We start from the raw sequence: 69,802 nt of genomic DNA, 5'->3' as shown, positions 1-69,802 counted from the left end.
GGTGTCTGATGCCCCCGGGGAGACTACCCCCGTGCAGCGCTTCCCCCTGGCAAGGGGAAGAACATGGAAGTTCTGTCTTTGTTCAACCCTGATAGCCAAGGGCTGGTGGCTCTGGCTCTGGCAGAGTCGAAGGAGGATCTACCATCCCTATGGTGGATATTGATGATGAAGTCCCCGTTCCCACGACAGTCCAAGATATCCCAACTCCCGCCTACGCTCAGAAGAAGCGGAAGTCTGCAGTACTAGCCTACAGAAAGCCAGCAAATTCATGGACCCTGAGGTGGAGCCAGCAAGTGAAGCGGAGGCCACCTCCGTGAATGCTGAGGGGGGCAAGGCGCTGGCCTTACCTGCGGGGGAGTCAGAGGCTTCTAGCTCCAGGCCAATCTCGTCTTTGAAGGGGCGAGACTTCGTCCGTGCATTGCGTTCCCGCATCCATCCCCAGGACCGCGAATTGATGAAAAAGATGAAGCGGGCTGCGCTGGCCAACAGCCTCGGACAGCTGTGTCTTCAGGTACCTTGCATCAATTACCCTTAATAGTTTTGTTACTGACCTTTTGACTTCTCTACTCTGACACTTTTTCCTTTGCTTCTTTGCAGCTGGAATCCCGAATTGGGGAGGCGATCCAGTGCATCGACGACTACGATGTACTGGAAAAGGACCTTAAAAAAGAGGAGTAGACGGGAAAGCGCGACGAAGAGGTTGCGGGCATGGTGGAGCGATACAGCAAGGCCGAAGCAGATGTGGCTGAGCTGCAAGCACAACTTGCCCATGCGGAGGTGGAAAATGCCTCTCTAGCCTCTGAGCTAGAGAGGGCTAAAAAGGAGGGTTATGACAACCTCGTCCGGTTCCAGATGAGGTACTTGGAGGAGCACAGGAAATCCAGGAGCAACTGGAAGAAGGCCTGCGAGGGTGCCCAGAACCGGGGCTACGTGATGGGAGCTCGGGACCAACGCCTGGAATTTTTTCTTTCACCCCAGGGCCAGCAGTTCCTGGGCATGATGTTAGAAGGCACCCTGGCAGCCTTTCAGAGGACTCCCGACTATCTGGAGGGGTTCGCCCAAATCTTCGTCCATGTGATAAAACAGACAGCGATGAAGACGGCGAAGATGGTGGGTGCATCAGCAGAGCAGGCCGCTGCTCTGGATATGGAGGTCTTGATGAACAACATCAAGGATGAAGATCTCAACAGCCTGCTGGGCATCACTGCTGAATCCCCCGAGAACCCGGGGTGGTGGTACCCGGTGTTGGAGAAAGCCCTCCCCCAGTTTGCCTTTGGGGTCTGCTCTGAACCGGCGCCCACCGCTCCTGTGTACCGGCCTCCCTTCTGCGCTTCCCTGGTGAAATTTGTGAATCAACTAAGGGGCCAGGCTGGTACTGATTCTCTGGGATTCTCGCAGTTCAGCATGGAGCCCCCTCTGCCTGCTGGTTTCAAGGCCTCCGCCTTCGAGGATCCGGCGTCTTTCTCCGCAGCCGTAGATTAGCTTTATGCCCTGTACAAAGATGAAACGACATATACCCAAGAGGCATTAAAGTTGTTAGACGTGGAGGCTCGTCTCCCTGTGGTGAAGGATTCGGGCACGCTGCCATTGTTCGAAGAAGGGGGTTCCTCTGGTGAGCCCTCTGAAGTTGTTGTCCCTGCTACTGTTGATCCCTCTGCCCCTGCAGCTGCGACTTCCTCTGTTCCTGCTCCTCCAGACTCTTCAGTCCCTGCTCCTCCCGACTCTGCTGCCCCTGCTCCTCCCTCGTAGCGGCCTTCGTCCTTCTCTTCCCTCCCTTTTTGCTAAGACTTGTAGTTTTTGGCTTTTGTAAACATTTTGTTGTTGCTCTGACTGCTATGCATAGTTTTATTGCTTTCGCATTATCAATGAAATTTTTTTGCAACTTCTTGCTTCTTTTAGTTTCTGATCTAGCTCTACATTCCTTCATCTTCCGTGTTGTTTTATTGTTATTGTTGGTGTGAACTTGTACTTTGAAACTTCAAGATGTAGCAGTTGTTTCCTCCGTGTAGCGTAGGATTTTTATTTTTGTTGAAGTGTTTACGATTTCTCTGGTCAGCTTCCCTCTGGGCGGTGCCTCTGGATGATTCCTTTGAGTGGTTCCTCTGAGTGATTCCTCTGCCTCCGGCCAAGCTAGTAGCTTTGTTTTGTTGAAATGTTCATGATTTCTCTGACTCCTTCTTTCGAGGATTTCTCAGACTCTTCCTTCGAGCATTTCTCTGACTCCTCCTTCTAGGATTTCTCTGACTCCTCCTTCTGGGATTTCTTTGACTCCTCCTTCTAGGATTTCTCTGACTCCTCCTTCTCGGATTTCTCTCACTCCTCCTTCTAGGATTTCTCTGACTCCTCCTTCTGGGATTTCTCTGACTCCTCCTTCTAGGATTTCTCTGACTCCTCCTTCGAGCATTTCTCTGACTCCTCCTTCTAGGATTTCTCTTACTCCTCCTTCTGGGATTTCTCTGGAGCTTCCCTTCTGGTGTTTTTTCTTTGAGCTTTCCCATTGCTGCTTCCTTTTAAACCATCCCGTTGCTGCTTCCCTTTAAGTCTGGAAAACTCTGCGCGGAGCATGGAAGACCCGAGGGGTGCAACCAACTTTTACGGCTTACGATTAAATTGTAACCCTCTGCGCGGAGCATGGAAGACCCGGGGGTGCAACCAACTTTCGCGGCTTACGATTAAATAGTAACCTTCTGCGCGGAGCATGGAAGACCCGGGGGCTACGACCAACTTTCGCGGCTTACGATTAAATAGTAACTGTTCGCTAATATTTTCACCACGCCGCAAGTATACGGGTAGTTGTAATATATGGAAGCAAGGTCGTATCCCACAAGGATTAGTAGTTCAATCTAGTGATTATCCTAATTCATTATGCTAGAGCTATTTAGACTAAACAAGGAGGTGAGTGGTTTGATTAACTAACAAATTCAAAGACAAAATAAGAACAATCAAACAAAGTGGATTAATTAAGTGATGAAGGTGGTTTAGGGATTAGGCATCGATGGATTAGCAATGGACTTCAAATTAGCTCAATATTAGTCTTGATATTCCTATTTATCTAGAGTGATCTCCCCACTAGTTCTAGCCCCCTCCCGGACGACTAAAACGGTAGATTACGGGTCATAGTTGCCGTCCCCGGTCAACTTCTAACCTATAACTCCCAAAAGCACAAAGGATCGGTAAACTCTCACCCAACTCTCAACCTCCCGGTTTATTGAGTCAATATGTTTCAAGCTCCTAATCTATTATGATTATCCTCTCCCAATTCAAATCACAAATTAGAAATGCATAGAAAGTGGCCAACAATCCATACAAGAATTAAAGCTAGGGCTTGAAAAGATAATAACAAGGAAATAATCAAGACATATATTAAGCATAATAATCAATCCATCACATAATCAACTAGCCTAATCCCCAAACCAATGGGGGATTTATTCAAACATGTTCACAAACAACAAACCTAAATCAAAGAAATACATAAATGAAAGAGAGAGTAAGAAGTGACAAATCCTATTAATAAGCTTTCTTCAATCTTCTCCCCTCTTCAATGCATTCAATCTTGGTAAAAAGATGTGGTAATGGAGGCTAGGGTTTGGTGTGGAGGAATTGGGGAAGATGGAAAATGGGTGTGTTGAATGTTGGGGATGATGAATAATGTGAGGAAAAGGGGGGAGAAAGGGGTGGAAAACCCGACTGGGGCCCACTTGGGGAGGCTCCGCCCTTTTCCCGCGGTCCTGGCCCGCGCCCGCGGCCGGCAAACGTGGGGGAGAGTCAGGGGACCCGCGGTCCCGCCCCGCGGCCGCGGGTGGTGACCGCGGGTGTCTCCTGAGTCTGGAACAGCTGACCCGCGGTCTTACCCCGCGGCCGCGGGCGGTGACCGCGGGGTACTGGGCGTTTTGCACAGTCCGCTCATTTTGCTCCGTTCTCCCTCGTCCGGACTCGGATTTGGTCGCCGTTTGCGCTCACGGATTCCTCTCGAGACGTACTTCAATCTCATATCTTCAAAATCCTCCAATTAATCATTGATGTTTCCTGAAATTACTCCAAAACTACACCAAGATATCAAATCTTCATAAAACTAAATATTCGGGCACAAACAAGCATTCACAAGCAAAACATGAAGGGAAATGACAACAAATCATGTGGAATTGAGGTACGAAAACCATGTTTGTCAACCCCCCCAAACTTAAAGCGTTGTTTGTCCCCAAACAACAAAGAGAAGAGAAATAAAAGGTAACAAACATGTGAGAATGAATTGGTGTCATTTCAAGGGCTTCAATTTTTTTTCAAAATATTTCACTAGTGTATCACAAGTAGATATGCATTTCAAGAAGTCACAAGTGATAGTAAGTTCAACATTATAGCCTCCAAGCTTGAATCCTCACAAGGTGGATGTTTCAATGATGCACTCGACTCTCAAGTGTTTAGATTGGAAGTGTTCCATAGGCTTGCCATTTATCCTAACTCTCTATACTTCAATGTGTTATAAATAAAGATCAAAAAGGGCTTTCCTTGGGTTGTAATGAGGGCTCTTTGGTAAGGTGAGTAGTTTTTAGGCAAAGTGACTCATCCCACGATCAAATAATCATAATGAACAAATCGACTTCACTATTTCTCTTATCAAACAAAAATCAAAATCTCTACATTTCATCTTTTCATCCCTAGTGATATCTATCATGGCCATGATTCAAAAGGTAAATCACTCCCCTTTATGCTCTTTTTATTCACATTCATTTCCATTTTTTTTCTTTTTCTTTTTGAGCTCATAGGGGACTAGTGATTTTCACTTAATCAAAGCTTGATAAGCATTTTCAATCATTTCCCAAACTTTTCTTCATCAAAGCAACCACCAACACTCTAGGTTCTACCCCTTTATCATTGGTTATTCAATGAAAGGCTACAAGGCACAAAAGGGGTAAACTAGGATCATATGAGAATTTGGACACAATTTGAGTTAAGTGGCTAACAAAGATGGCCTTAAATCACTTCAATATTAATAACACATCTACTTTTATTTTCAAGAGAGGACTCATGGCAAGTTCTAGAGATCAACACACATGCTCAAATGATTTACACTCAAGAACAAAATGAGATTGTAAATGTATGACAATCAAAGGCTCAATTCTCACAAGCTCATTTTCATTTTCAAGTTCTTGGAGGTATAACATTTAGCTCATCGTCACAAGTTCAAACCCCTCATGCAAAATCAACAAGTGACATATAACAATTTCTTTTCAAAAACACAATCATATCATAAGCCCAACACACATTTCATCCAACTCATGTTTTTCAACAATCAAGCTCAAACTCAAGAGACATGGAAAAGCTCAAGAAAATAGACAAAATCTCATTATTCGAAAACTAAACTAACTAAATAAATAAACAACGGAATAAATGAGATAAGTAACCCATCTTCACCCTCCCCCCAAACTTATTTCACACAAAGGAGAAATAAGTCTGGATGAAGGAGAAAATGGTCACTTGTCTCGTACTCACAAGCGAGGTGGAGGCTTAGGCGGTGGCCATTTCTCATCAAATTTGCAAGCTCCATCCGCCGCGATCCAAAAATATGGTGGCTTTGCAATTCTTGAGACATCCCGGGCGTCATGGTAATCTCGTTCACCATCTAGAGTATCACCACACTCAAACAATTCCTTATTAGGAAAATCAAAATAAAAATCAAAAGATGAACATAAATAAAAGTGAAAGAAGCAAGCCTTCGTAGAATCGCCCGTGTCGAGGTAAGGATCGACAAAATTTATGACTTTGCATTCTTTGAAGCTTGTGCAGTCTTCATCTTTTTGGAATTGTAGAGGTTGCATTGGAAAAGTTGGGCTCTCGACTTCAAGGGATTTGGAGAATTGATCCTCATCTTCTTCAACTTCTTGAGGCTCTTCACTTAGCATTGGCATTGGTTCCTCATACAAGGTTCCATTTTGTAGGCTAATGGCCATGCACACATCATCAATTCGCTTTTGATTTTCCATAGTGGTAGCCAAAGACTTTCTTTGCTCTTCTAGCATAACATCCGAGTTTGCTATACTTTTTTCTATCCAAGCTTGTGTAGCTATGAAGCATTGTAGAAGATCGTCTCTAACATTCGGTTTCTCCTCTTGATAGTACCGATTTCCCCCTTGAAAGCTTTCTTTAGGGAAATAAGAATTTTCATAATTCCAACTATTGAAATGGTCCTCATACTCCAATGGTGATTGCCACTCCATGGCATTGCACCCCATGTCATAATACTCGCCATAAGAAGGTGTGGGTTGGAAGGCTTCTTGAATAAATGGTTGCCTACAATTTCTTTTTGCTTCTAAAACTCGCAACTTAAGTTGCATCATTGCCAATTGTAGTTCGAGTTGCTCAACCAACTCATTCCTTCCATCATCCATTTAATATTTTTGGTGTTGTGTAACAATTTTCTTTTTCATCACCCTACCAACCAACAAAACAACGAGTCAAAACAAACATCTTAAGATAGAAAACAAAAATAAATCAAGTAAAATGTCTAAAGTAGTTAAACACAATGATTCAAAATAACACAGGTAATCAAACTAAACTAATCCCCGGCAACGGCGCCAAAAACTTGTTCGCTGATATTTTCACCACGCCGCAAGTATACGGGTAGTTGTAATATATGGAAGCAAGGTCGTATCCCACAAGGATTAGTAGTTCAATCTAGTGATTATCCTAATTCATTATGCTAGAGCTATTTAGACTAAACAAGGAGGTGAGTGGTTTGATTAACTAACAAATTCAAAGACAAAATAAGAACAATCAAACAAAGTGGATTAATTAAGTGATGAAGGTGGTTTAGGGATTAGGCATCGATGGATTAGCAATGGACTTCAAATTAGCTCAATATTAGTCTTGATATTCCTATTTATCTAGAGTGATCTCCCCACTAGTTCTAGCCCCCTCCCGGACGACTAAAACGGTAGATTACGGGTCATAGTTGCCGTCCCCGGTCAACTTCTAACCTATAACTCCCAAAAGCACAAAGGATCGGTAAACTCTCACCCAACTCTCAACCTCCCGGTTTATTGAGTCAATATGTTTCAAGCTCCTAATCTATTATGATTATCCTCTCCCAATTCAAATCACAAATTAGAAATGCATAGAAAGTGGCCAACAATCCATACAAGAATTAAAGCTAGGGCTTGAAAAGATAATAACAAGGAAATAATCAAGACATATATTAAGCATAATAATCAATCCATCACATAATCAACTAGCCTAATCCCCAAACCAATGGGGGATTTATTCAAACATGTTCACAAACAACAAACCTAAATCAAAGAAATACATAAATGAAAGAGAGAGTAAGAAGTGACAAATCCTATTAATAAGCTTTCTTCAATCTTCTCCCCTCTTCAATGCATTCAATCTTGGTAAAAAGATGTGGTAATGGAGGCTAGGGTTTGGTGTGGAGGAATTGGGGAAGATGGAAAATGGGTGTGTTGAATGTTGGGGATGATGAATAATGTGAGGAAAAGGGGGAGAAAGGGGTGAAAAACCCGACTGGGGCCCACTTGGGGAGGCTCCGCCCTTTTCCCGCGGTCCTGGCCCGCGCCCGCGGCCGGCAAATGTGGGGGAGAGTCAGGGGACCCGCGGTCCCGCCCCGCGGCCGCGGGTGGTGACTGCGGGTGTCTCCTGAGTCTGGAACAGCTGACCCGCGGTCTTACCCCGCGGCCGCGGGCGGTGACCGCGGGGTACTGGGCGTTTTGCACAGTCCGCTCATTTTGCTCCGTTCTCCCTCGTCCGGACTCGGATTTGGTCGCCGTTTGCGCTCACGGATTCCTCTCGAGACGTACTTCAATCTCATATCTTCAAAATCCTCCAATTAATCATTGATGTTTCCTGAAATTACTCCAAAACTACACCAAGATATCAAATCTTCATAAAACTAAATATTCGGGCACAAACAAGCATTCACAAGCAAAACATGAAGGGAAATGACAACAAATCATGTGGAATTGAGGTACGAAAACCATGTTTGTCAGTAACCCTCTGCGCGGAGCAAGGAACACCCGGGGGTGCGACCAACTTTCGCAGCTTACGATTAAGAGAACACCCTGTATGGAGCATGGATGATCCGGGGGATGCATCCAACTTTCGTGGCTTACGGTTAAGAGAACACCCTGCACGGAGCATGGATGATCCGGGGGATGCATCCAACTTTCGTGGCTTACGGTTAAGAGAACACCCTGCACGGAGCATGGATGATCCAGGGGATGCATCCATCTTTCGTGGCTTACGGTTAAGAGAACACCCTGCACGGAGCATGGATGATCCGGGGGATGCATCCAACTTTCGTAGCTTATGATTAAGTAGTATCCCTCTGCGCGGAGCATGGATGAGCCGGGGGATGCATCCAACTTTTGCGGCTTACGATTAAAGTGATTCCTCTAGTCCGTCCTTGATGTTTGCTTTTTCCTTGACTTTCTAAGTAGCAATTTGATTTTTGTTTTTCCCTTGTTTTGCTGAGCAGCAATTTGAATTGAATTTGTGAATTGTGGGTATATACCCTACTCCCCCCTCTGGTGACATGTGCAATGCTTTGCATGAACATGTGAAGTACGATATGCAATTTGGAAAACAATAATTTAAAGTAAGTGAGTCAACACCAGGGAATTCCCTAGAACCACGATCCGATTTTATTGATATCATGGCCCCGAACCTCGTTAAAACCCCTGTGGGAAAAAAGAGTATTCGGTTTACAATTTGTCATTGAACAACATTATACATAGAACTTTTTCAGAGTATTGATATTCCATGGTCTGGGGAGAGCTCTGCCGTCTGGATCCGACAAAGTGTACGCTCCGCCGCCCAGGACCTCGGTGATGATGAAGGGCCCTTCCCAATTAGGTTCGAGTTTTCCTATCGGCTTCAATGCATCAGCCCTCTTGAGGACTAGGTCGCCCTTGGATAGCTTCCGTGCTCTGATTCTTTTGTCGTATTCTGCTTTGATGATGCTTTTGTACTTCGCTGCTCTGACTTGAGCTTCGTCCCTCTGTGCTTCCACCAGATCGAGCTCTGCTCTGCGGAGTTTCGAATTTTGCTCTGTGTTGTAAGGTGTAATTCGATAAGATTCCAATCTAGCCTCTGCTGGTATCACTGCATTAGATCCGTATACCAGGGTAAAATGCGCCTCTCCGGTTACTGTCTTTGGGCTGGTTCGGTAGGCCCAAAGTACAGTGTCTAACTCCTCGACCCACTTCCCTCTGCTCTGGTTTAGCCTCTTCTTAATTCCCTCGCAGATTGATCTATTTGCTAATTCCACTTGCCCATTCGCTTGTGGGTGAGCTACCGACACGAATCGCTGTGTTATATCCATTCGATCGTAGAAATCAGCGATCCTCTGCCCTGTGAACTGAGTTCCATTATCTGATACGATGATTCTGGGGACTCCATACCGGCAACATATATTTCACCAGATGGTTGTTCCACTGTCACTTCGTCGATCTTCGCGACCGCCTCAGCTTCGACCCATTTGGAGAAGTAATCCACCGCCACAATGAGAAAACACTTGCCCCTGGTGTCGTGGGTAGTTTCTCGACGATATCTATGCCCCATTTATCAAATGGGCATGCAGCGTACATGACTCCCATGGTTTTTCCTGGGACATTGATTCTCCCAGCATGTCTCTGACAAGCTTCGCACTTGCGGACGAATTCCCTGACGTCCTTGTTGAGGTTTGGCCAATAAAACCCCGCCCAAATGATTTTTCTTACGAGATCCTTGAACCCCGTGTGCCCACCACAACAACCTGCATGAATTTCTTTTAGAGCAAAGTTAGCTTCGTCGGGAGATAAGCATTTTAATAGAGGATGGGTTAAAGATCGTTTGTAGAGTTGATCATTGATCAAGCAATAATTCTCATATCGAGCCCTCTGATTAGATTCTTTATTCAGCCGCTCCCCTGTCTTGAGAAAGTGTATGATTAGGGCCCGCCAATCATCCCGAACTTCCACCTAGAAAACCTGTGAAGTCCCCATTTCTCTGGTGTCGCAGAGTAGTGTGATCTCATCACTCCAGGTTTGTTCCACTGCGCTGGCGACTCGTGCCAGTAAATCTGCCTTGGTATTCTCTTCCCGGGAGATCTGTTCAATTTTGAATTCCATGAACTTTTGTTTCATTTCGTTGATCTTATTATGATATGCCCGCATCCGGTCTTCCTTAACATGATAGCCCCCTGAGAACTGTTGAGCCACCAACTGTGAATCGGTTCTGATAATGACACACTCAGCCTGCAATTCTGACAGGATATGCGCTCCCCTGACCACAGCCTCGTATTCAGCCTCGTTGTTAGACATTTTGCAAGTGAATTTTATGGCGAATTGGTACACCACCGATCTTGGGGATACTATATACACCCTGATCCCACATCCCTCCTTTGTGACTGATCCATCCACAAAAGCTATCCAGAATTCTTGTACCAGGCGGCGAGTAGTTTCCTGAATAAAGTCCGCGAGGGCCTGCGCCTTGATAGCCATCCTTGGCTCATATTCCATGTCGTACTCCCCCAATTCCATAGCCCACTTTACCATTCTTCCTGACAAATCCGGCCGCCCCAACACTTGCCTGAAAGGTAAGGCAGTTCGCACCACTACCTGATGTGATAAGAAGTAAGGCCTCAACTTCCGAGCCGTGATCATCACCGCCAGAGCAGCCTTTTCAATTTCCGAGTAGTTTATCTTGGGGCCTTGAATGATCCTGCAGACAAAGTAGATTGGCCTTTGGTGATTTCCCTCTTCCCTGATGAGCACGGAGCTTACTGATTCCTCTCCCACTGCTATGTATAAGTATAGTACTTCCCTTGGCACCGGTTTGGTTAAGGTAGGGAGCTCCGCCAAGTAAGCCTTGAGATCCTCAAAAGCTGTTAGGCATTCCGCTGTCCACTGGAATTTAGTCCCCTTCCTCAAGATTTTGAAAAATGGCAAACTCCGTTCCGCTGATCGTGAGATGAACCTACTCAGTGATTCGCCCGTTCAGAGTCTGCACTTCCTTGATCCCTCTAGGAGGTGTCATATCCATGATGACCTTGACCTTATCCGTGTTAACCTCGATTCCTGCGGGAATAACTTTGTATCCTAAGAATTTTCCCGTGGTGACCCCAAAGGTGCATTTCGCTGGATTGAGCATGAGTCGGTGATTTCTGATGACTGTGAAGACCTCTTCCAAGTCAGAGATATGATCCTCCTCTCTAACACTGCGCACAAGCATGTCGTCCACATAGACTGATATATTCTTTGAAATTTGTTCTTTGAAAATTTTTTCCATCATCCGTTGGTACGTGGCCCCCACATTTTTCAAGCCGAACGGCATACTCCTCCAACCAAAAACCCCACAGCAGACGGCAAAAGCTATTTTAGCAATGTCTCATTCGTGCATCTTTACTTGGTGATATCCCTGGTACGCATCCATCATTGACAAGAGCGCGCAACCAGAGGTAGCGTCTACTAGTTGATCAATCCTCGGCAGAGGATAATGGTCCTTCGGGCAGGCGGCATTCAAATCTCTGTAATCCACGCACATTCGCCAAGTATTCATTTTCTTTGCCAATATTACGGCGTTCGAAATCCATTCGGGGTATTGTACTTCCTCGATATGGCCCGCGTCAAGGAGTCTCTGCACTTGTTCTCTGATTGATGCGTCTTTCTCAGCCCCAAAATGTCTCATTCTTTGTTTCACCGGTTTGACCTTAGGATCCACATTAAGGCAATGTTTTGCCAACTCTCTGTCTATTCCCTTCAGATCGGCCGTGCTGAAAGAAAATACGTCCGCATTTCTCCGAAGGCATCTGATTAGCTCCTCTCTAGTTTGGTCGTTCATGGAAGACCCAATCTTGGTCTGGAAACCCTCTCGCCCGGGAAATAATTCTATCATGTTACACACATCGCTGGTGGAGACCAGGGCGGATTTCTCTGTACTATCCCGATCTTTTAACAATTCCACCAACTCTTGTCGCTCCTTTACCGAAGCAGTGATTTCGCCCACTTTCCCTTTTTTCCGAGTGTCTGATCCCTTTGCTATTCTTTCCCTCTTCTGCCCCAAAGAGTGTGTAAGCATCCGCACATGGCATTCCTTTGACATTTCTTGGTCGCCCCAGACTTCTCCTACTCTTCCCCCTCCGATGGGGAATTTCATCTTCAGGTGGAACATGGAAATGACTGCCCTGAACGCTGTCAAAGCAGGGCGGCCAAGTATCACATTATATGAGGGATTAGGCATATCCACCACCAGGAATCGGACCATCCTGTTTTTACAAGCATCCGCATTGCCGAGTGTGACTGGCAGCTCCACGAATCCCAATGGCATGACAATCTCTCCCCCAAATCCGAAAAGAGGTGAATTCGTAGGTTCGATGTTGGCTTCGATTCCCATTTTTTGAAGACATTCTAGGTATAGAATGTTTACTGCACTGCCCGAATCCACAAAAACGCGGTGCACGATGCAAGTCGCTATATCCGCTGTAAAGACCAATGCATCATCATGAGGGTACATGATTGTTCTCAAGTCCTCCGCCCCGAAGCTGATGACCGGCTCCTCTGCCGCACCTGCAATCTCCATCACTTGCTTGGGATAGTACCCTGATTTCACTTCGCGTACAACTTGTTTCTTGGCCCTGTTGGATGTTGGCATTCCATTCTCCGCGAAAATCATATGTACTTCCCTCCTGTGTAGAAAGGGGGGTGCCCGATCCTCTACCGCGCCCCTGCGGTTATCGCGATTGTCCTCTGGCCTGTGATCCCGATTGTTCCCCTGATCCTGCCTCCGCTCATTTCTCTGCTCTGGTCTTTGACCCTCGCCTTCATTTTCTCTTGCTATAAATTGATCCAGATTTCCCTGGCGTACCAAAAGCTCCAACTGATGCTTAAGGTGTCCACAGTGCTTGGTATAGTGTCCATAAGAATTGTGGTACTCACACAATTTATTATTAGGGCCCTGTTGTGGCTGCCCATCCCGATAGGTGCCGGGTGCTCAAAAAAATGGCTGATTTTTGATTAGATGAAATATTTCCTCTTGAGGTTTGTTCAAGGGGGTATATTCATCAAAACGATTGACCTTATTCACAGTGCGCTGTTGGTGGGGAGGTCCCTCTGCCTGGGGAGGGGGTACCCTTGGGGGCAATCCTCTGAAGGGAGCCCGATCCTGGTTTCTGTTATACCGCTCTGGTGCATCCTCGGCCTTCTTGGCCTTGTGTTTGTCATTTTCTGCCTTCCTCGCCATCCTGGCGTCCTCCAACTATAAGTACCCTGGCAGCCTAGCCATGATATCATCAAAGTCCCTTGCCGATCTGATTTGTAACTCATCGAAGAAGAGTCCCGATTTTAACCCTTTGACATAAGCACAGTTTTTAATCTGTGACTCCGCCTCTGGCACCTCCAGAGCAGCAAGGTTGAACCTAGCAGTATACTCCCGTAGTGTTTCATTTTGGTCTTGCTTTATATCCATCAAGGAAAGAGCTGACTTCCCAACCCTTTGCGAACTCTCGAACTACCTCAAAAAACGTGTCTGTAATTCCTCAAACGAATGGATAGAATTTGGGGTGAGCGTCCCGAACCATAACTGGGCAGGTCCAGTTAATGTGGTAGAGAATATGCGGCATTTGATGCCTTCAGTGTACATGTGGAGTGTAACCAGTCCCTCGAACCGGTTAAGGTGTACTTCCGGATCAGTGGTACCATCATAGTCCAGCGAAATGGGCTTGTAACTGCGTGGCAAAGTATTTGCCAGAATGTCAGCGGAGAAAGGACTCTGGCTGACAGTAGTGGGGACCCTTGATGTTCTGGCCCGCTTGTCCTCCTTGTACCTTCCGTGTTCCCTCCTCTCATTAGGTGAGTCGTGAGCGTGATGGCGTTTGTGAACCCTATGGTCTAGCTTCCCAGAGGAATACTCTTGCTCCCGTCCCTCTGCCCTTCTGGTCTGGTGTGACTTCGCTGACCAGGGTGATTTCTCGGACCGGTATGATCTCTCTGGCCTATGGGATCTATCTGACCTCTGCACCCGTTCGTTCCTCTGAGATTTCTCTCTCAAATAATCCTCCAGATCCCTGAGCTGATTTTTCAGTTGTGACACTTGATTTTTAAGTCTCATGTTCTCCCCTGGCCTCTCCTCCTCGAACATGGGAGTGATGGAGCGACTATCGGACTCGTCGACCCCCTCCTTCCTAACGATGCTACTCAGCCTGGCACGGCTCCCTTCCGGCCTTCTCTCCAGTTCCCTCTCAGCAAGGAGTTTCTGTGTTTCCTTAGGTGGTATGGCCTGTTTGTTAGCCAGTTGATCATTCGCCTCCAGAGCAGCGGGGGGCGGGATGTCGGTGCCCTGCAGGTTGGGCACTCCTACCAGGGGAGTTGTAGCGAGGACAGTAGATAGCAGCGGAGTCCCTAAAGCTTGACGCACAACAGCGTAGTTGAGCAGAGCCATCATCTGCTCGGCCAACACAAAGTTCAACGGGGCACCACCAGATGTTGGCATCACGCTTTGTAGCTCAGATCCCGGGGCTTCCGGAGTAGATCTCTGGGTAATGACATTCTGACCCATCAGCGGAGTGGTGGAGATGTTGTGGAAACCCGGTGGTGTGGTGAAGACTAGGGGTGGGAAAATAGGGTTCGGGTATAGGGTACCCGATTACCCGACCCGAAAAAATCGGGTATCGGGTACCCTATACCCGAAAAATTAGGGACCGGGTTCGGGATCGGGTATTTAGGGTGGGGAAAAATCGGGTATCGAGTATACCCGATCGGGTATCGGGTATACCCAAAATACCCGGTTTTTTATTAAATATATATTAAATTATTTAATTAGGGGTTACATTTTCGAATTTTTTTTAAAAAAATCGGGTATTTTCGGGTATTAGGGTACCCTATTACCCGATTAAGGAAAATCGGGTACCCTAATACCCGAAATACCCGATTTTCACAGTTTGACCTGAAACATGCAATTTTGACCGGGTAATTTAGGGTACCCGAATACCCGAGTCGGGTACCCGAGTCGGGTACCCGAGCCGGGTATTAGGGTACCCGATTTTTTTTCGGGTTCGGGATCGGGTATCAGTTTTCCACCTTAATCGGGACCGGGTACCCGATTTTTTCGGGTAGGGTACCCGATCCCGACCCGATTCCCAGCCCTAGTGAAGACGGTGCTGGCTGGCAGACCATTGAGCAGCGAAGTGGGGACCTCAGTGGTGTGGGCCACAGAGCTGAGTCCAGCGTTGTCGAACTCCTTCTCAAGAGTGCGGCGAGTGTTTCGTCATGTTTGTGCCATTGTCTATTATTAGTTTAGTCATATTTTATTACAAAAGTTGTGCAGAGTAGTGGTGATTTTGTGTTAATTTGAGCTTAATGGTTAATTGTGATGCTTTAGGTGTTAAATGAAGAATGTCGATGTTAAAGCATTTGAAGATTGTGAAGGAAGCTCACAACGACGCAAAAGAGAGTGTTTAAGACATGCTAACCATGGCTCACAATGAATCGGGGTGATTAGAAGAAGATTGAGAAGAGAAGGCAGTGAGCCGCGGCGCACTAGCCAACCGGGTTGACTGCTTGAAGGAAAATGGGCAGAATGTGAAGTGAGCCGCGGCGCACTAGTCAACCGGGCTGACCTGACAGCTTTCTGACGGGATTTCTCATAAGAATGGCGGTTTTTAGAGATTCATGTACACTTTTTTCACTTAGAACTTCCATCTTTTTCCTTTTTTGAAGCAAGAACAATAGGAGAACTTTAGTTTATCATTTTATTTCACTTTCTTTACGCATTGGAACAGATTTGCACTTTGAATTTCGTAATTATTTCTTTATCTTTCTTCTTAGTTTTAATTCCATGGTTTACTTTTCTCCTACTTTGAATTCTACAGCATGATGAACTAATTTCCATAATCTAGGGTTGGAGATTCAATTGGGTTTAATTGATTTGCTTGTGATGTATTGATGCACTTTATCCGATTCAATTGTTTGATATTCGATTTAGCAATTGATCACTGCTTGATTGTGTTTGCAACGTGTGAGATCGAGAGAAGAACTCGTTGCTTGACCGTGGTTGAATTGGAATTAGACTTAATCGGAAACGTGTAGTCTAATAATTGATGAATTCATGTGATTTAATTAGCGTAGACTCATACTTGAATGAGAAAACTATGGTTTGAGCACCTACGTTAGAAGAATTTTGTGAGTTTATTAATTGTGCATGATCTTCACTTGTTTATTGATTTCCCGAGAAGATGATCCGTCGCCCTAGAATCTTTAATCCTTGAATTTTCGTTTGTTTATTACTTTGAATTTATTTCTCATTGTTTTAGATACTTTACTTGATCACTTGAAAATTTGTTAGAATGTTTAGGTGTTTTTATTTTTACGTGTTTAACACATAGATAATTAGCCCTGCTAAGTCTTTCTCGTGGAATACTGTTAGGTCCGGGGGGGTCTCGAATAGGTGTATGGGGGGGGGGAATACACCTATAGGCTATTTTTGCAACAATCTACCGACCTCAATCAGAGGGAACTCAGTCAGAGATTAGAACGAAACTTTGCATGCAAACAAGACTTATGTTTTACCGAAATTAGTTTTGACCAACAGGGTTGACGACTGATACTGAAAGCTCTTCAGTAAAGAGTTATCAGTTAAGTTGCTGGAACTTAACTGATCCAAGTAAGGGCTTCAGTCGTGTTTGCAAAGATAGAGATGATATCACTCTTCCTTACTATCAAAGGATAGTTCAGTCAGATTGATATCATACGCAGCGGAAAATAAACTTAGTTTCGTAATAGCCTCGGTGGAGCAGATAGTTGGATTAAGGTTTCTCTTTGCTGTTAGTCAGTGTTCAGTTTTATCAATTGAAAAGCACAAGTATGAATGTAAAACTGAAAGCTGTAAATAACACAGAGACTTTTACGTGGTTCGGAAAAACCCTTTCCTACATCCACGGCTGGTTGATCAGACCAACAATCCACTCCGCAAGTGCTTCACTGGTGCACTGCAAACCGTACCCGTGTGCTTGCCTGGTGCACACAACCGTAAACTGAAGATAACCCCTCTTCAGCACCCACACACCTCGCGTAGGATTTCCCTGCTAAGCACACCTCGTGCTCAGACTTTTCACTCAGAGTTCAGAGTACCTTTCTGAACTCCGAATCACTCAAACACTCTTATGGGGGAGAGGTTTAAACGAGTGTCAACTATACTTACAAAGAACAAGTTCTTTGAAGCAAGTTTGACCTTTGGCTTCTGGGTAAACAGATATATGCCTAGGGTCTAAGAGAATGTATGTAATCAGCAGTGACTGATTTTGGCTTTGGAATTCTCTTCTTCTATTCAAGCTTTGGGCGGTTAAGCTTTAGGCTGAGTAGCAATTTCGGTAGAGCTTCAGCTTATGTCGTTGAATCGGTGAAGATTGAAGTGATCCTCGAGCGCTATTTGTAGGAGAACTCTTGAATAGATCCGTTGGCGTAAATCGTCCTCAAGATTTCTTCCGTTGGAGAGCAATTCGAATTTGGGCTGAGGCTTCAATCTTCGAGGTTCCTTGTCTGTGTGGAAACGGCTCTCTTTGATGGACAGGAGATGTGACATCTCTGAAAAGTAACCACCAGATAGGAATGACCTCTGCAGAGATAAGATATTGAGATCTCTGCATTTAATGCGGCTGTACTTGTGCGTACGTGGCTTCCTCTGAACGTTGAAAGATCAGTCCTAGGAGGAATGTTCAATTGATACTTGACTTTAGTATCAATCCATTGCGCGCATTAAATAATCAGTCTTCAACTGATTTTTCAACTGATACTTCAGTTGGTAACTGTAGTCTTCAGTCTTCAGTCTTCGTTCTTCAGTCTTCAGTCTTCGACACCGCAACTAAACTAGAAACGAACTCTAACACTTGAGTTGAAACCGATTCTAGTCTATTACAAATAAGTCCTATGAATTTTGGTATCATCAAAACAAGGGTTCGGATATTCCACAAGGTTCCCAACAATTTCTCCCTTTTTGATGATGCCAAAACCACACAGCAGTTCTAGACAACAAAAAGACTGAACTCACAGTACAAGTTCTAAACAAGGGGTGAAAATAGTTCCCCCTTAACAAAAGAACCTAAACAACTTGTACTTAAAGCAAGAACAAAAACAGTTCTAAAACAGAACTAAAAGAAGACAGAAAAACCATAATCAGAGCCTGGACAAAGAGTCATTGTCTTCAGGTTGAGATCAATAAAAAGTTCATTTCATTAAAAAGGACTGATAATGTAATACCCGGGCTTTTGATGACGTGTTTAATTGCTTGTGTTTGAGTAATTAGGGTTTAGATCCCTTGTTTGATTACTTTGTAAAGAGATGAGGAGATACATGAAGTTTTCTTGTTATTTTAAAGATGTTGAGATGTTCTTTTGATGATGTGAGAATGATGTGGGATTTTATATCCGTATTTGAGTTTGAGTATTTGAATAATTCGAGATAATTATTTGAATGAGAACGGTGAACTCGGAAGTGAGATCTGAGTCCGTTAAGACGTTTTTGAAATTTTTGACTTTTTGACGATGAATAGTAAAATACGGCTATTTCGTCTTTTTGTGGACTTTCAAAATCTTACGTGCACGTCGTCGAGAAATATTCTTAGTTTTTCGATACGAGTCCAATAATGAAAGTTTTTATTTTTGGACGACGAGTGAATAGTAAACCGGGATTTCTCGATAAACGAACCGAGCTCGTTTATCAGAATTTCGAGAACGAGCTTGCGTTTTCTATATTTATATGGAATTACGAGTGTAATGAAAGTGAGTAGGAGTTAAGAGGGCGAGTAACGAAGAGTATGGGTTGTTAGTCGTTAAAACGAGACGAAACGAGATATTTAACGACTAACGGGTTAATATCCTAAATATCTAACCTACCCTACCCCTAACCACCCCCCCAACCGCCCAAACTCTCCCACTCACACATATTACACGGCTGTTGGCAGCCAACACAACACACTCACCACCTTTTCTCTTACACACACAAACACCTAAAACACACACACACTTCACGTCATTTTCATTTTAGCTTTAGCTCAAGCTTTTGAGCTCCGTTTTGAGTGCCGAGACGGGCCCTGATTATCTTTTCGATCACGTATCTAAGTAGGTAAGATTTCTACCTACGTTTTGATGGTTTTCTTCTCGATTTTCGTCGACGTCGAAAAACGTCGATTCTCGACTTTATTTTGAAACGACGTCGGATCATCGTGAAATTTTAGTATGTTGTTCTTGGGTAGATGTTAAGCATGTTTAATGAAGGGAGTAAGAACGGAACGAACCGTAGCTATGAAACCCATGAGGGCAGCCCCGTTTTTCACATATTAGCTTGTCTTTCGATTTTTGTTTGATCGTTTTGACTTGATATTTGTGCTTAGGGGTATGCTAGGATCGATATATATTAAATTCGTATTTTTCCAAGCACGAAAATTGAATGAGTTTTTAGAGTATGATTATTTAAATTCGTGAAGTTTGGGACGTTGCATGATGAATATTATTGCGTATATGTGTTCTATGATATCACATGAGCATGCTAGATTAATTTGGGAATTTTCGAGGAATGTTAGAAACGAGAAGCATGAGGACCGAATGGTTTGATGCCCGGATGTGAATATTTGATTTTTATTTGAATGATTTGAGTTTATATATGTGTTTATATTTATTAAATATTGCACGTATAATTTACTTAGATTAATTTGAACACCGAGGTTCAAATTTGATGAAGGCCGCGAGTCATAAGGCCAGAGACGAGCGATGCTCGATTTTAAGTTGAGATATGTGGAGTATGTGAAGTCATGTAAGTGAACTAGCAGTGCATATGAGTTAATGCTATGTTAGTAAGACTATATGAATTATTTGAGTATTTATGAGATGAGCATGATTAGTAAGTTATTGAGGTTTTTGAATTGCATGAGAAATGCATATAAAATGTCTAAGTATGAGAAATTAGCATGGATTAGATATATTGTGTTTCAATGAGAAATAAATTAGAGAAGCATGTTAATTAATTAAAGTTGGAATTTAGTATTTAATTACAAAGTCCGAGATTTAATCGAGAATTATGAGCATGATAAATTGTTAAGATATGATTTATTATTTGAGTTTGTTGTTGATTATATGTCTAAATGGAGTGAGTGTGAGAGTTATGATTAACGCACATAAATGTTGGTATCTGACACTCAAACAATTGGTTTCGAGTATAAATGATAGTTTACTGATAAAGAGTTTTGATGATTTTGAATTGTTGGTTTGCGTTGAAGAGATGTCAAGATGTTAAGTTTTGAGTTGAGAGACGAGTTCACGTAGTGAGATTCACACGTTGAAATCTCGTGGCTGACATTATGTATGAGTAGGTCATGCCGAAATTTTTAGTGAAATTAGGATTTGGGCATAGTCAAAAGAAAGATGAACATTAGAGATACTAATGTTTCATAAAAGAGATTAGATTATTAATCGAGTTTTCTTTAATAACTTCTCACTGATTCTTCATAACGATGAAGGTCCTTTTGGAAAGTAACGACTTGAGGGAGAGAGTGACGTTACTCATTGATACAGAGACACAACGAGGTGGGCTTTCTTAAACACGTATATAGAGATCCCCTGCATGCAGGCCTCTTATACGAAATGAAATGAATGACATGATATAATTGTTAAGTTTCGATTTTATGAAAATGATCAAATGATGGATGGTTCTTTATGAAATGAAATGAAATGAAGGGAATTATTATATGAAGGATGTTATATTGAAGTTATTGCATTGCCAAATTTTTGATGTTTTGGTATGTTATCTATCTGCTTGAGATGAAGAATTCGGTCCTATGCTAGTGTAGATACTAGTAAGGATTTGTGTACACTGAGGTGGTCGTGAGTCATCGAGCGGGTTGGCCGATCACAGTGCTGCAGAGGGAGGCCTCCCTCTCAGTACTTGATGTTATAACAGATATGATACATACTTGATGAGAAAAGTCTGCGCAGACAACTTTGAGGAAATGAAAATGAGTTTAGCTAATACAAGGCCTTTCTACAAATTCCTTGTATTATGCATATGAAATGGCAATGACAATATTTACAGCTTTATAAGCATGAGATGAGATGAGATGTTTGGCATGTGTTCACTGAGTGCTTTTTGTACTCAGCCCTGCATATGTTTTCTAAATGTGCAGGTTGAGCTGATGTGGTGATGGTGCTGCAATGAGCGGAGTCTCCAGGGTTGTTAATAAATAGTTAACCTGTCTAGAATATGTCTTCATACATATGTCTAGCTACTTTCCGCTGCAAGATGTTGTTGATGTTATAGTATGTTATGTCATACTTTGAGTCTTAAGAGAATGGTTTCATCTGATGTACAACTTGATTAATGATATTTATTAAGTTTTTATGTTGTCTTTCATAGACTGTTTTCAATGGAGTATTAATGAGTAAAAATGACGAGTTTTATCAAGGTGAGTAAGTTTTACGGTTCCAAATGACGCCCCTTTCTTCCCCTTATTCTTTAATCTCATCCTTAGTCGTAGATCACTCGTCTTAACTATCCTTAGTTAGGGCGGGCTGCGACAGATAAGCCATCAGTCGAGGTACAGAGCAAGACTTACATTGGAGTAAAAAGAAAAACAAAAACATCATGGGAAACCCATGGACTCCAGCAGTCTGCTTGGCTGCGCCTTGAACTTCTTGATCTTCATCTTCTGTCTTCGTGTCTTCATGTTCCTAAGCTTGTTCCACTCTCACTTGTGTTCCGTTGAATTGAGGTCTCTTCTGAAACGTCATCCTTCTGGTGATCCTTAGCTATCCCATCTACAGTCAAGAAATAGGGACAGAAGTAACCCAACCCAAGGGAAGGGTTGCTCACTGACTCTGACTTCTTTCCCCCTTTTTGGCAACATCAAAAAGAGAGATGACCATGGAAGCTGAAATCAAATAAGACTACAACTCCAATTCTCAAGTGGTTGTGAGAACGACTTGAGAAGGGGAGGAGTCCCGAATATGCAGAAGGAGGAGGACGTCAGGAGTGGGTGGAGAAGGATGAAAAAGAGAGGACGGAGAAGGCGGAGAGACAGAGAAATGGAGAAGAGCAGTGTGAAGGAAAGGAAAGTATGCATAGCATCGTTAGAGATAATCATGAGATGCAACTATACATACGATCCGGAGAGCGAGGAGACAGACGAGGAGAGAAGAAAGAGGAGTGCGAGGGGAGGGGAGGAGAAACGAAGGAAATGCATGGCGAGGCGTGGATGAAAGAAAAGGATCAAAACACGCCTTGTCATACATGGGAGAGAAGAAGATGTGAAGATGGAGAATCGAATCAGTGGTAGTCGTGAGGACTAGCACTGTCGATTTTGCGCCGGATGGCAATGAGCTTCTGCGCATTGCTGTTGCACCACATGGATGCTTCACCAAAAGGCGAGGAGCTTCCTGAGAATCAGGTGAAGTCTGTCCATATTTAGACAGGAACTTCCAATCCATGTGCCGGGCATGAGGATGGAAGACGCTCGCTTCGTTGGATACAAGTGAGGGTAGAGCAAACTTTGACGCCGGAGAGACGTTGAGATCCAGTGGAAGGGTCCGGTGAAGACCAAGAATGTGAGCGTCATTCTTCCACTCCATGACTTTGCAGTCATAGATTTCTTCTTTAGTCGGAATAATTTTTCTCTGCAACTTTTGAAACAATTGAAACTTTTTCTCACAGTGAAGGCTGTGGAGAGTTGTTAGTTGATGCAGAAAAATCGTGAAGACAACATGGTATAAATAGACAAGATGTGAACCATGTAGAAGATGAAAGGTTTTTCGAAAACTGTGCCTAAAATGCAATTGAAGAGAAAATTCGCGTCCGCCGTCACTGCAAGGGACTGTGTTTTCTAAAAAGTTGAAATGCATCATTACATTCTGTTATGTCAATGAGCTTTTCAAGAAATTTTATTGCATGGGCAAAAAGGTTGGAATGATTTTTGGCAAAAAGAGCAGGACAAGTTCAATCAAAATAGATTTTCACTTTATAAAATCTTGTCCTTCACGGATATTCCATTTTCCAACAAATCCAACAATCAGTTAAAGTTTTTGAAAGAAACTGATCAGTTAGAGAAAAGATTTTGAACTAAAAACTTAAAGCTCATAACTGAAATAACTGATTTTGAAAGGTAAGCATTTAAAATACTTACTGATCAACTGAACATAGTAGTCAGTTGATACCACGTGATCCTGGTTGATTCATCAGGATGACTTCTTCTTCAGATGAGCATTCGGACTTCATTGCTTTCCACGTCGCCGATCGTAGAAGCAGCAGTTGGTTGACCACCAGTCAGCATGACTGTTTGAGAAAAACTTCAAACACAGCATCACTCTTCAGGGTTGATGAGGCCGATCTTTGCACATAGATCATTGAACCTCTCTTCTGGAAGAGCCTTGGTCAGCAGGTCCGCTCTCTGAATAGCAGTGGGAATCCATTCCACAGAGACATTCTTCTTTTCGACATGATAACGAATGAAGTGATGTCGAATTTCAATATGCTTAACTCTGGTGTGATGAACTGGATTCTAGGAGATTGCAATAGCACTAGAGCTGTCGCAATAGATAGGAACTTCCTTTTCGTCGATCCCATAGTCCTTTAGTTGATGGACTAACCACAGGATTTGTGAGCAGCAGCTTCCGGCAGCAACATATTCAGCTTCAGTTGTAGAGGTGGCGACTGAAGTCTGCTTCTTTGAAAACCAAGAGATGAGCTTGTTGCCTAGGAATTGACATGTTCCGGAGGTTGATTTGCGATCAAGCTTGCATCCACCGAAGTCTGAGTCTGAATATCCGGTGAGCTTGATGTCGTCGTCTGCTGGATACCACAATCCTAGATTGGGTGTACCTTTGAGATATCTCAGAATCCGCTTAGCTGCATCCAAATGAGCTTCCTTAGGATCTGATTGATATCTTGCACATACCCCGACTGCAAATGCGATATCTGGTCTGCTCGCAGTCAAATACAGCAAAGATCCAATGATTTCTCTGTACTTCTTTGAAGAGACAGAGCTTCCTTCTGAACCTGGATCAACTTTCCAGTTTGTGTTCATTGGGATCTTGACTGACTTCATGTGCTGAATACCGAACTTAGCTATCAGCTCCTTGGCATACTTGGATTGGCTGATCAGTATTCCTTCGTTGGTCTGCTTGACTTGCAATCCGAGGAAGAAATTCATTTCTCCCATCATGGACATTTGAAACTTGTTGGTCATGATGTCAGCAAACTTCTTGCACATGCGTTCGGATTTGGATCCGAAGATTATGTCATCGACATAAATTTGAACAAGCAAGAGATCTTCTCCTTCTTTGAGAGTGAACAAAGTTCTGTCCACATATCCCTTTTTGAAGCCTTGTTCAACCAGATACTCCGAGAGAGTATCATACCACGCTCTTGGTGCTTGCTTCAACCCATAGAGCGCTTTCTTTAGCTTGTACACCTTTTCTGGTCTAGCAACCTCAAATCCTGGAGGTTGTTCTACATAGACTTCATCTGTGAGCACTCCATTGAGAAATGCACACTTGACATCCATTTGGTGTACCTTGAAACCTTTGTGAGCTGCGAAGGCTAAGAAGAGTCTGACTGCTTCCAATCTGGCAACTGGAGCGAAAGTCTCGTCGTAGTCGATTCCTTCTTCTTGACTGTATCCTTTAGCCACTAGCCTTCCTTTATTTCTCACAACGTTTCCTTCTTCGTCTTCCTTGTTCTTGAAAATCCATTTTAAGCCAATCACCTTTGCATCGTCTGGTCGATCTACAAGCTCCCAAACTGAATTCCGATTGAATTCATTGAGTTCTTCTAGCATTGCGATGACCCACTGAGTAGACTTCAGAGCTTCTTCAATATCCTTGGGCTCTGTAGTTGATAAGAAACAGCTGAAATTCTTATCTTCGTTGATGCAGTTCTGATTTATGTCGAAGACGAGGTTGCACATTGATCTCCAAGTCTTGACGCCATCTGATGGTTCTCCAATGATGTTCTCCTTTGAGTGGAGTTCAAACTATCTTCGATACTTCTTGATCTCTTCTAGAGATGGTGGGGCTTCTTCGGTCAGAATGGTTCTGAGGTGTTGAGCACCTTCTGGAGCAGGGGAGAGTTGAGCTGGGGCAGCTTCTGCGCGTTCAACTCGAACTTTAGCAACTGGAGTTCCCCCTTGACTGATGCCATCTGCATTAGCTCCAGTCTGAACTTCAGACCTTTGGTTGATCTTCTGATACTGAAGCATCTCAGCATCTTCATCCTTGCCAGGTCCCCACACCAAGACAGTAGAGGGCTCGATGTTGTGGATTTTAGCTTTGGAACCTTCAGCGATCTGAACACACTTTTCAGCATCTTGTTCCCTGAAACCATCTGAAGACTCATCAAAGATCACATGAGGTGTTTCTTCTACACAAAGAGTTTGAGTATAGAACACTCGATAGGCTTTGCTTGAACGTTTTGTTCCAGAGTATCCAAGGAAGACTCCTGGATCAGCCTTGCTATCGAAAGTGTTCAACCTCTTCTTATCATTGTTGTGTATGAAACACTTAGAACCGAAAGCATGAAAGTAGGCAATCGATGGCATTCTGTTCTTCCATAACTCGTATGGAGTTCTTCCATGTCTCTGAGTGAGGAAGGAGCGATTCTGCGTGTAGCATGCGTTGTTGACTGCTTCGGCCCAAAACTTCAAGGGGAGTTTTGACTCAGCTAGCATCGTCCTTGCTGCTTTCTTTAGAGACCGGTTTCTTCTTTCTGCAACTCCGTTCTGCTGTGGAGTTGTTGCTGCAGAAGTTTGATGACTGATTCCTTGTTCATCACAATACTTACGAATGACAGTATTGAGGAACTCAGTCCCACGATCTGATCTGATGCTGATGATGTTAACTTCCTTTTCAACGCTTAGTCTTCTCAGCAGCTTTGGCAGTTCCTCCAGTGTCTCTTTCTTCTTGAAGAGAAAGATAACCCAAGTATATCGTGAATAATCATCCACAACTACTAAGGTGTACTTCCTACCGTTGTAGCTTCTTGGAGTGATCGGGCCAAACAGATCCATGTGAAGTAGATGCAGAATTCTTCCAGAGGAGTGTCCTGACTTTGACTTGAATGACGTCCGCGTCTGCTTTCCTCTGAGGCATGCTTCACATTCTTGCTTCTTCTGGAACACAATAGAAGGAAGACCTTCTACCAGTTGATGTTTAGCAAGTTTGTTGATCGTCTTGAAGTTGAGATGGTTGAGTCTCTTGTGCCATAGCCAATTGAGCTCCGAGCTGCTCTTGCTGATGAGGCACGTTTCTGGTGGGCTGTCTTCCCAAGAAACGACGTAGAGACTTCCTTGTCTGAATCCTTTCAGAACCACCTTTTTCTGATTGTTTCTAACAGTGAATTCATCCTTCTTGATCTTCACTGTGAAACCACTGTCACAAAATTGACTCACAGACAACAGATTATGTTTAAGACCAGAAACAAAGCTAACATTACTGATACTAGCGTTACCCATGTTGAGCACACCGTAGCCTTTTGTTTCTCCGATTGAGTTGTCTCCGAATGCAACTTTGGATCCAGCTTTCTCAACATACTGAGATAGATATTCTTTGTAGCCCGTCATGTGCTTCGAACAGCCACTGTCCAGATACCACGTTCTGATTGAAGCTTTGGCCTCTTCCTTCATTTTATGTTTCCTGACATTGACCTGCAAGGAAGAGTTGCTTCAGGCACCCAATCAAGCTTTGGGTCCTTCAATGTTGGCTCGAGTTCCCTTTGGAACCCATATCTGCTTCAGAATTGGTCTGGCTGATCTCTTGCGCTTTGTTGAATGTCTGATCGATGTCGTTGGCGCTTTAGGTGGCACATGAGCATTCTTCTGTTGAGAAATCCTTTTGAAGGCCTCACTCTTGTAGTAGTTTTGTCTGATGAGTGGTTGAGGTCTTCTTTGCTCGGCGAAGTATCTTTCCTGAGATACTTGAGTCTTTGCAGACTTTTGGAGACTTGGCTGATGTCCAGTAGCTTGTTGTCGAGGATGGCTCTTGGCTCGTCTGGACTCAGCATTGCTTGGTCTCCATGGATGTTGTTCCTTCTGAAACTGGACTATGGATGTCAGCTTCTGACTGGTGTGGCTTTTCTTCCTCCTGGATTGATGAGGAAGAATCTTCTTGACTCCTGATGTTCCTTCCCCGATCTTTGACTGAAATCTGCTTTCCAGCCTTCTCAGTAGGATGATCTGGTTGGGGGCCTCCTTAACTCGTCTGTAGCTTCGCGGAGGTGGAACATTTGATCTAGCCATCAGTCTGCGCTTGCGAACTTCATCCATATCATGATCTCTTGATTCTTCTGAGGTTGTGATTTCAGAAGGATCGTCCTTAGAGATGATCATGATATCCTTTCCTTTGACAGCTGCAACCTTTCCTCCGATGCTGTTGACCAGTCCTTTCGATGGAAAGTTGTTCATCATGGGAGACTGCATCATGCAGTTCTTGACTGTTTCTTCCAGCTTGTGATTGAGCCTCTTGATTTCATGAGATGCTCTTTCACATTCTGAGTTGGAGATTCTGAGCTCTTCTTCCAGTCGGCTGTTCTCCATGATTAGCTGATCAAGACAAGTTTCATCCGGAAAGTAGATGATTGTCTGATTCTTAGCTCGTTCATCATTGATCTCCTTGTCCATTTTCTGATTCTGCTTGAGGAGATCTTCGAACATTTTTCTCAACTGACAGTGATCAGTCAAGAGCTGATCAAACTCGTCAGTTTCATCGGATGAGCTACCTCCAGATTCTGAGTGGTCTCCTGAAAGCATCAGGAAGTTATCAGTATAAGGAGTTTTTGAGTGAGAGTTTACCTCTGAGCCATTCATTCCATTGTCGTAGCTGTTGTCAGCCACGCTTTCTGATTCATTGGCCATCAGGGCTCTGCTCTCATCATCTGGGCTGGAACTGTCGAAGTCGGATGATTCTGATGTGTCTTTGGAAGAGTCAGCATCGTCAGCAACCATCGCTTTCTTCTTCGAAAAGCTACAATCTTTCTTAGCTTTCAGTTCTCTGCGCTCAGCTGGAGTCAGATCAGGGCATTCATGTCGAAAGTGCCATTTCTTTCTACATCCAAAGCATTCCATATCTTTGATGTCGTAAGCGGCTGACTTCCTTTCTCCGCTTCAATCTGTGGAATGTCTGGAGTTCCCTTCTCTTTCGTTTCCCTTGTAGTGCTGCTTGTGGAACCTTTTGTACTTTCGGAACTTGGACTCCATCTTATTGAATCTTTCAGTCAACAAAGCATATTGACTGAAGAAGTCCTCTGGGTTGAGTTCCATTGGCTCCTTGATTTGCTTCTTGCCTTCTCTGGTTGAGGCCTTCAGTGCAACTCCTCTTGAGGTTGATGGACCATCTTCGTCTGATCCTCCAGCCTTCTTGTTACCAAGATTTCTCATAAGGTCGAACTCATTTGCCATGAGGTCGGAGAAAAGCTTGTTTGTCGGGAGCTGACTGAATCCTGGCTTATGCTGATGAGCGACTGAGTAGATCTGCCATTCTCCACGTGGCAATGCTCGAAGAATCTTCAGGTTGATTTCTCGTTGAGTGTATTTGTCTTTGGAAATGGATTGAACTTCATTCAATATAAGATTGAATCTTTGTTCCATTTCCTCGACAGATTCATTCTTGAGCATGAGGAAGGAGTCGAACTTCTGGCAAGCTATGGATAGCTTATTCTCCTTGATTTCCTCAGAACCTACGCACATTCTTTCCAGAATGTCCCACATCTCCTTTGCTGTTCCGCACTTTATGATCTTCACGACATGCTTGTCAGGAACGGTGCCGGAGATGATGCTTTTGGCGAGGTTGTCTAACTCATCTTGCTTCCTTTCTTCTGTGGTGAAGTCTGCCTTTGACTTGGGCTGGACATCATCATAAGGATCCTGACGGAGATCAGCAGGAACCCTTTTGATAGTTTCGGTGATGGTGATTGGTCCGCTGGTGATGACTTCCCACATTCGGCAATGTTGGGGGTGAGGAAGCTTTCAAGCCGAAACTTCCATATGTCGTATTTTTCAATACTAAACATAGGTAGAGAAGATAATCTGCTGTGGTTAGTCTCCATCAAAGAAGAGAGAACAAATAACAGCAGATAGAGCAGATAGCAAGCACAAAAAGAAAGAGTAAAACTTTTTCGAGACCTTTAAGACAAAGGATCTAGTTCAAGTAGAACCTAGTCAGATGCAGATAGTTCTTGCGAACAACCTGCTCTGATACCAATTGTTAGGTTCGGGGGGGTCTCGAATAGGTGTATGGGGGGGGGAATACACCTATAGGCTATTTTTGCAACAATCTACCGACCTCAATCAGAAGGATCTCAGTCAGAGATTAAAACGAAACTTTGCATGCAAACAAGACTCCTGTTTTACCGAAATTAGTTTTGACCAACAGGGTTGACGACTGATACTGAAAGCTCTTCAGTAAAGAGTTATCAGTTAAGTTGCTGGAACTTAACTGATCCAAGTAAGGGCTTCAGTCGTGTTTGCAAAGATAGAGATAATATCACTCTTCCTTACTATCAGAGGATAGTTCAGTCAGATTGATATCATACGCAGCGGAAAATAAACTTAGTTTCGTAATAGCCTCGATGGAGCAGATAGTTGGATTAAGGTTTCTCTTTGCTGTTAGTCAGTGTTTAGTTTTATCAATTGAAAAGCACAAGTATGAATGTAAAACTGAAAGCTGTAAATAACACAGAGACTTTTACGTGGTTCGAAAAAACCCTTTCCTACATCCACGGCTGGTTGATCAGACCAACAATCCACTCCGCAAGTGCTTCACTGGTGCACTGCAAACCGTACTCATGTGCTTGCCTGGTGCACACAACCGTAAACTGAAGATAACCCCTCTTCAGCACCCACACACCTCGCGTAGGATTTCCCTGCTAAGCACACCTCGTGCTCAGACTTTTCACTCAGAGTTCAGAGTACCTTTCTGAACTCCGAATCACTCAAACACTCTTATGGGGGAGAGGTTTAAACGAGTGCCAACTATACTTACAAAGAACAAGTTCTTTGAAGCAAGTTTGACCTTTGGCTTCTGGGTAAACAGATATATGCCTAGGGTCTAAGAGAATGTATGTAATCAGCAGTGACTGATTTTGGCTTTGGAATTCTCTTCTTCGATTCAAGCTTTGGGTGGTTAAGCTTTAGGCTGAGTAGCAATTTCGGCAGAGCTTCAGCTTATGTCGTTGAATCGGTGAAGATTGAAGTGATCCTCGAGCGCTCTTTGTAGGAGAACTCTTGAATAGATCCGTTGGCGTAAATCGTCCTCAAGATTTCTTCCGTTGGACATCAATTCGAATTTGGGCTGAGGCTTCAATCTTCGAGGTTCCTTGTCTGTGTGGAAACGGCTCTCTTTGATGGACAAGAGATGTGACATCTCTGAAAAGTAACCACCAGATAGGAATGACCTCTGCAGAGATAAGATATTGAGATCTCTGCATTTAATGCAGCTGTACTTGTGCGTACGTGGCTTCCTCTGAACGTTGGAAGATCAGTCCTAAGAGGAATGTTCAACTGATACTTGACTTTAGTATCAGTCCATTGCGTGCATTAAATAATCAGTCTTCAACTGATTCTTCAACTGATTCTTCAACTGATACTTCAGTTGGTAACTGCAGTCTTCAGTCTTCAGTCTTCGTTCTTCAGTCTTCAGTCTTCGACACCGCAACTAAACTAGAAACGAACTCTAACACTTGAGTTCAAACCGATTCTAGTCTATTACAAATAAGTCCTATGAATTTTGTTATCTTCAAAACAAGGGTTCGGATATTCCACAAGGTTCCCAACAAATACGACTTGGGTCAACTTGTCACTCTACGATTGACCTTGTTCTCTTGCGAGCAATCTAAATAGTATACTTTAGGTTGAACAGCGAGCTTCAGAGGAATCCATAGTACCTACATGTGAAAAATGTGAGAAAAGACTTCAAACAAAAATAGATCGGACCGTCCGTTGTCAAGGGAATCCGTAATATGATATGTCCCGAACACTGGCGCGAAGGCCATTAAGAAATCCCATCAGAAATATCCCCGTGTACTAGGAAATAAACCCAGGACATGGATTTAAACATAAATAGAGAAAACGCTGGAGATTTCTCCATATATTCGGAATCAAACTCGGAAGAGAGAACGTATTACCCGATGAAACAACCATGAAAACCCAAAAACATAAAAAACAGAGCACCAATCAACAGATCGTTAGCGAAATATGTTAGATTCGTAAGAAAAATAGCAATTATGCACGAAAACATAACAATCGCACACAACTATTATAACCCGACGTAGAATAGCCAGAAATTCGCACCCGACCCCGGCTTCAAACGTCTTCCCAACATGCACATGCAAGGAAAATCGTAAAAAAAACTATAGATCTCATGGGTTTGCGGACAGATCGGTACAAAAACACAGTTATCAGTTCAAATTCGCCTGGGTATTCGGAACATCGGATCAATTGGGGCCTGTGCACACAGATCCGATCGCAATGATAGATCCGCGTGCGCAGGTGGTCGGAACTCACGCCTTAGCCCAGATTTTCCACAGACTACGCCAGCTGGTGAATTATAAATGTACAAGTATGGAATTAATCGGTAAATCATTGTCGGATCGTGAATTATACCTAGTGTTTGATCGGAAAAGTGAAGGAAAATAATTGGATTGCCGAGAACACGAGAATAAGCGACTGTAGTATTGAAAGTAAAGATAGCGTAATTTACAGAATGCGTGTGCATGGGTATTTATAGATTACAAGCTAGGGATAAAAGAGTAATTTCGCCCTCAAAGCATGCCCTCCGCGCGGTCGAGGGTATAATAGTAAATCTGTCCTCAAGCGGGCGATTCCTCCGCTCCTTGGTGATTTCTCTGGCAAGGGCCATTCCTCTGGCGAGAGTGACTTCTCTGGCAAGGTCGTTCCTCTGATGAGGACCATTTCTCTGACTACATCCGTTTCTCTGGCGAGGTCTGCTCCTCTGGTAAAGATCGTTCCTCTGCTCTGCACATATTACTCCTTATCATCACTTTATCTCCTTAATTCAACACTTCTTAATCTCCGTGCCCAAAAGAAACGGGCCATATATTATTTCTGGGATGGAGGGAGTATTTGTTTTGTAATCTTAAATTTAGATTTCAAGAATGTTAAATTCTGAACAAGTGTCTGAGTCCTGACACTATATTCATGTAAGAAGTTTATCTCCAAACCATTGAAAATCTTTGTATGTTATTTACAAATTTGATTATCTTGTCTTTCAAACTGCATATCTATACTAATATAAAAATAGCCTTTGGCACAACTTGTGGATTGCTTATTTTATCTCTGTTATATATTTATAAAAAAGAGAGCGCTTTTGAAATAGTCAATTTTAAGAAGAAAATATAATATTTGGCCACTAATTGAAAAAACACAAAATCTGACTATTTTTTACGTTTTAAAACTATTTTGCCCTTAATTAGGGCGAATCGGATTCGGGTCGAATTCAAGTTTGCGCATTAGGAACATATGGCACTATTAGTGCCAAAAGTACCAACCGAAAAAGAAAAAAAAAATCTAAGTAAATTGGTACTTTTGGTACTATTAGTGCCAATAGTCACATGCACGAATAGTACCCATGACCATAAAAGAGAGTATATGAAACTAATGACACTAATATGGTCATAAGTACCATTCGTGCAACACTCTATATAAGAAAGAGAGTATATGACACTAATGTGCCTAACTCGCGCGCAAATCTGAATCCAATCGCCCTAATTGAGGGCAAAACAGTCCTAAAACGTAAAAAATGGTCAAATTTTGTTTTTTTTTTTCAATTAATGGCCAAATATTTTGTTTAGTTCTTCAAAATGGCCACCCCAATATTTTATTTCTATAAAAAAATATAAATCTATTTGATATTCTATTTGATATATATTGTATCAAAGATATCTCTAATTAATTTTTTCTATCTTTTATTAAGATGTTTAAATTGAATTATTTTTATAATATAAATCTATTTGATATATATTGTATCAAAGATATCTCTAATTAATTTTTTTTTTATCTTTTATTAAGATGTTTAAATTGAATTAGGAATCCACGAGATAAGCTTGTAAGTTTATGGCAGAAGCTAATCAACAAATCCTTCAGAGTCTTTGAAACATGAGTTGGCTACACAGTTGGGCGCGAGGCGTAAGTCCCAACAAGGAAAATATCTCGGCATTCCCAGCTCGGTAGGACGTTCAAAAGTTGAGATTTTCCAACTTTTGGTGGATCGAATCAGGAAAAAAGCAAAGGACTGGAAAAGACGATACTTACCAGGAACCGGAAAGATGATTCTCATTAAATCTGTCCTCCAATCCATTCGAACTTATTTAATGAGTTGTTTCTGTATTCCTGACCAGATCTATCAAAGGTTGAATAGTATTGCTGCAAGTTTCTTTTGGGGCCAGAAAAATGACGAGAGGAGGATTAACTGGAAAGTTGGCGTAAACTTTGTGTGCCAAAAAGTGAAGGGGGGCTAGGTTTTAGAGACTTAAGCCTTTTTAACCAAGCTATGTTGGCTAAGCAATCGTGCAGGATCCTTCAAAATGATTCAACCCTCCTTGCTCGGTCTTTAAAGGCTAGATATTTTCCCAGGTCGGATATCCTAACGGCTAATCAAGCCCATAATCCATCTTTCGTTTGGAGAAGCTTATTAGTCGGGAGGGATCTTCTTGTCAAGGGAATTGCGTGGAGGTTGGGAGACGGGAAAATGATTTGTATTGGTAAAGATGTTTGGCTCCCGGATGGTAAATGAAACTTTAATGTTGCTAGAGTGCAAGACCCCTGGTGTGATGTGAAAATCGAAGAGCTCCTGTTAGATAATACTCCCTCCGTCTCACGAATCTTGACACGTTTGGATTCGGCACGCGAATTAAGGAGTTGTAGATTAGTGTTTTAAGTGTGTAGTTAATAAAATATAAAAATTATAAAGTAGGAGAGAGAGAGAGAGAATGTAATAAAAGTGATAAAGTAGGAGAGAGAGAATATAATAAAAGTGATAAAGTAGGAGAGAGAAGATAATAATTATTACCCAAAATGGAAACGTGTCAAGATTCGTGGGACGACCCAAAAAGAAAAACATGTCAAGATTCATGGGACGGAGGGAGTACTCCAGTGTGGGACATGCAAAAGGTGGAAGTGATCTTGCCCAGGGAAGAGCTATGGAAGATTACTGAAAATTTTGGGGTTAATCATTCCTCCTCGGATAGACCTTTGTGGCCTCATGGTAAATGTAATTCTTACTCAGTCAAATTGGGATATCTTCATGCATGTTCCCTTAAGAACCGAGAGGAACCCTCATCTTCTTCGGATGACTCTTCATTATGGAACTGGGTGTGGTCTGGCGGTCATCCCTAAGGTGAAGCTTTTCTTGTGAAAATGTTTGAGTGGATGTCTTCCTACTGCTAAAGCTCTACTTTCCCACTCCATTGGGATTGATCCCTGATTCCGTAGATGTGGCTGAGTCTTTGGAGTCTATTGAGCATGCTCTCAGGGACTGTCCCTGGGCGACGTTTCTTTGGGAGTCATCACCACTTCGCCTTCAGCCGGCATGTCCGAATGCACCGTGGAGTTTTGTCGAGTGGGTTGGAAAAATTAGAGAGGTTCCGGAAAAAGAAGTTCATAATCTGTTCGCCTCCGTTCTATGGGCTTGGGCTTGCTGGTATGCTCGCAATCTTCTTGTGTTTCAGGATAAATCCTTGTCTCACTCTGACTGTTTGGAGATAGCTGGAAGAGCTATTTGGACAAAGCCGCTTAGTCCAAGTGTGGAGAGCTCAAAACCACCCTGAGTTGGCTGCTCATGAGTTGCTCAGGTGAAGATTAATTGTGATGCGGCGGTCGGGATTGGAGTCGGGTCTGGTCTGGGTGCAGTTCTGTGCGATTCGGAAAATAATCGGCTTGGGTATAGGTTGGGGTTCCTTAAGGGAGTCTTCATGGCTGAGGAAGGGGAGGCTCATGCTGTTCTCGAAGGTCTCCGTCTCAGTGTCGAGAAGACGTCATTGTGGAGATGGATTGCCAACGGCTTTTTTGGAGGCTCCACAACCGTGAGGATGATCTTTCCCTGATAGGAGATTTACAGCATCGTGGAAACCTTGAGGTGCCCGAGGGTGGAAAATTCTGCTGCCCACAGCTTAGCGAAGTTTGCTTTTGTTTCTCGTTCTGCTTTTGTTTCTTCGAATGTGTGGCCTTTACCTGTAAACTATACTTTGGTGGTTTAATGAAAGGCTCCTTTTTCCCTAAAAAAAATCCTTCATGTCATCGATACTTATAGTGAGAACATTTTCTGCAGTTCTGATTGGTCGTTGCTTCGATTTTTGAGGACGCTGCTCACATTGGGTAGGCATTTTTTTACTAGCAAAGCAAATTGCATTTTTAGTTCTGCGTTTGAATTTTTTTTGTTTATTTATTTTACCTATTTTATGTTTACTTTTTTGCAATTCGACAAATTTCGTTTCTTTTGAGTTATGTGACAATTTATGTTAATGTTTTGTTTTCAATTAATGGATTTTCGATTGAGTTAATATATAAAAGTGTCCACTTTCATATTGTAAAATTAAAATCTAGCCTATAAAATAAAAATATTAAAAAATAGCCAGTTTTTATGTAAAAGTACAAAATTACCCCTATCATTAAAATTTTAAAAATTGGCCATTTTTTTCTTCCCTCACAGCATCATCTGCTCTCCTTCTCTCTCTCTACGATTCCTCTCTCTCTCTCTCTCTCTCTCTCCTCAATATTCCACCTTCTGTATCTCCAACTCTCTCTCTCAATCTAATTGATTACCTCAACACATGATCTCCAACTCTCTCTCTCTCTCTCTCTTCAATCTATGATCCCACTGTTGCACCTCAACGCATGATCTTCATCTTGCATAGGCCACTGTTGCACCTCAACGGCGTCAACGCATTCAATTCGAGAAGGCTAAATCGGTAGCCTTCTGATTTTGGTAGCCAAATTGGCGCAAAAAAATTTGATTACTTGAAGGAAAAATATGCTTTACATTGACGTTATATTTTGAATTTTCGAGAAACTGAAGGTTCGCGGATAGCTCCAGATTTGTGTAGAAGTCTCTCTCTCTCTCTCTCTCTCTCTCCACGAATAATTGGTAATTTATTAATAAACTAGTGCATAACCCGTCGAGTTTCGACGGATCATTATTTTATAGTATGATTTATAATAAATTTTAATGTTAATTATACTGGTGATATATAAATTATTATTTTAATTTTATATTATCTGTAGAAGTTTTAGTGTGACATTTTTTATATCTTTGTTCTATTGTAGAATTAATATTTAAACAATTATTAGTGTTATGTACGACATATAAGGAAATTAAATCGTAGAACATTAGGCCATAATTTAGTTACGAAAAGTAAAGTTAACGGTACGCAACACAACAACTCACTAAACATACAATTGACCACATCTTCAAAAGCAAGCAATACAACAGTAATTTTCAATTCCTCACTTCAAACCTGAATCTACAATAACCTTCATAAGCTTTAGCTTGAAGATGAAGTTTCTAAATCCAGAATTGTTGATCCGCATATAGCCTCTGCAAGTAAAAGATACGATATACATAATCAATTTTCATACATAGAAATCCAACACTCATTCTCGTCCATCTAGAATAGCAATGTTAAGTAAATAGCATTATAAATGTTTAATAAATGCTACTGGTCTATAAAGATATGAATAAGATGATCAAAGTTATATCGTTCTTACCTTTCAATCTATCAAAAATTTCATTGTATACCACGTTAGTTGTTGTGTTGCTTGTCTGACCATTCTCATCACATATCAAAACTTTGAGACCTTTTTTGCTAGTGACTCGTGAGATTGCATGCAACATACAGTTGGCCATGACTGAATACGGGTTTTGGTAGGTAAAGTCCTACGTTTGAAAGAGATTGTCCTTGGCTTTTGTTTATAGTCATAGCAAAACAAACATTTATGGGGAATTGTCGCCTTTGAAACCGGATCTGAAATTTAGTGAAATCCGACGGACTCATGACCATTCTAGCAATTGGGTATTTCTTACCCACGTTATTTCCTGAAATCAGTTTTGCTTCAATCACACGTTCTCCTACTTTTGTAACTATCATCCTCGTTCCATTGCACAACTCATTGGACAGATCGATATTTCTAAGAAGCATGATGATGCATCCCTTCTTCAATTTTATTTCATGGTTTGCCAATCCTGAACACTTGATTGTGTTGAGATATTCAATAGAAAACACTTCATCATCAACATCCACTTCTCCATCCGCTTTGCAAATGTTATCTGAACTAAGGTATATATGAAGGATGAAATTCATTGATGCGCTGGAGTTCACCGCTTCTCTTCTCAACAATTACGTCTCTCTTATCAGGCATACACTCAAAATCTCCAACAATAAGAGTAGCCACCTCTGTTGTAGTTGGCATATTGTATGTCCTTCCATCTCTTGATCTTTTTCCTATGAGATGAAGCTTCACATCCACTGAGTTATCTCGTGAAATATGATCAGCAGCCATTCTATAAATATTTGCATATGGACTGCTGTCGTCGATCATTTGTTTCAGGTCATTCACAATAGAATCATCAAAGTCATTCGATTTTCCTTTGCTGCAAAATCATACAATAATTTTAAAAAATAATTACAATCTACAAACTTTAGTACATTGACCGAGTTAGTGATGAGAAATATGGAGATTAAGTTATTATGGTAATCATCAATAATTAGAATAAACATGTACCTGTGGTTATTTCAGTATTGTTGAAATTGGCAATTCTTTGTCGCTTGTTAGTAGGTGAATACATCTACAATCAGAAATTTATAAATATATATTAACTTCACAAGTATACGTTCACACAGTTTATTAGATTTAAAGTATACACAAAGAATAAACAGATATTCATATTTTAGTAGTATCATGATGAGATTAAATTCGAGTTCGAATGAGAAATCCTATACAAGTGACATTGATGAAATTTGAATATGAAATCAATTATTTAAAATTTGTTAAAGTGATTAAACTTTATAGAAATCACTACAAGAAAACACGCGTTTAACGACCGAAATTAACGACCGAAAATTTCGGTCGTTAATTTTTCGGCCTTAACGACCGATTTACGACCGTTTAACGACCGATTTTATTTTTTATTTATTTTTATTTTTTAACGACCGAAAATTCGGTCGCTAATTATTTTTTTAATATTTTAATATTTAATTTTTCTTAACGACCGAATTTTCGGTCGTAAAAATTATTTTTTTATATTTTAATTATTTTTTTAATTTTAACGACCGAAAATTCGGTCGTTAATATAAATTTTTTTATTTTTTTTTATTAAAAATTTATTTTTTTAAAATTTTTTTAAATAATTTTTTTAACGACCGAATTATTCGGTCGTTAATATTATTTTTTAATTTTTTTTTATTTTTTTAATATTTTTTAAATAAAAAAAATATTTTTTTTAATTATTTTTTTTAAAGACCGAATTTTTCAGTCGTTAAAATTATTTTTATTTATTTTTTATTTTTTTTATTTATTTTTTATTTATTTTAATTTTTTATTTATTTATTTTATTTATTAACGACCGAATAATCGGTCGTTAATTTTATTTTTTCAATTTTAAAAATTTTAAATTTCGTTTTTATTTTTATTTTTTTTATTTTTTGATTATATATAAATATATATATATATATATATAATTATTTTTTATTAATTTTCTATTTAATTATTAGTTTCAAATTATAGAGAATATTTTAAAAATGATTGTTATTTTCATAATATTATTCTATAAAAATAGATAATATTGATTATTAATAAAAATGTGATATTATTTGCAAATAATAATAAATTATTTGATTTATTATAATAAATTATTAGACTTATTATAATAAATTATTAGACTTATTAGATCGGTCGTTAAAAATATTAACGACCGATTTTTGGGTTTTAATGACCGAAATTTCGGTCGTTAGAGCCGCATTTTCTTGTAGTGAATCATATATCTATATTAATAATTTAATTATAATATCTGTATGAATGTAAAATTGTGATTATTAAGTTAAAACTCTAATAGCGATCATTTTTCAAATATAAAATTGTAATCTTCACCATTTAATATCCAATTCCTTTTGATTTTTACCATAGCTCATAAAAAATAATGATATCCATATTATTTAATTAAAATAAGTCAAAAGTTCGACAGCTACTCGGATTAGTTAACAAATAATTTAAGAATGTCCAATACTTAACAAAAAGCAAGATATTAAGTTTGAAAGTAACTGTACAGTATATAATTTAATTATAATATTTGTATGGATGTAAAATTGTGATTATTAAGTTTCCCTAGTGTGCAACCCGTCGAAATTCGACGGGTATCATTTGGTGTTATAATTTATATAAAAAATGTAAAAATTATTTCTTAATATATTTATAAATTATGGAGATTATTTACTAAAAAAACTGTTAATATGATATAGATCTACGTTACACATCAAACTAAAATGAAAAAATAAATTAAAGAGAACTTTCATCCTTAACATGACTTAGTGAAACATATATTCGAAAAATTATTTGTCACCCACTACTATTTGCCACGACCCGCGGATACCCGCCACCCGCTTCCCGTCGGATACCCGCCGAGGCTTGAGAGATAGGGGTGTTGTTGCTTCTTGGCGTCGACATCCTGCAATCAAGCACCCAACAAATGCAATAAATCACCACGAAATTGCACCTGTCGGGTATCCACCAACCCGCCACCCGCTACCCGTCGGATACCCGTCGAGACTTGAAAATAACGATAAATATTAGTTGAATAATAGAATAATTATATGAAGGATGGAGACAAATACGTTATACGAAAAGATACGATACGGGGACGTAAATATGTCATTTTTTCAAAAAACATGATACGATACGTCAAAAATACGTTTTAATTTTTTTATTTAAAATATACTCCCTTCGTCCGTGATATTGTTTTCACATTTGCTATTTTGGTCCGTCCGCGATATCGTTAAGTGTGGGTGGAGAAAGGGACCTACAAAATGCATTGTTTATTAGTTGAGTGGAGAAAATATGTATTGTATATTGGGACCTACTAATTAAAAAATATATAGATAGTTACTAAAAATGAGTAGGACATAAATTGGTGCGGACCAAAAAGGAATGTATGGCATGAATTGGTGGACGGAAGAAGTAATTATTAATAATAAAATATTAAAATCGAAAAAATATGACATCTCATATTGATCAATGTCTTTTATTTATAGCATTTATATCAAACTTTTCATTTAGCCAAAGTTAAATTAGTAAGTATTTTTATTTATGAGTTTTTGAACTTGTGGAATCGCTTGAAAAATGAACGTGAAATTCAAAATGTGTTAGAGAATAGTAAAAGAATATATTTCATGAACCATTTATTTGATCAGATTAAATTTAAATTAAATAAATTATTTATTTGACCAAATTAAATTAAAGATGGCATTCAAATTATATTAATCTCAATTAAGCCAATAATTAAGCCAATGATTAATGGGTGAAATTTTTGCTCCAAACATTGAAGAACATGAACATACTTTTATAGAGATTATTCAATTGATAATAACCACTACAATGTATATATATATCCTATGTAGCATTTGATACTTTTAAAACTATATAAAATGGAATGAATAGTGGGCGTGAGTTTCGAAATTGTGCAAGAATGTTTCCTTCGTCAACACATCAAATCTTCAAAATTAATCTCATATATACATATATAGACATAATTTCATATTTTAACCCAAACTTTCCATATCAATTGAGTGACATAATGATTCAAAAATCTAATCAATACAATTAAAGATTACATATTAGGCGTTAATATAAAAGGAAAAATTGAGGCTATATTAATTAAGAATTATTGAATTTAAGTAAGGAAAATAATGGTATGAATATAAATGAGATTAGGAAATAATTAAAGATTATTGAATATAAATATGAGAAAAAGATACGATAATTAAGACTAAATTTAAATACTTCTGCTAAAATAAAAGATTGAAAACCAATAAAGCCATGTATAACACTTTATATTATTAAAGACAAACTCTAGCATTGCAGATAAATAAAAAGAAAAACTCTCATGATATACCCATTGACAAATAAAAAGAAAAATTCTCTAGAATTGCAGATAAATATAATAATGATGGCGATCTAAATAACATATTTACGTATTTGAGTTCAATTTTATTACAATATGCAACTACAAAATTACAAACCCTGCATTACACAACTATACATCACAATTCACATGGATTGATGAAATCTAGGTAAATTGCTAATATTGATAACGATGGTTCCCTCCCTCTCCCCAATTAGTATACTAATGCCACTGTATAAGATGAATCAGTATAGCAAACCTTGTAGCATCTTATATATATATATATATATATATATATATATATATATATATATATATATATATATATATATATATATATATAGGGGGCGGTTATTCAATAAACCACCCTTATTTTAAGAATTACGAACCAGTAAAAATGCATGAATTTTATGTATAACATGCATGAATAAACTGTATAAAGGCATGATGTAACACCCCGCCCATTTATATTAAGTTTAGAATTTATATTTAATTTAGAGTAGGATGATTTACGCCGGAAAAATGAAAAATGATTTATTTTAATTCCAACAATTTTTATTTCAAAAACTTTTTATAAAATTTAGTCTTTTGATTTTTGTGCATTGCATAAATTGAATTATATGAATAGGTGATTATTCTATATGATTAATATTTATTTGTATATGATTTAATTAAAGTTTATGTTAGACTTTAATTATTTAAATGTGTTGGGCTTTGACAAATATTTATTTGGGCCTTAGTTTTTCTGATTGAAATGATATTCTATAAATACCAAAGCCCAAAAGCCCAAACCAACCTCCTCCTTTGCACCACAGCCAAGTACAGCACGCATGCTGCTGCTTGTGCTTCACCCATGCCTCTACAATTCAGCTACCCTATTCATGCTTCAACCATGCCTCTACAATTGCTACACTATTCACCAGCCCATGCTGCTACACTACTCATCAATCTATTCAACTGTTAACTCATTTTTTCTTTAAATGATCTTTCTTCATTCACAATCATCTTTACCCAGCTGCAAGAACTCATACGGTAAAGCTCTCTCTCCTCAACTCATTTTCCCCTCAATCATGTGAACTCAAACTCAAAAATTTGCTCTGCATACTATTTCCTTGCAGAACCAGCAACACCACAGAACAAATCAAGAAAAGGTTCTACCTTTATACCCTCTCTCAATCTCTTTCATTAACACAACATGATTCATAAACAAATAATTCGATAGCTATGTTGTCTTTAAAATTTCAAGTATAAGAAATAGCTATACACATGAACTGTTATTACATATGCCTTAATTGGAACAAGATTTATAATTTGGAAAAAGATTCGAACTTGATTCTTGTGTTGAACTTGAGCCTTGATTGTTGACTGTTGAATATTGAGTGTATGCTTGCTGTGGTGAGAGTCGAGTAAGGGGAGAGAGGGCAGGCGGCGGTCAGCGGTGGCTCCGAGCTGCTGTCTGGCCGGAGCACGTAGAGAGAGAGAGAATGAAGCCGAGGGTACGTGTGTTCTGTTGGCTGGGTCGGAGCTCGGCGGCGGCGGCAGTGGCCTGGCAGCTGCTGTCTGTCGAAGCCAGAGAGGGAGAGAGAGAGATGGGGCGGAGGCGGCGTCGTGTGTGGCGTCGTCGCTGCCGGAAATTGAAGCTAGGGCGCAGTCGATCTAGATTTTGGGGATCTAGGGTTGGAGGCGGTGGTGGCCGGCTCTTCGCTGCTGCTGCCGTCGACTGCCGGAGTCGAGAGAGGGGAGGTGGCTGTCGTAGTTTAGAGATCTAGGGCTTTTCAGAGGGGGGAAAAGGTAGGAGGCGACGTCAATTTGTGTGGGTGTGTGAGCTGTCGTGAGAGAGGGAGACAGAAGGAGATGGAGGTCAGGGACGGCGGCGGCGGCGGCCGGAGGCCGGCTGCTGTCGTCCGCCGGAAGAGGGAAAAGGGGGGGAGCTGGGCGGCTGTGTGGTGTGAGTGTGTGCGTGTGTTTCTGAATGTGTGTGTGCGTGTGATTAAAATGAGGAAGGGAGGAAGGGATTTAGGGCTAGGATGTTGGGCCTACCTTATTTTCTTTGGGTTTGGGCCTGATTTATTTATTAAGTCTTGGGCCTGTTTTTTCTTAAGTGATAGGGCTGCATTTTTATTTTATTTGAGCTGCGAATTTTTCAAATAAAATATGGGCTTCCATTTAATTGTTGGACTTGTTTAATTGATTTATTAATTTGACTCTTTATTTGAGTTTAATTAATTATTTTTTTTAAAGAATAGTTTGCATAATAATATTATTTGTATTATGTGCATATGTCGAATGTATTTACTTAGTTATGTGATTTAAAAGCATGAAAGAAATTTGCATTGAAATATTTTGCAAATAAAATCATTTAGATTAAATTAGTTTTACTTATAAGTTCAATTATTTAAGTAAAATCGAGTAATGATATTGTTGGTGTCCTTGACTCAAGAATTTAGTTTTCAAATATTTATTAAATTTTGAAAACCCGGCTAAGTGAATCATAGGATGATAAGCACTACACCATGACTTAAGATTAGATTCAGGAGACCTATTAAGATTGTAGATTTCTTGTAGGCTTTGTGGATCGTAAGGATTAGCACTGCTATACCGATTCAGAGTTAAGAATAAACGACAGGCATTGCCTAATCAGGTGGGCTTATTTTTCAAATGTATGATTTAGCTATTGAGCTTAAATGTTTCAATGAAATGAAAACTGTTTATCCGATAAAATATTTTGTGCACTCTGCTCTGTTTAAGGCTCGCATAAGTTAATCGATCGAGGTTCTCTCTTGACCTAACACGTTATTTGAGAATTGTGTACACCTATTAGCTGACTCGGTGGGTTGATCTCCATTCGAGCACTAATCATGTATGAGGCGTTATAAGGGTGCTCGACGGGATGTGTTCCGGAGCATTTGGTCCCAAATGGGAACTTGGCTGGGTTACGCCCTCAGTTCAAGTAAGCAGGAGTAATGGATCCGTCGGTGGCTAAAAGGTCCGGGATCACAGCGAGTAACGGAAAGGGAGTGTGACAATTGCGCGCAATATAATAAAATGTTTTAACATGCTTATAAGTTATTTCAATTTAAAACCTTCTAAGTCATGTCAAGTATAATTGGATAAACTGCTCTTATGATTATGAAATGTTTATAAAAATGCTAGCCCACTAAGTGCATTAGTACTTAGCCCAAAATTACTTTCAAATGTTTTCAGGTTGATTGGTCGGTGCTGACGGGGCAGAGCTGAGGCTAGGGTTCAACTCCGTATTTTGTCTTCCGCTGTTGCACTAGCTTTTATTTGTCTTTTGTTTCTCCAACTTAAGACTTTTATGTTAAATTCCGAATTATGTTTTATCGAGCTTAAACTCTCAACTTCTAGCTCTATGTTATTTAACGTTGGTTATCGGAAGCATGAAACCGAACTTGTGATCCTAAGGCTTAGAATGTTGTTGATTGATTAGTATCACCTGATTTTTGTCTTTCTTCACTCAAAGGGTGTTCCCCGACTTTTATCCCATTATTTGAATCCCACAAGGTTCTTTCCTTGTTTATTTCTATGATTTTAGTCGCACCTCGATTATATTTTATTCGTTCAAGAATTGGGGTGTGACACATGAATTGCGAAAAATAATTTTTTGCTACCTTTGGGATTCGAACTCAGGACCATGAATTTATCCAACAAGGTGATGAATCAACCGTAGATCTTGATGATCTAAGGGCTGAAAATGGTTCCTAATTTATATTTTAAGAAGCGTTCTTATTTTAGCCTTCCCCTATATATATATATATATATATATATATATATATATATATATATATATATATATTCAAAATTGTGATTCCATTGCACATTCATCTTGAGATTCAACAATGTATAAACCCGATATTTTCTGCATTCAACAAAAACAAACTCTAACATCTCATTCTCTATCCAGCCAAAATCAAATCAAATTGGTGGGTTTAGGGATTAGGGCCCTAAAACAAACCATTTACCATACTTTATAAAAGGTCACTAATACTTCCTCTTCCCTATCTTGAAAGTGGATGAGCGGATGAAGAGAATCTAGATACTGTCCAAGTAAGTGTTGGTCTCTAGAGCTTTGTTTTTCTTCCTAATGGTGAAAGCAAGCGGGCGCACCCTTTTGTTCAACACCTCCACATACATAGCCCCACCGGAAAATAAAGCACAACAATAATCTCAAGAAAAAGCACCAAAAATAATCAACATCGAATAATTATATATATATATATATATATATATATATATATATATATATATATATGTTATTGGGATTCAGTGAAGAAATATCTACCTTTGTTGTTTTGTTGTTGCCTATTGCAAGAGGGAGAAGATCATCAAATGGAGAATCTTCTTCAATATCCTCTGGTTATTGATGTGGGGAGTCATCCCAAATAGATGTTTGATTGATTCGAAGTACTCCACATGTTTCTTGTCATCTACGAGTCCCCGAGTGCATCATCAGAATGGTGGCCAACTTGTGCGCTAAGCTTGAGAGCTCTCATGTCTCTGTATAAGAATTTGCCTTGCATATTTTAGGGCTGAAATCATCACACAGATACTAATAATCGAACCCAAACAAACTTTAATTTTAGCTTGTAGCAGAGTTGAAGAAAGTACTATTTCCTAGATTTATAGACTACCATAATTTGTTTCCGCAACAGTTATATCATTCAAAGCTCTACGAGATGTACCACAGTGACTGAAGTGCTACTATAAAGTACTCCCTGCGAGCCCCAACCAATCACCCCAATCTGCTTGATGCCCTTAAATGCATCTGGAAATAACTTGAACATATTCCTTCATCCTCTCACAATGTACTGCATATAATACAACATAATCAATTACACAAAATAATTAAACTCTAAATGACAATAACGTCACTAAAAACTTAATACAAACAGGTTATACATCAGCTCGTTATTTATTGGTAAAGTAAATTTCTCACTTGTTATAAACTCTACAAATTAAATAATGTCGTATTTTAGAGTGCAAATTATCCCACCACATGCTTAAATCTGCAACTTTTAGCTCTCAATACCCGTATATGGTGCCAAACTTAAAATATAAACAACATATCAACAAAAATAGCACCAGATCGATGTTCATCTATATAGCTAGTATTTAAGAGCCTTACATTCATTTATTTAAAACTCTGAATGATAACATAAAACCTTGTCTTTTAACTGCAAATACAAAAAATCGCAGCAATATTCCCCCCACAAAAATGTCAATCAAATCAAACAAAAAACACATCAGACAATATAGGTATTCATGCATGCATGAATGGGGCTAATAACCCCCCAATCTCAAAAGACTTAAAAATTCAAATAACACATCAGACAATATAGGTATCCATGCATTCAAATGAGTGAGCCTTGATTGCACATATAAGAGGGGACTCCATGACTAAAAAACTTAAATTTGGCCACAAAGTAGAAAACAACAAATAAATAAATAAATAAAATATATGATCATTCAATAGTACATCGGTCTCACAAGATTATATCAATATGATTGGATACAGTAGCAAAATTGGCATGCTAAACTAATCAAACTCTTTTCTACATCCAAAACTTTTATATTGATATAACTAATCAAACTCTTTTACATCCAAAACTAATCAAACTCTTTTCTACATCCAAAATTGGCATACCAAACCAACTCGTAAACTTGAACCAAACCAAAACATGAGATCGTTTGTTGCTCAAAATTAAACCGAATCAACTCAAAAATCAATATATCTGAATTCCAGAAGAAAAAAAATACCTCAATCAAACAGCAAATTGAGTATCACTTTATTTCAGATCAACCAGCTAGACTCGCTTGTTTCGGAAAACTCTTAGATCAGATCCCGAAAGGGATCGAGGTGCAGCAGTTTGTGAGCAATAACATATCCATGGTTATGTTTTAAATAAACCGAAAACCAAAATAACAACACACATCACACGAATATAAAGATTAACAAAGGTTAGGTTATAAATTTTCATTGTTAAACTTCTTTCCAAAATCTATTCTTTATAAAGTTCACCATAATCATTCTATATTTACAATAGTCAAACGCATTATTAAATAAGGAAACTAATATAATACTTACCATCGATGGAAAGGAAGAATCACGGCAGATCGCAAAAGGTGACAACACGTTGCAGTGTTGATCAAAACTCGATGATTGACGGAAATCTACACGCACCTAAATGAGTTGTAAAATTTACATATATTAGGAAAAAATCACATTGTTAGATATTAAAAATCATGATTGACGGAAATTTCAAAACACATATCTAGAATTTTTCATCTTTCCTAATTAAAAGATCGAATTTGATTGAACCGTAAATCTTTCCTAAATAATGAAAATCATGGATGATGGAAAATGGATGGTGGGAGTTGACCTTCAACTGATGGAAAAGTAGCTGTCTCCGGCGGCGGGGCGGAACCCGGGGCTAATCAAGAACCGTTCCGGAGCCAAGTAATGTCCGGCGAGACACCCATTGACAGCGGTGGTGTTAGGCGCAGGGCAGCCATTGGCGGCGGCTGTGCCATGGCTGTGGTGGGGGGAAATGAGAGCTGGTGTGGAGACGGGTGTGGTAGATCGCGAAGGGTGCCGGGGCAGCGCGGCGCGGTGGCGGACGGCGGTGGAGGGAAAAGGGAGGAGGCAAATCGGCGAGACACCCATTGACGGCGGTGGTGCTAGGCGCAGGGCAGCCATTAGCGGCAGCCATTGGCCCCGTCTGTATGGATAGAGATTAGCAGATCAATTGTTGTGATAAGGATCTGCAGGCGGAGGGAGAGTGAATTGTTGTGATAATGATGCAGACGGCGGACGATGGGATTTGAGAAGGATTTGCAAGAAGATTGGGAAAGATCATGAGAAAGATTTGATTGAGCATGAGATTTGCAGACAAATGGAGAGAGATTTGTGAAGGATTTTCCCATCGAAATTGAGCATGAGAAGGATTTGTGAGAGAAATTGAGAAAAGTAACGGCTGAAGCTTTCAAACAGCATAAGGCTTTGTAAAATTGTGAGAGAAAAAAAAAAAGGCTTTCAGATAGTATAAAATAAAGCATTGTGAGTGTGCCATGTAGGAGAGAGAAACAATATGGGGGCTGGAATATGTATTGCTTTATAGAATTGATAGATTTAACTGGTGTTTTGGGAGCGTATTGATCGATTGAAATACAAAGCGATTTTGTATAATTGATTAATGTTTGTTGAATTCACAATCAGATCTATAAATTCATATTTAATGTTATTGAATTCACGATCAGATTTATGAATTCACAACCAGATCTATGAATTCACAAACTAATGTTCTTGAATTCACGACCATATCTATAAATTCACAACTTAATATTAATTGAATCCACAACCAAATCTATGTATTCACAACTAAAAGAATTCACAACCAAAACTAGAATTCATAACGAGCTCGATAAATTCACAACTTAATATTTTTGAATTCATAACCAAAATAAATTCTAGTTTTAGATGTGAATTCAAACTTTAAAAACTCAAATTCACAACTATTTGGATTCACAACCAAAATAAAATTTGGTTGTGAATTAAATTCTAGTTGTGAATTTGACTGGTTGTGAATTCACAAGCAAAAAATTATGGTTGTGAATTAGACTGGTTGTCATTCACAACCAAAAAATTCTGGCTGTGAATTAAATGTTGGTTGTAAATTTCAACCAAAAAATTCTTGTTGTGAATTCGACTGTGTAGGGTTTAGGGTTTAGGTTTTAGGGTTTAGGGTTCAGGGTTTAAGTTTTAGGGTTTTGGATTTAGGGTTTAGAGTGGGTTTAGGTTTTAGAGTTTAGGGTTTAGAGTGGATTTAGGGTTTAGAGTGGGCTTAGGCTTGTGAATTCACAATCATATAATTCTTGTTGTGAATTCGACTGTTTAAGGTTAAGAGTTTATGGTTTAGAGTGAGTTTAGGGTTTAGGGTTTAGATAGGATTTAGGTTTAGGGTTTCAGTTCACTTCAGTTGTGAATTCACAACTAGGGTTTAGGTTTAGGGTTTAGTGTTTCGGTTCAGTTCAGTTGTGAATTTACTGTTTCAGTTCAGTTGTGAATTCACAATTGTAATAATTCACAACTAGGGTTTAGGTTTAGGGTTTAGTGTTTCAGTTCAGTTCAGTTGTGAATTCACAATTGTAATAATTCACAACTAGGGTTTAGGTTTAGGGTTTAGTATTTCAGTTCAGTTCAGTTATGAATTCACAATCGTAATAATTCACAACTAGGGTTTAGGGTTTCAGTTCAGTTCAGTTGTAAATTCAAAACCAAAAAAATCTGGTTGTGAATTAAATTTTAACTGTGAATTCGGCTGGTTGTGAATTCACAAACAAAAAATTCTGGTTGTGAATTCGATTGGTTGTGAATTGCGGGATTTTTTAAAGGGGTGATGTAAAGTGGACATTTTTTTAATTTTTAATGTGTTTGGTAACACTGGCTATTTTTTAATATTTTTATCTTAGTGGACAATTTTTAATTTTACAATATGAAAGTGGCCATTTTAAAAATCCACTCTTTTGGATTTAAGTTATTTATGTGTTTGGCTTTGCAGTTTGCACAGCCAAAATTGATGTAGCGGATCATCTCTAGCATTAAATTAAGGTATGTGTTACTTTGGTTTGCGTAGTTAATTTATTTTATTTCTCAAAAAAAATTCTCTTTCGATAATTAAAGAGTTGCTCAACTTTTCTCTTCTTTGTAGTAACTAGATATAATCTACCAAAAATAAACATAAAATATCACATAATTGAGCATATATTGGTCAATGCAAAAAGTAAATTACGTAGATTGAGTCTACCACAATGTACTTATTAGTTAATGTATTATTGTATTGCCTTTTGTGTTTCTGTGTAGTTCGATCATTAGAATGTAGGCTCTTTTTTTTAAGGATAAATCTATTCATACATAATATGTATAAACATAATTGGACATTTTAGTAAATTCTCATTCTCTAAAATGTGTTTTGACATTTACAGCCTTCTCCAATTTTATGGAAATAAATTTAAGTATCAAATTTCAAATATGAAAATAAATCTCTTTCCTTAATAGTTATAGATTATTTCCCTATATACATTAAATTAATTATATTATGTTTGACTAATTTATTACTACCTAATATGTATTGATTTATTTTTGGATATTTTGACTTGATTTTTTATCATTTATTATATATATATATATATATATATATATATATATATATATATATATATATAGGGAATGGATCAAAAAAGAAAGCTATATTTGTGAAGAATAAGGAATGAATCTCGGCCCTTCAAATCTGCCAATCCTACGGCCAATTAGATTATATGATTGCTGCGTTTTTTAATAGCTAAAAGGTTAGAATTGTAAAACTCTTATATACTTATTTTTAGGTAACTGATGCCTACTATAATTAAGCTAATTATATTCCTTTGAATTTGGGAAAGAGATCATACATATCCATTCTCATAATTTAAATTGTCAAGTAGTCAACGCCTTTTTATTATCTATATATATTTTTATTATCTCTTTGTATTTTCCTCCTTTTCTTATTCTACTTTAGTCTCTGCCTTGATTTGTTCGACAATGATGGTTTATTGGTTTAATTAATTGGATATTATTCTTTATTCCAATTATTTTCATTTTTATTTTTGTTTTGTTTTTTCATGAACTTTATTTTTCTTTGCATCTTTCATATATTTATTTTTTATTTCACATAATTAGTTAACTTTTACGTTATTTTTTTCTTTCATCATAGAATTTTCAACATTAGTTCAAAAACAAGCAATTACAAACATATTGATTTTTTTATGGATGACATTTCATTTTTTTTTCATTTTTAGATTAAATAATGTGCAATTACGACATTATTTCAAAAACAAACAATTAGATATGTAATGAATTTTTGTATTTATTTATTATATTTGTATTACTTATTCACTGAAGAATTGAATCTATTCATTACATTTATTTATATATTTATTCATTATAATCATTTATTTATTCAATTAAATGTAAACAATATTCAGCACGTATTCATTAAATTAACAAAACGTATTCATTAAGTCAACGCTTCGATTTCAAGCATGAATAAGTTCTGAATAATCTAGTGTACCTTTTGAATAACTACTATTCACTTATGAATAAGTTTTGAATAATCTAATGTACCTTTTGAATAACTACTATTCAATTCTGAATAAAATAAATAAGTTCTGAATAAATAGTATTCAGTATTGAATATATTCAATAAGTTCTCCACAATTGTTATATCGTTCATTGAAGCAACTATTCGAAATAAAATCATTTTGAATCACAAAAACCATCCAAAACAATGTCCACTAGCAGATATTTTACTGATAGATTATAATTCTACAATTTCACATCACAAACCAATGGAAGTCAAACAAAATCAATTGACACAAAATCCAGACTTTATTGTATCATCTAAAATATATGTTTCAAATGACTTCAATCATCAAAAAAATATAATTTTTTTATGGGACTCTTCTGTGCCCAAATTTTACCCTAGTAGCGTCGAATTTACATTGAATTTTGGATCCTTGTACATTTCTCCAAAAGTATGTGAAGCTTTGTCCACAACGGCCTTTTTCACCTCATTTTCCTCCCACGCCAAAATGGATGCACAATACCGTATGCGCATCCTTGAGAATTGTTGTGGTCGTTTACTAAATATGTTGCATTTCCAGCCCTGCGTGCCATCACCCATGAATGAACAAATATGATGTAATCACACATAATTTATACACATTATAGAGTAAATTAATGATCAATGATTAAATTTCAAACCTAGATCAATACTTTTGTACACCAAACCAGAATCCATGATATAACGAATGACTTATACACAAAAATAGAATAATTGAACAATTTTCAAACTTAGTTGAATAAACTAATACAGTAAGTGAATTTACTCCATAATTTTCTGAGTGTTCTCACCACTGACATATTAAATTCAACGAAATTCCATTTCAATATGCACTTAATTAGTTCATAAGATAGTTTCTAAATAACATATCAAACATACTGAACATAATAATACATTTTCTGAACAAACATAACAAATATTCTAAATAACAACTTCTACTTTCTGAATAACTTAACAAATACACCGATCACATAATAATTACCTTATACCCAATTAATAAAAATATCTTACGAATAACACAACAAACATACTGAACAACAACACGATGTATACTGAATAAACTGTACAAATATTATGAATAACTACAACTATTTTTGAATAACCTGAAAAATATACTGAATAACTTAGTATAATTTCTATATAACTTAACAAATCTTCTTAATATGAAAAAACCTAAATTAGATATAAGAGGAATACCTCAAGCAGTTTTCCAATAGAGTGGGTGGGAAAAAACATCCTACAAAAATGTTTAAACTAAAAATTGAAAAGACAGGAAAACACTCTAATTTGGGCGGCTTACCAGAACATGTACTCCCTTATCCTTGAGTACCCTATAGTTTGTCATCAGCTGCTTCAACTTATTGGAAGAGTGAATTTGATAAAGCAACAAGAGAATTAGAAAATGGGCAAAGGATTTGAAGTTGAAAAGGAAAAAGAGAAATATTTCTTCTTACTAATAACAAGTCTGAAAAGAAAACACCTAAAATAATATAGATAACTCACCAAAAGAGAGTCCAGTATCCATGGAAGAATGCATCGAAAAGCATCAGAAAATACTGCAAACATTGTTTTTAAAGATAAATACATCATGGCAAAAAATACTACATTTATCTATAACAGCAGTCAGCAGCAAAAGATCCCGTGTCAAAGGCACTCATATCTTGTACATCTATTGTCACAGCCCAAAACCGTTTAGTTCCTTTGCAAATTTTATTTGGAAATTATTATATTTTAGAATTATTAATATATATAAATCTATGAGTCGAATTTATGAACATGTTTAGTCGCGCCCCTAGTTAGATAAATAAATTTAGATTATAGATTATGACTTTAGCAATAAAAAGAAATTTTGTGCTCCAAGATACTAATAAAATTTTGAGGCCTAAATAAATATTTTTCTATATATTGGGCTTTATTTAATTATTTTTGCTTTTTGGGCTACCATTTAATAATAGCCCGTAATTTGAATTGTAAAACAAGTAGATTGTGAGTATTAACTTGAATTGATTCTTAATTCCCAGTTGGATTACGTGGTCTTTCCTTTATTCAGCCACATTTGACATTTTATTCTTAGCCACGTATCATTTGTATCATTTCAAATCGCAGTTTTAACCACCACGTATCATTCCAAAACCTATCTCATTTAAATTCATCCATCAGCTATAATCAATTTCATTTTTCAGCAATTTCTAACTCGTCTTCGTTCTGCAGAGGTAATTTTATTGATTTTGAAAATTCTAGCAAACATCCAGCATGAGATAATTTATGTTTATTTTCAGTAATAATTCACCTTTCTGCATTAAAAATCAAAAGAAAAAGAAAGAATAAAATGGAATTAGAAACACAGAAGTAGAGTGGAGATGGGGAATTGTTGGTGAGCGGATACTGGACAGACGTGAAGCGAGAGAGGCGGCTGAACGGCGCCGCCGGGCGCTGCCTGCGCCACGGCGGCCGGCGAAGAGGAAACAGGGAGGCGGCGACGGTGGTTGGGCGGCATCAGATCTAGAAAAGGGGAGGCGGCGGCTGGGCTGTGCTGCTGTCAACGCGGAGGCGGCGATGGTGGCAGCTGCCGTCGACCAGAAGAGGGAGAAATGAGAGGAGTGGTAGGTACTGACAAGGCGGCGGGAGTCACCGGAGAAGGGAGATGGCCGCGGCAAGGCGCGGCGAGGAGAAGGGCAGAGGGGGCGAGAAATGAGGAAGAGGGAGAGAGGTTGAGGAGAGGACAGGGGGAGCCAGAGCCGCCGGCCTCCGGCGGCGGCAGGAGGCCGAGAAGAGGAGAGGGAGAGAAGGAGAGAGAGAGTGAGGCTGCGTGAGTTTGTGTGGTGGTGTGTGTGGGTGAATTTAAGTTAGGTGATTGAGAGAATGGGCTTGGGCCTAGGATGGTTTGTTTTTAAATGGGCTCAGATTTATTAAAAATGTTTGGGCTAAGCTTTTAATTTATTTATGGGCTGCAGATTTCTTTCTAAATAGGTTGCAATTGCATTTGATTTTAAATATCAATCCATATTTTTCATAAGAAAATATATTTTACTAATTAATTCATTAGATCAATGATTTTATGATATAAATTCTTAAGATTTAAACTACTATTATTATTATTTTTAAAGTTCAATTAGGCCCTTATGTTTATTATTTGAATTTATCTGACTAGGTGCAACGCGACTAGGACATGGATTTTAATTTGAATTATCAGAATTAGCTTTCAAGTTGAACTTCAAATTCAGGTGTGGGATTTATTTCAGTACATGCTGTGGTTAATCTTTGTCCATTTTAATATTATGTGTTTACCGTATGTGAGTTGCATTAAATTATATCGCCAGGGGCCCGTTGAATGGGTCCAGGATGGAAAGATCCTTGGTATGCCACAATGCGATATTATGTTAAAGTTATGGTTGCAACCAGTCGCCAGGGGCCGGCTAAATCGGTCCAGGACGGAAAGGTCCTTGGTATGCCACCGTGCGACTTTCAGTTACAAATGTATTGATCATATGTGATTCTCATTTTATTAACGTGGACAATGATTGCATGTCCCACACTGAGTGTACCTTGTATGCTCATCCCATACTTAACATTTTTAGGTTTTAAAGGCCGGAGGCGCGTGGAAGGTCGAATGGCGAATCAAATATTTTGAATTTAGTTTTACTTAAAAATGTTATGTTTAGTAAAGTATAAGATATTTATTTCTCTATTTTCACATTAAATATTTATTTATAGTCATGATTTTTCCGCGTGCGTTTTCATGTAAATTTAAATTGGATTTGGGTGTCACATCTATAACCATATCTGCTCACACATTTATTAAGGAAATGCATTCCTGCTTTAACTTTGTGATCCAGAAGGTGAAAAAGTCAAAAGAAAGGGATTACCGGAATTGCCGCAACCGACGACGAGAATGGGGTGGTGGCGGGTGATGTAGAGGCGATGATAGGGGATTACCGGAATTGTCCAAATCTACAAATATTCACATCTCGTTCTTATGCATCGTTCAATACAGACACAACAATCACTTTTTTTTATAAGTTTTCACACACTAAAATTGAATCCCAGGTCTCCACCATTGTTCAATAAACCATGAAAAAAACTCCTATTTTTTTTCCACAAATCTTCCATTCTTCTTCACAAAATATTCTCCCTATTCAGAAAATATCTAACAAGCAAGAAAATAAAGCAAACACTTACACTCTTTTCACGGAGCGTCGCCGGAAATTACACGATTCAAGCCGCCGTCGAAAACTACTAGAGTGGAGTCGCCGTTGCTGCTCTGTAGATGAGGAGTCAACTTTCTGTATGCCTAGGGTTAGAGACGTGGTGGTAGTGGTTGGTAAATGGAGTAATTTTTGGGAGTTATTTTTGGACGGTATTCAGTAAAATGATGATACCATTTATGCCCCTCAACGGATTTTCATCTAATATTTCTTTTTTTTATCTGAATTAAAATACACTAATTATAAAACTAAAAAACTGATCTTGACCGTAGATTTCTATTAATTCAGCGGTTAAGTTATATTCTTTACTCTCAACTCTAAGTGAATTCTTTATAGATCCCAACCCTATATATATATATATATATATATATATATATATATATATAGGTGAGAGCTAAAATAAGTACACTTCTTAAGATATAAAATAAGAATCATTTTCAGCCCTTAGATCATCAAGATCTACGGTTGATTCATCATCTTGTTTGATGAATTCATGGTCCTGAGTTCGAATCCCAGAGATAGCAAAATATTATTTTTTGCAATTCATACCTTTATACAGCGAATTCATACATGTTCTACATAAAATTCATACATTTTTCCTAGTTCTTAATTCTTATTTTAAGAGGTGTTCTCACGGTAGCCCTCCCCTATATATATATATATATATATATATATATATATATATATATATATATATATAAAGCTTTAGGAATTTCGTTCTCCCAGCTTATTTAAAAGATGCATTGTTATTAATTCTATAGGTGGTCATTTCAAGATTTAGTTTTTGTAAACAAATATTGCATTACTAATTAATAATTTATATTCTTGATAAAATATTTATATAAAATTTAATATATTTTATTGTATATAGAAAAGTGCATATAATTTGACATATATACAAGATTTATTATTGAATATAAGAAATAGCAGGATCAATTTCTTTTAGAAGCATTACTCTTTTTCATATTTTTTCATTTCTATTTTCTTGTTTTGTATCTTAATTTTATTTTATATTCTTCTAATATTTTATTTTATTTTTTTTATTTTATTTTATATATCCAATGTGCGACTCTCTTCATTTATATTTTAAATATCTATTCATATTGAAATTTGAGCGTTAGAATCCAGTTTTTACTAATATGTTGTTATTCTACTACACTAGTACGCCATTCGTGCTATGCATGGCGAACACCGAAATTAAACGACATGTTTAAATAAATAAGTATAAATATTAAATAGAACTAATATATAAATAAATGCAAAATATATTTTAAAATAAAATAAACATATCAATTCCTCTAAATTATTTGATAAAGAAAATTAACATTACACATTTTTATTATAGAGTATTACACGCCATAATAAATAAATAAATATTTTCATACACAAACATAAATAAAAAGTTGTAAAATGTTAACGAAGAGAAAGAAAATAAAATATTTTAAAGTTTTAATAATTTATTCGTTTTAAATTCATTTTTGATGAATTTTATACAATATTAAATATTTTGTCACGCACTTATATATAATATGCATATTAAATATTTATGCGTAAATTAAATTTGATGATGTTTAGAAAAAAAATTAAATTATATAAAAAAATAGAGAAAAAATTGGTGGGAGAAGAAAAAAACTCATCTTTTATATATTATATAGATACGCATGGTTGGTTGAAATTAGATATCCTCAGTTTGAAAATAGTTGTCACCAAAGTTCGCGATATCGGTTAGCAGTTTGCAAATAGTTATCAAGGTTCGATCTCGATTTTCATTTTTTTGCGGATGCCTCGAATTTTATAATTTTCAGCAGTTTTGAATTCTTAGAGTAATTTATTTACTTTTATTTTCTTCAATAGTAGTCATCGAGTTTGTAATTCTTGTTGGTGCTCAAAAAAAAAAAAAAAAAAACGAGTTTGTAATTCTTGTACGATATATAGAAAAATTGAATTCCTTATACATAGGTTATAGTAAAGAAGATGGATTACTCTGATGGATTATTTCACCTCTACGATAAATAGGACTTGCTACTGTACAAAGGATGGATTAGTTGCTACGATAAAGAGGAGAGATATATTAATAAGTTCTACCAAATAATTTTAGATAGATATAGTCTAATATTTAATTAATGAACTAATATATTATTCTAAATATGTAATATAATTTTAAAAATTACCTTTAAAATAAAATACGTAATAAAGATATAATAACAATCTGTACTACATATATATTACACAACATAAACTTGAATCAAAATATATTTTTTTAGTGTGTATGTCGGCCAAAGTGGTTAATGCCTAAGATCAAAGTTCTAGGTGCGAGTTAATTGTGGCACAGTCTTTATTTATTTTATATTTAATATTATTAATCTATCAATATATTATTTAATTAAGATTTTGTAAATAAAAAGAAAGAGAAAACATGACAAAAAAACCCTTAAAAAAACAAGACAGCAGACTAAGGGCCCGAGCCTCGAGAAATCCTCTTTAAGTATACCCCTTATTGAGGATAAAGAGTGCTAATCTAACAACTCATTAAGATTATTCACGTTGGATGAAGAAAATGAATTTATTTTAATTCCAACAAATGATTTGCAAAACCTTTTGTAAAATATTATTTATTTATTTAAATAAATATGCATTGCATATTTATTTAAATTGAGCTTTGAGCATTTACACGAGCTATTTATTTAGCGAATCCTGAAGAATTTTTACAATCGTGATAATTCGACCCTGAAGATTTATTTGTCCAATCAACACTCATATCCTATGTCTCCTACCAGCCACCCTACACCATGCTTGTACCTCCAAGCAGCCCCAAAAACCAGGGAAAAATCCTTCGTGCATTAAATGTAATACATGAGCCCGTTAGGATCTTGCCAGGTGTCATGGCAAACTTGTAATTAACATATAGTTATCTAATAAAAGAAATTGAAAATATAATTCTAACCCTAGTTAATCAATGGGACCCATTGTACTTTCTCTGAACCTGCACAAGTTTTCATGAAAAAGTGAAGCAAAACCATGAATTAATGCCGGATTTTCATTCCGGCGCCGGAAATACGCCGGTGAACGTGGAATCAGCTTGGACTAATCATGCTCTGTCCATAGAGCTTTGGATTTTCTGAAATGGTGCCAAAAAAAAAGTCCCCGACATTGGTCCAAAATCTTGTGAAGCCATTGATGAACGCATCGTCGCCGGAAACACGGTGAAGGTAGATATGGACTCAGCTGATGAAGGGCTATCTGAATCTGGGGCTAGAATTTGAAATGGCCGGAAAAAAAAATCCCCGGCGTTTGTCTCGAAATAAACGCCAGCAAGAGAGATGATAAAGCATTCTTATGGAGAACTGCAATGTCAGAATATGTACGATAAAAAAAATAAGAAGAAAATTTATTTGTGAAGAAGAAGTTACAAGAAAAAGAAAGAAAAAAGAAGAAGAAGAAGAGGACGCGGCGTTACAATAGAAGGAGAAGCAGCGCGTTAAACATATAAATAAGAATTAGGGCAACACTTTCTTTAATCACATTATTTATATAATTTATTTTAAGGCTGCAGCCTGCACGTGAAAATTTATTCCAACGGTGGCCCATGAAGTAAAATTTTTAATTACAATGTATACACTTTTTTTCTTTAATTAGGGCCCACGGTTTTAGGGCCCATGGCGGCTGGGAAGAACGACTCCGCCGATAGGATCAAGGGGCCCTGGAGTCCGGCCGAGGACAACCACCTGCGGGAACTGGTGCAGCAGCACGGCGCCAGGAATTGGTCGCTCATAAGCAAGTCCATTCAGGGGAGATCGGGGAAGTCGTGCCGCCTGAGGTGGTGCAACCAGCTCTCGCCGGAGGTCGAGCACCGCCCGTTCACGCCGGAGAAGGACGAGATTATTCTTAAGGTGCACGAGGAGATCGGGAACAAGTGGGCGACGATCGCCAGGCTGCTCAACGGACGTACGGACAACGCGATTAAGAACCATTGGAACTCCACGCTGAAGCAGAGGTTCTTCGCGGACTCGTCCGGCGGCGGGGAGGAGCGCCTCTCGCAGGTTTTGAGGCGAGCCGACAGCGGCGACGTCTCGACGGCGATGATGAACGGCCCGAAGTTGAGTCCGCTTGAGAGATCGAGCCGTTCCGACTCCGACATCAGCGACTCCGGCTACAATGCGGAGCTCTCATTTCCGATCGCGACGAACGCGGTGGTGGTGCCGCGGGAGAAATCGCCGCCCGCGGCGGCGGGTGTTGAAGACTGCGACGGTGAGTTCACCGCTTTGACTCTTTGTTTGCCAGGGATCGGAAGCGTTTCGCCTGCAAATGGCATAGGGAAGACGGAGACGAAGGAGATTGGGGGGGAGGGATTAGTTTTGTAGTTGGGTTTGAGTTAATCTCAATTTAGTAATTAGGTTTTTTATTTTTTTTGTCAATTATATTTAAATTTTAACTAATCACACTTGAATTTGAGAATTCCCAATTGAATTCCCACTAATCATACTTGAATTTTAGAATTCTCAATTAAATTTTCACTAATCATTCTCGAATTTGAGAATCCCCAATTGAATTTCCACTAATTATACTTGATTTTGAGAATCCCCAATTGAATTTTCACTAATCATACATGAATTTGAGAATCCTCAATTGAATTTCAACTAATCATACTTGAATTTGAGAATCCCCAATTAAATTTCAACTAATCATACTTGAATCTGAGAATCCCCAATTCAATTTTCACTAATCATTCTCGAATTTTAGAATCCCCAATTGAATTTCAACTAATTATACTTGATTTTGAGAATCCCCAATTGAATTTTCACTAATCACACTTGAATTGGAGAATCTGCAATTGAATTTCAACTAATCACACTTGAATTTTAGAATCCCCAATTGAATTTCAACTAATCATACTTGAATTTGAGAATCCCCAATTGAGAATTTTTCTAATCATACTTGAATTTGAAAATCCCCTATTGAATTTTCACTAATCAAACTTGAATTTTAGAATCCCCAATTGAACTTCAACTAATCATACTTGAATTTGAAAATCCCCAATAGAATTTCCACTAATCATACTTGAATTTGAGAATCCACAATTGAATTTCAACTAATCATACTAGAATTTGAGAATCTCCAATTGAATTTCCACTAATCATACTTGAATTTGAGAATCCTCAGTTGAAATTCTTCTAATCATACTTGAATTTGAGAATCCCGAATTGAATTTCCACTAATCATACTTGAATTTTAGAATTCGCAATTAAATTTTCATTAATCATTCTTGAATTTGAGAATCCCCAATTTAATTTCCACTAATTATACTTGATTTTGAGAATCCCCAATTGAATTTCCACTAATCATACTTGAATTTTAGAATCCCCAATTGAATTTCAACTAATCATACTTGAATTTGAGAATCCCCAATTTAATTTTCACTAATCATACTCGAATTTGAGAATCCCCAATTGAATTTTCACTATTCATACTTGATTTTGAAAATCCCAATTGAATTTTCACTAATCATACTTGAATTAGAGAATCCTCAATTGAATTCCCACTAATCATACTTGAATTTGAGAATCACCAATTGAAATTCTTCTAATCATACTTGAATTTGAGAATCCCCAATTGAATTTATACTAATCATACTTGATTTTGAGAATCCTCAATTGAATTTCCACTAATCATACTTGAATTTGAGAATCCTCAATTGAAATTCTTCTAATCATACTTGAATTTGAGAATCCCCTATTGAATTTCCACTAATCATACTTGAATTTGAGAATCCCCAATTGAAATTCTTCTAATCATACTTGAATTTGAGAATCCTCAATTGAATTTCAACTAATCATACTTGAATTTGAGAATCCCCAATTGAATTTCCATTAATCATATTTGAATTTTAGAATACCAATTGAATTTCCACTAATCATTTTCGAATTTGAGAATCCCCAATTGAATTTCCTCTAATTATATTTGAATTTGAGAATTGAATTTGAGAATCCCCAATTGAAATTTCACTAATCTTTCTCGAATTTGAGAATCCTCAATTGAATTTTCACTAATTATACTTGATTTTGAGAATCCCTAATAGAATTTCCACTAATCAAACTTGAATTTGAGAATAATCAATTGAATTTCAACTAATCATACTTGAATTTGAGAATCCCCAATTGATTTTCCACTAATCATACTTGAATTTGACAATCCTCAATTGATTTATTACTAATCATACTTGAATTTCATAATCTCCAATTAAATTTCCATTAATCATATTGGAATTTGAAAATCCCCAATTGAATTTTCACTAATCATATTCGAATTTGAGAATCTCCAATTAAATTTCAACTAATCATACTCGAATTTGAGAATCCCCAATTGAAATTCCACTAATCATATTTGATATTCTTGAAATAACTAGTGAATCGTTTACTTACATCTCAAATATAAGTTTAAAATTTATAACATCTCAAATATAAGTTTAAAATTTATAACATCTCAAATATAAATTTAAAATTTATACTTTTATTTTTATATTCATGAAATAACAAGTGAATCATTTACTAACATTATAAATATAGTTTAAAATTTATACTTTTATTTTGATATTTATAAAATAACAAGTGATGCATTTACTTACATCTCAAATATAAGTTTAAAACTTATACTTATAATTTGATATTCTTGAAATAACTAGTGAATCGTTTACTTACATCTCAAATATAAGTTTAAAATTTATAACATCTCAAATATAAGTTTAAAATTTATAACATCTCAAATATAAGTTTAAAATTTATAACATCTCAAATATAAATTTAAAATTTATACTTTTATTTTTATATTCATGAAATAACAAGTGAATCATTTACTAACATTATAAATATAGTTTAAAATTTATACTTTTATTTTGATATTTATAAAATAACAAGTGATGCATTTACTTACATCTCAAATATAAGTTTAAAACTTATACTTATAATTTGATATTCTTGAAATAACTAGTGAATCGTTAATTACATCTCAAATATAAGTTTAAAATTTATAACATCTCAAATATAAATTTAAAATTTATACTTTTATTTTGATATTCATGAAATAACAAGTGAACCATTTACTAACATTATAAATATAGTTTAAAATTTATACTTATATTTTGATATTCATAAAATAAGAAGTGAAGCATTTGCTTACATCTCAAATATAAGTTTAAAACTTATACTTATAATTTGGTATTTTATAAATAACTAGTAAATCGTTTACTTACATCTCAAATATAAGTTTAAATAATTTATAATTATATTTTGATGTTTTTGAAATAACAAGTGAATCATTTACTTACATCTCAAATATAAGTTTCAAACTTATACTTATAATTCGATATTCATGAAATAATAAGTGAATTAAAATTAAGATTAAAATTTTTATTACAATAAAATTAAAATTCAATTTTCTAATTGTGAGTTAGTTTCGAATGATTTCGAATGAGCAATTATAAAATCGAATAATGGCTATTTTCATTATCTCCACTACGAGTAATTAATGTCATATGTTATGTATCTCAAGTTCATTTTTTTAACCTACAAACTGAATACATACATATACTATATATGTACATTTAATTATTTATATTATCATTACACAACCATAATTACAAGTGCTTAATTATGCAAAGTTAAAAAAAATAAGTACAACATTTCCTAATAAATAAAAGTTGTTGTTAACATAAACTCAAAATAGTATAAATATACAATTTCAAAATATATTGTAAAACTAAATAGAAAAATAGAAAATTAAATTATTAACAAAATCTGAAAAAAAAAGCAATAAAATGAAAAGAAGGCAGTTCTCGAAAATCGTGTCCTACCATACTTGTTAAGTTGACTGTGGTAAAGCAATTTATAGCATTAAAACTAAACAAAAAATACACTCAAAAGCACTTTACACTTGGCAGCATCTGAACGGACCTCATGTATTGCATTACAAGCAGGATGGACTCTCCCAAAAACCAGCTTTAATCCATGCCTAAACCAGGCTGTCAAATCCCCCAACACACCTCTGCCTAAGAACGTCGAAACCATTCCACCATTTCAATTGGCTTATCACCATCCAACAATTTCAAACTTCTTCCTCACACAAGAAAAACCAAGTGCAGAGGTAAGCTTAAGCTTTGAACTTGAATTTCCTTCATTCTTTCACAGTTCATTTGCAAATAACTAAAGGAAAACGCTGCCTACAGTTTCACTACATTCGTTCCATTGCAGTTCAGTACACAGCAACATATCAGACCCCAACCATTTGCCAAATTCATCAAAATCAAGGTTCATTTCAAACTTTCAAGTTTTCCTCTTATGCATCATTCAACCACCCATTTAGTATATTATATGAGCAGCTCACAAAAAACTCAGCAATACTAATTCAGTCTTGTATTTATATAAATGTCATATGCATACACTCTGTTCATAGATGTATATACTTTTATATACAAAGCATGACTGTTGTTAAAAAGAAAAGAAGAGTAGAAGAATGTTTTGAAGCTTTGATTTTCCCCCGCTTGGATTTGTTGTGTTGAACCGGTTGATACTCCTATGCGTCAAAGAGAGTGTTTGGCTAAGCTTATTGTAAAGAGCTTATAAGCTTTTGAAGCTTATTGTTGGTATCATATGCAAATCCATACAATAATACCAATGCAGCGGAAACAATTTATAACGCACATACAACCGAGAAACGTCCCCAATCTTAGCAAACAAGAAAATCTCCACAAGTAATCAAGATCATATGCAAGACGATAAATGAGACAAGAGATTTACGTGGTTCGGCAAATGCCTACGTCCACGGGAGCAATACCAATTGTAATATTGAAGAACTCCGACGATTCGCACAACCCGCGAACTCGTCACATAATGAATCGAGAATTACACCCAAGATGAGATCAACCTCTCACTCTCGTACACTCTCAAACCCACGCTGGAAAAACCCTCTTCAAATACCTCACGATCTCTCGTGTATATCACACCCCAATTTTTCTGTTTTTCTCTCACAGCTCTCTCTGCTCTCTCGTCTTAATTTTCTGAAGGAATCAGTAATACACCACACACCCCCTAACAACTATGACAAAGAAGTCAACAAATAGAAAAGCAAAAAGTAAAAGCAGAAAAGTTTGTCTGCCACCAACAATTCTCCACCTCGTACTTCATTTGATAAACCTCAAATGTAGGACGAATACGAGCACCGCCCACGAACATGGACACCCGTACAAGCTGCACCACTTTTCCATGGTTGCCTACATACCCAATCCAGGGATCAAGCTCCTGTAGTTCGAACACAAAAGGATAAGCTCCACCTCACCCCAACACCGCCCCGAAAGGCTGTCCCGTTTGATTATCAACACGGGTTGATATGTAGCAAGTTCAAACAGTGTTGAAACTTGCCACCAGTCACCACCTTGGTTAACATGTCTGCTGGGTTTTCATCTGTGTGCACTTTCATAAGAGAAATATCACCTTCCTCTATGACATCCCGCACAAAATGATACCTGATATCAATATGCTTGGTACGAGCATGATGAACCTGATTCTTTGCCAAATGTATAGCACTCTGGCTATCACACCACAGGTCCACGCGATCCTGCTTAATCCCAAAATCACCCAGAAGACTCCACAGCCACAAAGCTTCCTTAACCCCCTCTGCCAAAGCCATGTACTCAGCCTCGGTAGTGGAAAGAGCTACTGTAGCCTGCAACATCGATCTCCAACTAACGGGGGCACCGTGTACACAGTACACATATCCCGTAGTAGATCGTCGTCTGTCTAGATCACCCGCATAATCCGAGTCCACAAACCCATTAACCTGACATGTATTTCCACTAAAACACAATCCTGTGTCGCTGGTACCCTTCAAGTACCTAAGGATCCACTTCACAGCTTCCCAGTGTGTCTTTCCAGGATTAGCCATAAACCTGCTCACAACACTAACTGCTTGTGAAATGTCCGGACGTGTACACACCATATCATACATCAAACTGCCAACTGCACTAGTGTAAGGCACTTTCTCCATCAATTTTTTCTCTTCAGGTGAAGTGGGAGATTGCTTTCTAGAGAGCCTGAAATGAGGAGCCAACGGAGTTGCCACCGATTTTGCATCTTGCATCCCAAATCTTTGCACAACCCGCTCAATGTAGCTTTTCTGGCTCAGGAACAAAACACAGTTTATCCTCTCTCTTCTAATCTCCATACCCAGTATTTTCTTAGCAGTGCCCAAATCCTTCATCTCAAACTCTTTACCAAGTTGAGATTTCAGTCTATCTATCTCCACCTTGCTCTTCGAGGCAATAAGCATGTCATCCACATACAACAAAAGATAGATATACTCACCTCCAGGAAGTCTCCGAATATAGACACAACAGTCATAATCACTTCTGGAATAACCATGCTTCAGCATGAAAGAATCAAACCGCTTGTACCACTGTCGAGGAGATTGCTTCAATCCATACATGGATTTCCTCAAGCGATAAACATGATCCTCTTTACCCTCAACCTTGTAGCCCTCAGGTTGACGCATATAAATCTCCTCCTCCAAGTCTCCGTGCAGGAAAGCGGTTTTGACATCGAGTTGTTCCAGCTCAAGATCACTGTGAGCCACAACACCCGAATAGAAGTGTGCTTCACTACTGGAGAGAAAATCTCATTGTAGTCCACTCCCTCCTTCTGTGCATATCCCTTTGCTACTAACCTCGCCTTGTACCTGATCCCACCGAGCTCAGAATTATCCTCTTTCTTCTTGTAGATCCACTTACAACCAATAGCCTTCTTTCCTTTGGGCAAAGGTAGAACCCCTTCCAAAACTTGATTCTTCCGAAAAGACTCCATCTCTTCTTCATTCGCAGCCAACCAGCTTGCGCTATTCTTATCCCGAATAGCTTCTTGGTATGATGCTGGTACCGCATCATCCTCTGGTAGTGCGCACCTGACCAAGTTTGCCTGCCCATAATGCTTCAAAGGCTGATCTGACCCCAGCTTTTGAACTCTCTTGTATGCTCGCTTTGGCCTAGTGGAAGCCAAATCATCCGCGAGCCGCTGTTGGTGTAAAACATCTACATTCTCTTGATCAAGAGCCTCGAGCTCAGACTCCTCATCACTCTGTTCTCGAGTGTCTCCATGACCTATTTCTTGAACACGACTAGAACCTGGTTGATCCTTAGGTTCTATCTCGATCACCTGAGACTTGACCGTCTCATTTTCATCTTCACCGGGCATTGTAGCTTTAAACTTAGCTGCCATGGAATACTCATCAAAGATAACATCCCTGCTGATTATGAACTTTGAATTTTCTAAACACCACAAGCGATAACCCTTCACTCCAGTTGCATACCCCAAGAATATTGCCTTCTTGGCCCTCGCCTCAAGCTTTCCCTCGCTGACGTGATAGTATGTTGTGCATCCAAAAGTTCTGAGTCTCTCATAATCTGCATGTTCCCCAGACCATAGCCTGTATGGAGTATCTCCACCTAAGCTCGAATGTGGAGATCGATTTATGACATGAAGTGCTGTAAACATCGATTCTGCCCACCATTATCTGCCTAGCCCTGCATGAGACCGCATGGACATTGCTCGCTCTCGCAGCGTGCGATTCAGTCTCTCCGCGACCCCATTCTGCTGCGGTGTATTCCTGACAGTCCAGTGCCTAGCAATTCCCTCCTGGTCACAGAACTTCTTGAAGTCACCATCTGTATACTCTGTACCGTTATCAGATCTCAATGTCTTCAATTTCTTTCCTGTCCTGTTTTCAACCATTGCTTTCCACTTCTTGAATGTGTCAAACACCTCATTCTTATGCTTCAAGAAATAAATCCAAGCATATCTAGAATAATCATCAATAAACGTGACATAGTACCTGGAGCCTCCCTTGGTGGTAACTGTAGTTGGCCCCCAGACATCAGTGTGCACATAATCTAAGATGCCTTTGCTCCTGTGTTTGCTGGCCCTGAACTGAACTCGGTGTGTTTTCCCGTACACGCAATGCTCGCAAAATTCCATGCAAGGCTTCTTCAAGTTCTTCAGCAAACCTTCTTGACAAAGTAGATGCAGGCCCTTCTCTGACATGTGTCCGAGTCTCCTGTGCCATAACCGGGTGTAGTCCCCTTGATTTCTACTAGTTCCATCTGCTCCAACTGCTGCACTTCCCGTCACTGTTGTGCCCAAAAGCGTATACAAATTTCTTTGACGGATACCTTTCATCACAACTAAAGAATCCCGAACAACCTCCATGACTCCATTCCAAGTGATAATTTTGCATCCACCGGAGTCCAAAACGCCAGCGGAAATAAGGTTCTTACATAGTTCCGGGATATGTCTCACATCCTTTAAGGTTCTGATAACCCCATCATGCATCCTGATTCTGATCGAATCGACCCCCACTGTTTTGCAGGAATGGTTGTTTCCCATCAAAACAGTTCCACCATCTATTTCCTCATAGGTAGTAAACCACTTCCTATTCGGAGACATATGATAAGAGCATCCCGAATCAAGTATCCACTTACCGGAGCTTTCCTCGTTACCCGTGGCATTGAAACACTCACCGATATCCCCTTCCTGCGAAGCAAAACCAGCTTCTTGTGTCCCTTGTACCTTCCCGCTGTTGTTGTACTTGTTCTTGTTCTTCTTCCAAGTTGTCTTCTTGCTGGGGCAATTCGCTTTGAAATGCCCAAGTTCCCCGCACTTAAAACATGGTCTCTCTGCAAGAGGTTTTGAACTGGATCTAGCCTTTACTCCCTTGCCTTTCTCTCGATCACTTGTTTTTTCCCTCGTATACAATCCCTGTGCCTGCTCCTTGCTCCCACTAGTAGCCATGCCACTAGTTGCAATCTTTCGAAGATCATCCGACAGGAGTGAAGTCCTAGTCTCATCCATCGTCAGAGTGTCGCCCATGAGCATCAAGGTTTGTACAAGATTTTCATACGATTTTGGCAATGAGAGTAGTAGCATGAGAGCTTGATCCTCATCTTCCACCTTCACATCAATATCCTTCAAGTCCGATATGCACCTATCAAACTTGTTTAAATGTTCCTGGATAGGTGTACCTTCCTCAATCTTGCAAGTGTACAATTTTGATTTCAAGTAGATCCGATTCGTTAGAGTCTTCGTCATGAAGTTCGCCTCTAACTTCAACCATACTCCCGCGGCGGTTACCTCATTGTCCACCAAGAAAGCAACATCCCTCTCTAGGCAGAGAATGATCGACGCTCGTGCTTCAAGATCTAACTCTTCCCAATCCTCATTAGACATGTCTTCGTGCTTCTTTTCTCCAATAGGAAAAATCATTCTTCCCATTGAACCTTGCTATCTCATACTTTCTTATCTTGACCGCACCACTCGTAGACGTCATTTTTCAGCTTGTTCCAGATTTTCGTTTCTCTCAGGAATTTCGTCGAACACCTGGTATGCGCCTCTGCAAGGACCAGCTCAATACCCCTCAAATGTGAGCTCAACCACCCAAATTTGATATCAAGCTCTGATACCAATTGTTGGTATCATATGCAAATCCATACAATAATACCAATGCAGCGGAAACAATTTATAACGCACATACAACCGAGAAACGTCCCCAATCTTAGCAAACAAGAAAATCTCCACAAGTAATCAAGATCATATGCAAGACGATAAATGAGACAAGAGATTTACGTGGTTCGGAAAATGCCTACGTCCACGGGAGCAATACCAATCGTAATATTGAAGAACTCCGACGATTCGCACAACCCGCGAACTCGTCACACAATGAATCGAGAATTACACCCAAGATGAGATCAACCTCTCACTCTCGTACACTCTCAAACCCACGCTGGAAAAACCCTCTTCAAATACCTCACGATCTCTCGTGTATATCACACCCCAATTTTTCTGTTTTTCTCTCACAGCTCTCTCTGCTCTCTCGTCTTAATTTTCTGAAGGAATCAGTAATACACCACACACCCCCTAACAACTATGACAAAGAAGTCAACAAAGAGAAAAGCAAAAAGTAAAAGCAGAAAAGTTTGTCTGCCACCAACACTTATAAAATATTTCAAGAGCTTATAAGATGTAGTTTCTTAAGAGCTTATAAGTTGCTCTATAAGCTGGAGAGGATCTTGATTTTGATGAGATTGAGGATATGAGGATTCGTGGGAAGTTGTTCTATAAGCTCGACCACAGTTCTAAAGAGTACGAGGAGTACAAATTCGACTTCCATGGCAGGAAATCCGCAAGGAATGAGAGAGATTGGAGGGGAACCAAGGAAGATGCCAAGAAAGAAGAATCAATGTCTTCAAATTTGAA

General features: G+C 38.6%; 1 protein-coding gene and 3 long non-coding RNA genes across 4 annotated transcripts; 2 read left to right on the top strand and 2 right to left on the bottom strand.

The window, feature by feature from the left end:
- Positions 1-44,908: 44,908 nt before the first annotated feature.
- LOC131007649 (uncharacterized) lies at positions 44,909-48,147 on the bottom strand. Its single transcript, XR_009096199.1, has 5 exons — positions 47,536-48,147; positions 47,241-47,336; positions 45,838-45,963; positions 45,438-45,652; positions 44,909-45,277 (listed from the first exon to the last, which is right to left on the bottom strand). It is a non-coding gene; the product is annotated as an uncharacterized LOC131007649 (long non-coding RNA).
- Positions 48,148-51,539: 3,392 nt separating this feature from the next.
- On the bottom strand, positions 51,540-53,414 carry LOC131007646 (uncharacterized). The gene is made up of 2 exons (XR_009096196.1): positions 52,610-53,414; positions 51,540-51,852 (listed from the first exon to the last, which is right to left on the bottom strand). It is a non-coding gene; the product is annotated as an uncharacterized LOC131007646 (long non-coding RNA).
- Positions 53,385-55,041, top strand: LOC131007645 (uncharacterized). The gene is made up of 3 exons (XR_009096195.1): positions 53,385-53,522; positions 54,461-54,533; positions 54,630-55,041. It is a non-coding gene; the product is annotated as an uncharacterized LOC131007645 (long non-coding RNA).
- A 3,327-nt stretch (positions 55,042-58,368) lies between these two features.
- LOC131007640 (transcription factor MYB44-like) lies at positions 58,369-59,945 on the top strand. Its single transcript, XM_057934550.1, has one exon. It carries the CDS (start codon positions 59,171-59,173, stop codon positions 59,873-59,875), a length of 705 nt encoding a protein of 234 aa, XP_057790533.1. The 5' UTR covers positions 58,369-59,170; the 3' UTR covers positions 59,876-59,945.
- Positions 59,946-69,802: the final 9,857 nt, after the last annotated feature.

Source organism: Salvia miltiorrhiza, chromosome 2 (genome assembly GCF_028751815.1).
Source record: "Salvia miltiorrhiza cultivar Shanhuang (shh) chromosome 2, IMPLAD_Smil_shh, whole genome shotgun sequence".
Classification (NCBI taxonomy): Eukaryota; Viridiplantae; Streptophyta; class Magnoliopsida; order Lamiales; family Lamiaceae; genus Salvia; species Salvia miltiorrhiza.
This window is presented reverse-complemented; position numbering and strand designations above follow the sequence as displayed.

Excerpts from the sequence above, each read along its gene's own strand:
- LOC131007640 (XM_057934550.1), top strand. The coding sequence starts at position 59,171 with ATGGCGGCTGGGAAGAACGACTCCGCCGATAGGATCAAGGGGCCCTGG.